Consider the following 71,873-nt stretch of genomic DNA (forward strand, 5'->3'; position numbering starts at 1 on the left):
AAATATATGAAAAAATGTTCCACATCACTGGTCATTCGAGAGATGCAGATGAAAACAACACTAAGATTCCACCTCACCCCACAAAGAATGGCTGCTATCAAGAAATCACACAATAACAAATGTTGGCGGGGTTGTGGGGAGAAAGGAACCCTCCTCCATTGTTGGTGGGAGTGCAGACTAGTGCAACCACTATGGAAATCAATATGGAGATACCTCAAAGAGCTTGGACTCTCATCTTTAAGTAGCAGAAGGTTTACAGTGAAATAGTCATGCATTCACTGTCCTAATTTATATAGCAAGATATTATAAATACATTACTCTCTTAGATTACAAAATACACTCAGTACATCTTGAGATTTTAATGAAGAGAAATGTTATGGGGACAATTGCCCAATGTGAGGGCACATAATTAGCTCATACCATTGCTCTAATGCATTGAAAGGCAATGCAGTAATTATATAAAAAGGGGAAGGAACATGTGGCTAATAGTCAAGTAGAAACATGAGAAATTATATGTCTGAAATCTCATAATATTGGTACAGGAATAGACAAAAGCAGAAAAGGCATTCTGATTGATGCTAATACTCTCTTTGATATATGGACCATAGAAATTTAGTGGGTGGAGAGGAGACAACATCAACAAAAATAAAACTATTGTATGTACAATATGGTAAAAGCAAGCATATCTTTTAAGAGGTTTTAGTTTAGACTGACTTTAGAAGCTGTTAATTCATATCCCAAGCCTGTGTTTTTTAAAACATAAATTGAATTAAAGAAAACAATTCAATTAAGTAATCACCAAGCTAATTGTTAGAATTAAGAAAAAAAATTTTCATTCAGACTTGTACTGCCTTAGAGGACGGGGCTTTATGGTAAAAACCAGAAAGATATGAGGACACAGACTCATCGAAAGTTGTGGCAATATGGAAACTGATGATCATCCTAAACCAGGGTATGCTACTGTCAGTAATTTGGCAGCTCAGCAATTTCTGGTTTCAGTTTTCTGCTGACTATGCTTCCCTTCTTGTCCTGCCTGTGAACTTTGTGTGTCTCTGTTGTGTGACGTCTACTTTATTGTTGGTAATTGTATTACAGCCTCTGCTAGGCCTCTCGAGCTGTCCTATTCTCTCCAATCCTGTAAGTCAGGCTTCTTAAAAAGATGGGATAGAGTGAGCAAGCCCACCCCTTAAGAGAACAACTTTTTTCTACAAGATTTCCCTGAAACAGCTCACTGCATGCTTTTGTTCAGGCAATAATTCCAGATATAACTGGTTTTGACAGTTTTGGCCATGTGATGTGGTGCAAAGCACTATTGTCTATGGATTGCAACCAACTTTGCACACAGAGCTCTTTCCTAAGAGCTCTGATAGAGTCCACTTCTTTACATGTGCTTTAGGTCTTTGCTTGCATAGCTTCTTCTCAATGAGAAGTTCCTGACCACCTTTTTAAAAACTTAATTCCTCACTTCTCTAACTCTTGCTCATGCATAGTCAATTTAAATCCTTTGCTTCTTTTACTTCAATTTCCTTCTAAATATCCATCAAAAGTAAGGAAGCAAGGACCCAGGAAGAGGTCTTTCCAGCTGCCTGCTCAGGCCCACCTGGCAGGTCTGTGACTTCCACAACTGCATGCCACCAGATCCAGTAAGGAAGCAAGGACCCTGGAGGAGGTCACTCCAACTGCCTGTTTGGGCCCACCCAGCGGGTCCGAGACCACCCCAACTGAGTGCCATCAGATCCAGTAAGGAAGGTAGCTGTGCCCTTGAAGCACCCCCATGACCTGCTCCCCCTTCCCACAGTTCTCAAACCTCCTGATTGGGCCAGCCCTTGGACCCACTCTGCAGAGGCATAGGTGGTCATGAAGGATATTTTTCTGAGCTCCCAACTTTGAACATCTTTAAAGAAAGAGTGGGGGAAACCTATAATGGAACTGAGTGGCGTTCAACCCTATGGGTTGGGAAACTCAAGTTAGGCCTTGTGGACTGAGGTCAGTCTGAGTAGTGGGGACCTGCCCTTGGCTAGCTGAGATCAGGGGATTCAGTTCTGCACATGGCTGTACACGTGGTATAATATGACAACATAGACATAGTCTGAAAGAGGCCCTTCAAATTCTTTTTTTTTCTTTTCCTCATTCCACCCTAAAATTTCTTTCTTTTTTCTGTTCTTTCTCTCCAACTCAGTCTCTTGCTTCATCATATTATCCCTCATCTCCCTTTTTATTCCTGCTCCTGCCCTAACTCAGACTTTTTTTATTATTTTTTATTTTTTTTTCTCTATGTTCTTTTCTCCTGTCATTTTACCTCACTCATGGCTCTGCAGCTTCAAGGGAAGGTGAGCCCCTGTTACTGTTAAGGAGATATATTCTTGTCCTTATTCCTGCACTCTGTCTATGCCCTTTGAAGTTAATAGTTTTGTAAAGATAGTATGGTCATCCTAAATCCTCTGGCTTCACTTCAAACCTTATCCAATTCTTTCCCTTATCTACTCCTCTCATCCTAACTCAGTATAAGCCCCCATCCTAAATGGTAAATATGCTATATTGAAAAGTGTATTCACTGCAAACATATTTTGGGCTGCTTCTTGATATTAATTTAATCCACATGGTTTAAAGGCGATAGATTAATGACTACCACAAGTGGTCAATTTGCAAGCTGTGCTTGATCCTATTGGGCTACAGAATGTATCAATTGGGGTAAAGGATTGTGATTGATTTAATGAGTTGTTTTCTCCAATATTATGAAAATGAAGATGTCTATGAGTCATTAGAGACTCAAAAGCTAAAGTGCACCTGTATCAGGAAGATTGAAGTAATAACCCAGAAATTAAACCAAGAACAACCCAACAACAAAAATAAAAATGAGAAGTAAACTTAAGCAAGACACAAAGACAGACTTCCAGTTCACCAATGGAAAACAGTAGGACAAATGAGGATGAAAAGTCTGATAGTGAACCAACAGGACACCCTGGACCCATAGCACAGGAGGTAACAAAACAGATCAATCAGGTTCTAGAAAAATTCAAATCAGAAATAATTTCCCAGTTAACCATAGAGATAGTGAGCAAACTGGAAGTCCTGATTTGAGACTCTAGAACAGAAATGGACAAAAAAATAGATGAGCTCAACACCATGATAGAAGCCATGAAGACTCAGCATAAGAAAGATGGAAACAATGAATGCTCAACAGAGGAAAGAAATGGAATCCATAAAACAGATTCAAACAGATACCCAGGACATTAAAAACTCTATTGAAAGTGTATAAAACAGAATAAAAGATTGTGAAGATAGAATTTCAGATATAGAAGATAGGATTGCAATCCGTGACTGTGAAAAAAGAGATCTCGCAAAAACAGTAAGGGATCATGAGAAATCGATCCAACAACTGCTAGATGATGCAAAGAAAGATAACATAAGACTGATAGGGATCCATGAAATAGCAGAAGAAAACACAAATGACTTAAAAACCTCTTCACAGAATTAATGACAAGAAACTTCCCAAACAGGAGGGAAGAATTAGACATACAGATAAGTGAGGCATATAGAACTCCAACTAGCCAGGATCAAAAAAAAAAAAAAAATCTACACCTAGACATATAATAATCAAGATCCCAGAAACCCAACAGAAGAACAAAATACTACAAGCAGTAAGAGAAAAGAAAGAAATCACATGCAAAGGGGATCCCATTAGAATCACAGCAGACTTTTCAACACAAACCCTTAAGGAGAGCCTGGAGTGAGGTATTTCAAGTACTAAAAGAAAGCAACGTCCAACCTAGACTGATGTAGCCTGCAAAACTCTCTTTCAAAATAGATGGAGAAATAAGATACTTCCATGACAAAGAACACCTGAGAAACTTCATGAACACAAAACCAGCACTACAAGGAATTCTAAAAAATATCCTAGACAAGGACAATAAAGGTCACAATACCATGAGGCCCAACAGACCAAATCAAATAGGCAAGGCAAGAACTTAAAAGGAGAGGGGAGAAAAAGTAAAAAGAGTCAACAAAAGGACAATAACATGACAATAATATGTCAGAACATATCAGTTATACCCATCAATGTTAATGGCCTCAATTCACCAATCAAGAGAAACAGACTGGCAGAATGGATTAAGAAGCAAAATCCAACAATATATTGTATACAAGAAACACACGTAGTGCAAAAGGAAGCCCATAGACTGGAAGTGAAAGGATGGAAAACAATTCTCCATGCATCAGGAGCCCAGCAAAAAGCAGCGGTAGCAATATTATTCACAGACAAAGTAAATTTCAAACCAAAACTTATTAAGAGAGACAAAGAAGGCCACTACATCCTTGTAAAGGGAACAATTCAAGAGGAAGAGCTGACAACCATAAAAATATGCACAAAATATAAATGCCCCCAACTACATAAAACAAATATTAAATAACATGAAAAAACAAATAAGCACTAATACAATTTTAGTGTATCAATTTTAGTCTAATACAATTTAGTCTATCACAAATTGACAGATCATCAAGGCAGAAAATCAACAGTGAAATAATAGAACTCAACCAAGCTTTGGAACACATGGACTTAATAGATGTCTACAGAGTATTCCACCCCACGAAATCAGAATATACATTCTTTTGAGCTACACATGGATCATTCTCCAAGATAGACTACATATTGGCTCACAGAACAGGTCTGAATAAATGCAAAAGCATTGAAGTCATCCCATGTATATTATTAGATCATCATGCAATCAAACTGGAGATCAATATCACAAGAAACTGTAGGAACTTCACAAGGACATGAAAACTGAACAACACTCATAAAACAATCAATGGATTACAGAGGAAATTAAAGAAGAAATTAGACAGTTTTTTACAAATGAATGAAAATGACAATACAACATACAGGAATCTTAGGGACACAATGAAAGCAGTTCTATGGGGAAAATTCATAACATTGAATGCCCACACTAGGAAAACAGAGTGGGCTCAAATAAACAACCTAATCATGAAACTTAGACTCCTAGAAAAATAAGAGCAAGAAAAACCCAAAGCTCAAACAAGAGAGGAAATTATCAAGATCCGAGAAGAAATCAAATGTGATGGAAACAAAAAGTAAATGAAACAAAGAACTGGTTTTTTGAAAGAATAAATAAAATTGACAAACCCTTAGATAATTTTATCACAAAAAGGAAATAAAAGGCTCAGATCCATGCAATCAGGAATGAAAAAGGCACAGTAACAACAGATCCAAAAGAAATCGAGAGGATCATTAATACCTACTTTGAGAACCTGTACTCCAATAAAATGGAAAACACAGAAGAAATGGACAGATTTTGATACTTATGAATTACCAAAGTTGAACAAAGAAGATAAAAACATTTTAAAAACCCCAATTACAGTCAGTGAAATTGAAAATGTAATTAAAATTTACCAACAAAGAAAAGCCCAGGCCCTGATGGATTTAATGCTGAATGTTACAAGACATTTAGAGAAGAACTACTGCCATTACTCTTCAAACTTTTCAATGAAATTGAAAGGGAAGCTATACTTCCAAATTCATTCCTGGAAGAAAGTATCACTTTGATTCCCAAAGCAGGGAAAGATGCAACTAAAAAAGAGAACTACAGGGCAATCTCCTTAATGAATATAGATGCAAAAATCCTTAATAAGATACTAACAAACAGAATACAGAGGATTATCAAGATCATACATACTGACTAAGTTGGATTTATTCCAGGGATGCAAGGGTGGTTCAACATACATAATTCAATAAATGTAATACATTATATTAATAAAGTCAAGGACAAAAACCATATGATCCTCTCAATAGATGCAGAAAAAGCATTTGACCAAATTCCACACCCATTCATGATAAAATTATGCAAAAAACTGGAATAGATGGTCTATATCTCAACTTAATAAAGGCTATCTATGAAAAACCAAGAGCCAACATCATATTAAATGGCCAAAACCTGAAAACCTTCACGTTAAAATCAGGAACAAGACAGGGATGCCCACTATCAACACTCCTCTTTGATATAATTCTGGAAATATTATCCACAGCAATTAGACAATAGAAATAAATTAAAGCAATAAAGACAGGAAAGGAAGAAGTTAAACTGTCATTTTTTGCTGATGATATGATACTCTACACTGAAGACCCAAAAGACTCCACCAAAACACTTCTAGACTTAACTGAAAGATTCAGTAGAGTAGCTGGATACAAGGTGAACACCCAGAAATCAATAGCCTTCTTGTACACAAATAACAGACTCTCTGAGAGAGAAATTAGGGAAACAATACCCTTCACAATAGCAACCAAAAAAATGAAGTATATAGGAATCAATCTAACAAAAGAAGCAAAAGATCTCTACACTGAAAATTATAGCATTCTGAAAAAAGAAATTGAAGAGGATATAAAAAAATGGAAAGACATCCCCTGCTCCTGGGTAGGTAGAATCAGCATAGTGAAAATGGCCATACTACCAAAACTGCTATACAGATTCAATGCAATGCCAACTGAAATTCCAACACTATATTTCACAGAACTAGAAAAAAGAATCCAAAAATTCATTTGGAACCATAGGAGACCTAGAATAGCAAATCCATCTTAGGCAACAGACACGTGGAAGCGGGTATAACAATTCCCAATTTGAAACTATACTACAAAGCCACTGTGATAAAAACAGCATGGCACTGGAAAAAAAAAGCCTGAGGATCAGTGCAACAGATTAGAAGACACAAAAACAACTCCAGATGTACTCAGCTACCTCATCTTTGACAAAGGAGCTGACCGTCCTCATTGGAGGAAAGATAGCCTCTTTAATAAATGGTGTTGGAAAAACTGGATTTCAACCTGCCACAGATTAAAACTGGACCCTTATCTTTCACCATGCACTAAATTAAAATCAAAGTGGATTAAAGATCTAAATATTAAAACAGAAACACCAAACTTACTGGAAGTTAAATTAGGCAGAACTCTGGAAGATATTGGCATAGGAAAAGACTTTATGAACAAATCCTCAGTAGCACGGGAAGTAGCAGAAAGAATCAACAACTGGGATCTCATCTTATTAAAAATCTTCTGTACTGCAAAAGAAACCACAACAGAACTAAGAGACAACCTACAATGTGGGAAAAAATATTTACCAACTGCTCCTCAGAAAAAGGACTATTATCTAGAATATATAAAGAACTCAAAAACAATCAGCCTCCCCAAATATAAAGACCCAATTCAAAAATGAACATCCAAAATGAACAGACATTTCTCAAAGAAGTAAAAGCAGCAAGTAAATACATGAAAAATTGTTCCACATCACTGGTCATTAGATAGATGCAGATGAAAACAACACTGAGATTCCACTTCACCCCACAAAGAATGGCTGCTATCAAGAAATCACACAACAACAAATGTTGGCAGGGTTGTGGGGAGAAAGAAACCTTTCCCCATTTTTGGTGGGAGTGCAGACTGGTGCAACCACTGTGGAAGTCAATATGGAGATACCTCAAAGAGCTTGGACTGGAGGTTCCATTTGACCCAGCCATCCCTCTGCTGCATATCTTTCCAAAAGTACTAAAAGAATCATATCACAGTGATGCATGCACACCCATGTTTATAGTGACACATTTTGTAATAGCTAAACCTTGGAAGTATCCCATTTGCCCATCAGTTGGAAACTGGATAAAGAAGATGTGGATTTTCTCTAAAATGGAATATTACTCAGCCATAAAGAAAGAGGAAATAGATTCATTCATAGGAAAATGGATACAAATTGAAGATATATTCCTAAGTGAAATAAGTAAGTCACACATGTGTAAATACCAAATAATTTATCTGGTGTGAATAAACTGCAGTAATACATAAGATCCCAATGAGATTACTGACATTGTGAAATGGGAAGAAAAGGGCTAAAGGTGTAGGGAAGGTGGGATGGGTAGGGGGAGGGCAATAAGGGAAAAGTAAAAAATGTGAGGTAATGAAAAGATGGAAATAAAGTGCTTATAGATGGGGAGGGGATGAAGGGGTGAAGGGAGGGCAAGGACAAGGGGAAAAAATGAGATTCAAGACCTGTCATGTAGAGGTAGAAGATTCCAACAATGAATGTAACTGTACTGTTACTCATCCCACTTATCCTGCCCCTTTCTCCCAGTTCTGTCTCCCAAATCCCCTTTATATTCTCTAATAGTCCCTCTTTTCTGCGTCTGGTCTATTTAGTTTAGTGTGATTTTCTCTAGTTCCATTCATTTTTCTGCAAATAACAGGATTTCATTCTTCAATGTGTTTCAGTAATACTCCAATGTGTATGTATGTGTGTGTATGTGTGTGTGTGTATCTATCATATTTTCTTTCTCCATTAATCCACTTACAGTCCACCAGGCTGATTTCATAACTTGGCAATTATCAATAGTGCTGCAATAAACATAGGTGTGCAGAAATCTCTCTAGTATGCTGACTTTGATTCCTTTGAGTATACACCTGAAAGTGATATAGGTGAATCATATGATAGTTCTATTTTTAGTTATTTGAAGAAACTTCATAGTTTTCAACAGTTGATCTACTAATTTATATTGCTACTAATAGTATATAGGGTTCTGTTTTTCTGCATTTTTGCCAACATTTATTCTTGGTACTGGGGAATGAACCCAGAACACTGCACATGGTAGTCAGGTGGTTTTCTACTGAGTTACTGAGCTACATCCCACTCATCCCTAGACTCTGTCTCTCTTCCTCTTCCTTCCTTCCTTCCTCTTTCCTTCTTTTTTCCATAATAATTCTGCTTGTGTAGAGATGGAATCTCAATATAGTTTTGAGTTAATTTCTTTCTTTATTTCTCTCTCTCTCTTTTTTTTTTTTTTGGTACTGGGGATTAGACTTGGGTCCTTGTGCTTGCAAGGCAGGTGGTGGAATCACAGAGCTAAATCTCTGGCCCAACTCAATATAGTTTTGAACTGCATTGTCCTGTTGGCTAAAGATATACTTACTGGCTATTTGCACTTTTTTTGAGGAATATTTATTTATATAACTCACCTATTTTTAGGATTTCTTTTTGTTTTAAAAGGTTTGTAATTCTTTGCACATTCTAGATATGCATCCTCTGTCAGATAAATAGCTGGTGAAGATTTTCTCCCATTCTGTAGATCATCTCTACCCTCTGTTAATTGTTTCCCCACTGTGCAGAAGTTTTTAATATGATGTAATACTACTTATGAGTTCTTCAGCAGACATTCCATATCCTGGAATCTCCAATTTGTTGGAATCTCCACTGTACTTCTGGCTTTACTCTCACAGCAGCACTCATTGCTCTCTCAAGGGCAAATTGCCTCTTTTTGAAATCTGAATGGAAACATCCATGATTTAATAACTCTTGCATTCTTCATGGTCTGTATCCAGTTGAAACAGTAGCTAAACCTCCTTGAACCATGATTGCAGTGATGTCCAAGTGTCTGGATAGCTGAGCATAGTGAAATGAATCCCAGGGAGCCAATTCCCTCTATCACCCTTCTGAAGCAGAGGATCCAGGGGCTTTCCTCTCAAACAAAAATTTTATACTCTTGAACCCTTGAGCCTATCATGGGTGAAAGTCTTGAAGATTCATAAAATGCTGTAAAGCTATCATTCCTATTACCCTGATGCAAAGTACTTGGCTTCTTTTTAATGCTAATGTTTTCAACTATCCTGTCACAACCAAAACTTTTCAGACTCTTTCTCTCTAGTGAAACTACAAAGTTTTCACATCTGCTGTTTTGGTCCTGATTCTTTCTATAGATCTAGTTAAAAACAGCTAGCAGTACCCATGTCACAGTCTGAACTTTAGGCTGCCTTGAAATTTCCTTCACCAGATCAATCCACTGTTCTTAATCTTACTCTCCTATGAAGTCTCAGGATATAGACAAAAAAATAATAATTATTTTCTGCCAGAATATTACACACATAGTATTTAGTCCAATTGTGAAAGGGGTCCTTTCCAACAGAAACTTCCTTAGTCTGACCTTTACTATTCACATTCTTATTATCATTCTGTTTTTTTCTGAGGTCTGGCTAGAATCATTCATCAAGCTCTGATCCACTATCCCGCTTTTTTATACTTTCCAAATTCCTCTAGCAACTAAGATGCAAAGACTTCTGAACCATGTGGACAGGTATAGTCATTCCTGGAACCAATTTTCAGTATTTGTCACTTTCCCATCAACAAGTACCAAACATGCACAATTTGAAGGAAAGGAATTCATAGTTCTGTGGGTTCCATTCCAAGTTGGCTTGCTCTAAGGCAGAAATAACATGGTAAAAGGGCCTGGTTTATAGTTGCTCATTCCATGAGAGCCAAGAAGCAGAGAAAGAACTAAGAGCCGGAGGCAAGATTATATTTTAGGAAATGCTCCCAGTGACTTACCTCCAATCAGGCCCCAAATCCTAATGGCACATTTAGACACTGAACTAATCAATGGGTGAATCAACTTATAAATATATCACACTCATGATAAAACCACCTTCAAACTGATGAGACTTTTAGGGGACATTTCAAGTATAAACCATAATATTTGCTTTGGCTATTCAGAGTCTTTTATGGTTCAATGTGAATTTCAAAGTTGCTATTATGACTGTTACTGATATTTTCATGAGAATTAAAGCTGTAGATCACCTTTGGTACTATGACCATGTTAGCAATATTAATTCTCCAAGACCATGAAGATGGCATGTAAGTTAACTACATCCCTGGCCCATGCTATGATTACAACAACATAAGTGACTCAAAATCAGAAGACACAGTTAAGCTAAGCTCAGATTCCCGATTTACAGAAATTATGCACTAAAAACGTGTGTTGCTTTAAGCCATTAATTTTGCAGTAGTTTGACATAAGCACTAGATAAGCAATACATAGATACAATAATTTTAATATTTTCATTGATTTCTATCTTTGAGAGTCACTTATAGAGTCATCACAAAAAGTGGGTACAGATCTATAAAAGTATTTAAATTTATCAAACTGACATTGCAAAATTTTCTGGATTCCAATAGTATCCACAGTGACTTCGCTTTTTCATTTCTAATTGTATTAGTTTGTGTCTTTTTTTTTCCTTTCTTAGTAAGATTGGTTAGCTAACTTGTTTAATTTATACTACTGGTTTATCTTAGTTTACTAAAAGAAAGTTTTGTGTTATTATGTTTGTTTCTTTTTTGCAAAAATCTTTGTTTTATGTCTTATACTCCAGATAACTTCTTTGAAAATAATGACACAGTGTAATAACTATTTTTATTCATTTACATTGTTATGAAATTTTGTTTTTTATAAATTAAAAAATGCAAACAAGGATAAGAAAAAACTAAACAAAGAAAACATTGTAAAAGTAAGAACTTCAATATGGGAAATAGAGAAGAAAGTGTAGGTAAGAGTTCATAATTTCATCTTGTAATGTGAGCAAAGTTTATATAATAAGAAATAAAGATATAGACATGGTACTTAAATATACAAAAAGAACAAATAGAATAAATCTGATAAATAGACTGAAGACAAAAAGTGAGATAATTAAAGTGAACCATGGTTCTTTCTGCTGTAGGAAGAAGTCAGTATATTACTATATGATAAATAAGATAGCATGATATAAACATTTTATTGAGATAAATGGAAATAATCGGGAGTAAAAACAAGAGTTAAAGTGTTTTCTTTTTGTTATGAGAGTGGAAGAACAGCATATTAATTTCTATTCTTCTTATGAGTTATTTTATTTGAAATGATCTGCATGATTTACTTTGAAAGGAATTAAAACAAAAATAAGTTCCTAAGATAAGTGATGTTCTTTAAATCATAAACTAGAAGTAAAGTATATTTTATTATTGATTCCTAGAGATCAATTCTGGTTCACTAAAATCTTTAAGATTTTCCCTTTTTTCCTAAGTTTTTTGCTTTATTGCTTAATTTTGCTGCTGATATAAGATAAGTAATGTACATTTATCTGAAATAATTTGAATAAATATAACAATAATCATATTGAAACCAGTATAGAGTAATTGAATTGCTACCACTATGTGATAACAACTATTTAAATTTTGGTGAACAAACTTTCCTGCATTTCTTTCTGCATACCAGAAACATGCATATCTCCATAGTCCCATAATTTTAACCTTTCACAAATAGAGTTGTATTATAAATTTGCTGTAAATATTGGATAGGACCCTCCTATGGAAATAATACTTCCCTGAACATTGTATATTTATACTTCTCTGAACTGAATATAATTTATTTTGCTTTCCTGAGAAAGGTATACACAATAGCAGAACATTCTATACATACATTGTTCTAATAAATGTTTCATAATTTTGCAGCTAAAATGATGCATTTGGATAGTTGATTTGAAGCCTACCACAAATATTAAAAAGTAATAAAAGAAATGACTTACAATAAATGTATAACCACATGTCATAATCCATCTACATACAATTCCACATGAGGAGAATTGTTCTATGTATAATTGTAAATTCACACACAGATGCACTCACACCCACACCATCTGACATTCTCAGCCATCTGAAAGATAAAAACCAAACAAGAAGGAAGCAATTAAAATCACTGATCTACCCCAATAGATATTTTTAAATATACCCTTTGCTCAGGACCCATTATGTTGCACTTTACACTTTCTTGACTCACAGTTCTAATAAAGTTGATTATCTGATTTCAAGGAAATTAAAAGCAAAGTCTTGAGACAGTCATGATTGAACAATATACCAATAGATACAGCTGTCAATCAGTGCAAGGATTTGGCTCTAATTATGTTAGGGTTTACACTTCTGAATGACCTTTAAAATATGAGAGCCCATTAAGAAGAACTGGTGTTTAAATGATGACACTGAATTATTAAGAAAAGGTTAACTTATCTTTGGTTCCTCTGGTTAAAAAAAAAATCAATGAAATGTGTGAAAATTTCAGAAGGATTTTATTTCAAAGAGTAGCAATTAACCAGCATTTATGTTATTTTAATGTATAATTATCATGTTAGTAGAAATAGCCACCCTTAAAATTATGCCACTCACTACCATTGTTACCATTTCTACCATAGCAGCAAGAGCAGCAGCATCACTGTTTCTACCACTTTCTAAGCTTCTACGTGTAATGTATGGGGAAAATGACTTCTCATTTTAAAGTCATTTACCTGTTAAGAATCATAAAAAGATATTGCACCCATTTTTCAAGTAAATAAGATTTGGGAAAAATGAGACAATAATGATAGAAACAAAGAAAGAAAAAAGAAGTCACAGAAAAGAGAAATATAAGACAGGAAAGAAAGAAAGGAGCAAAGGAGGGAGGGGGAATTCCTTGCCTAAATTCTCCCTCTCTTCATTTCTGTGGTAAATGTGCATATTTGTGTATCTTCTAAGGTCACATTTGCTCCTCTTCTTACTGTTCACTCTCAAGTAGTTTCCTTTACCTCGAAGGTTCAATTATACCTATTCACATTGAGTTCATACATACATTTCCACTAAGGAGTGCTTCTCTAAGCTACATCCACATATCTTATATCTGCTGAAATAGTCTTTTGAATATCTCATTAAGCCGCTTCAAATTCAGTGTATTCCAAACTGAACTTCAGATCTTCCATTAAACTTGTTCCTATGCCAGCGTTCCTTCCACCAATGATCAGTACCACTGTCCATCGCTATAATGCGAAGCCAGGAAGCCAGTAGTGAGAATACCAACAGGCTCCTTTCCCTCAGGTTTCTTATCCAACTCACTGGCAGGTTACGTCAATTACTGCCTTTTTAAAAATCTATGCTTTATGTTTTCTTCTTTTATATAAATATTTGATTGGTACATTTGAGATATACAATACAGTTATATTCATCACTGTGATCTTGTACCTTTACATGACATATCTTGGTTCTTATTTTTTCCCCATTCCCCTAGCCTCCCTTCCCCCCTCCATCCTTTCCTATTTACAAAGACTGTTCCATAGTTTTCCTTTTCTCTTATGTTTTTCTCTTCCCTTTTTACCATTCCCCTACCCCTGCTATTTGCCCAACACCTTTAGAATTTTTCTTCCTTATATAACATCAATCATACATTTTGACCCTTATTTACACTTTTATCATAGCAGATAAACTATATGGTATTTATACATGTGTGTTCTATTACTTTCACTTAAGAATATTCCTCAATGTGCAACCTCTTAGCTATAAATGTCTCTAGTTTCTTGTTCTTTATGGCTTAGTAGTACTCCATTTTATAAACAAAAACAAAAACAAAACAACAGAAAAACCACATCTTCTTTATCCAGTCTCCAGTTGATGGGCAATTGAGCTGTTTCCAAGTTTTAGCTATTATAAACTGTGAGGCTATAAACATGGGTGCACATATGTCACTGTGGTGTGAGTCTTTTAATTTTTGGGGGAAAATACCCAGCAGAGGGATAACTGGGTCAAATGGAACTTCCAATCCTAGTTCTCTGAGGTATCTCCATAATAATGTGTACACTGATTGCACCAGTCTGCACTCCCACCAGCAGTGGAACAGGGTTCCTCTTTCACCACAGCCCCACCAGCATTTGTTATTGGTTGATTTCTTGATAGCAGCCATTCTTTCTGGAATGAGATGGAATCTCAGTGTTGTTTTCATCTGCATCTCTCAAATATGAGTGATGTTGAACATTTTTTCATATGATTATTTGCTGCTTTTACTTGTTTGTCTGAGAGATGTCTGTTAATTTCAGATACCCATTTATGAATTCTATGTTTATATTTGGGGTGTCCTGATTTTTTGAGTTCTTTATGTATTCTAGATAATAGTACTTTGTGTGAGGAGCAGCTGGTAAATTTTTTTTCCCCACAGTGTAGGTTGTCTCTTCACTCGATTGGTGGCTTTTGCAGTTATGCTTTACATTTTCAACACCACCTTCCACAGCACAAGCTTTTGTAATTAGTTACTTGCTCATGCCCCATTGCTCCTTAACCAGTGTATCTTTGACCAGTCTAAATTCTCTTTGATGTAGTTTTGATGTTTTAACAGAGTGATCTTTTCTTACTGTGTATTTAAATAAGACACATCTCGGTATTTACACATGTGTGAGCTATTTTTTTCACTTAAGAGTATATCCTCAATATTTATCCATTCTCCTATGAATGAATCTAATTTCTCATTCTTTATGGCTGAGTAATATTCCATTTTATAGAAAAACCACATCTTCTTTATCCAGTTTCCAACTGATGGGCAAATGGGCTATTTCCAAGTTTTAGCTATTACAAACTGTGCTGCTATAAATATGGGTGCTCATACATCACTGTGATATGATTCTTTTAGTACTTTTGGAAAGATACCAGATAGTTTCTCTGTTGTGAATAAACTGTAATACTACATAAGATCCTAATGAGATAACTGACATTGTGAAATGGGAAGTGTGGGAGCCCGCTGGCATTTGACATTGGAAAAGTAACTTCTTCTACCATTGAGGCATTGACACAATCTATGACTCTATTTGGCTTTTCTGAGATGAGGGTCTCAGCTATACAGATGAGATTGACCTGGAGCTCACTGTGTAATCCAGGCTGGGCATATGGGATTATCCAGGCTGGGTTTATGGGATTACTGGTGTTGACCTGGAGCTCACTGTAATCCAGACTAGTTTTATGGGATTACGGGCGTGCATCACCACGCCCGGCTCAAGGACTTTGTTAAATTTGACCTTTGATCTCCTCCCTAATATTGCTTGATGTTTCCTGTTGGCTTGCCTTTAAAAGGAGCTGTTTCTGTGTAATAAATGGGACCTCTTGTCTCCACACTATTGAGTGTGCTGTCCTTTCTCAATCCTCACTCCCAAACTCAGGTACGTTCGTGTTGTGACGGCCGGACCGCCACAGGGAAGAAAAGGGCTAAAGGTGTAGGGAAGCTGGGATGGGTAGGGGAAGGGTAATAAGGGAAAAGAAAAAAAAGGTGAGAAAATGAAAAGATGGAAATAAAGCATAAATGGGGAGGGAGGAAGGGGTGAAGGGAGGGCAGGGACAAGGGGAAAACTGAGAACCAATACTTGTCATGCAGAGGTACAAGATCCCAATAATGAATGTAACTGTACTGTATCCCTAAATGTACCTATATACTCACTTAAAAAATAAAAATAAATAAATTAGACACATCTCTGGCAAAAAAAAAAAAAACCTTTCCATGCTTTTAGGAAAAAAATAGAACTTGTCTTGTGAATCTGCAAAGTACAACGTTGGCTCCACTACTTCTCTAATCGTCCCTCACTCCAGACTCTTTCTTCATTTTTGTTCTCCAGTCACATGGTTCATCTTTCCATCTCTTTGCTTTTATTGTGTTTTTTTTCTCACCATCGATCTAGCCACCCCCCCCATGATACCTTCTTTCTTTATCTAGTTCTCTCTCCTTTTTGTTTAATTTCAACCCAGTACATATTTCTCATTGACAGCTTCCCAATATTCCAGAATAGATTAAATTTACCTTCATAGACTTTCATAACACCTCATTTGTCTCCTCTACTTCATTTGCTCCACTAGTTTCACATTTATTGGTATAATTATCTTACATTTGTCATTACTTCTAGATTAATGAAATATACAAAAGACAGACACTCTGTTTTTTCTCACCACTACCTCTCTAATATTTATAGTGCTTGGCATGTAAAAGGTGCTCAATAATGACTTAAATATTATTTAAAGAACTAACCTTTGACAATGCTAAATACCAACTTCTAAATATTTTGTTCCATCTATTCCAAGATGGCAGATTCAATACATCTGGGCATTTGACTATACATTTACCTAATATTGATAAATTATTGAGTATAGCAAATCTCAGAGCAATATTGAGAAAGAAAAAGTTATACAGAAGGCAGGAAAATGAGAAATGCATCACCTATTATGGCACATGCCCTTCTTTATTTATTTACAAGCTTTCAGTCTATTCTTAAGATCAGTTTTAAGTCAGCTGTGTGTTCTTCCTCAAAATATCATGTTTTAGGTAGGAACCAGAGGCAAAAAGAAGATATCAAAATCTTCAGTACCTGGCATTTATTTGAATATTCTCATTGTTCGATAAGTAGTCATTTAAAGGCATATCAAACAAGCAAATAAAACTCAAAAAATTCTTTGGAGGCAATGTGTTTGTCCAAACTAATTTACTTACAGAAACAAATTAAAAAATATTTGACTTCACAATGTTCTTGTAAAAAATATGATGGTTGTTTTCTTCTGAAGACATAAACAAAAGTACCTACTTTGATTTAAGATGAAGTATAGGATGAGTGTGTTTTCCTTACATTTAAAAATTCTATCAGTTCAAGATCTCTTATTTGACTGAATGGCAGAAAAACTATGTCAAGTGGATTGGCCTAAAATTAATAATGTAAAATAAAGACACTGGCTTAGAATATCCAGCCAGTGATTTATAGAATTTATTAATTGTAGTTAAATGAATAATGAAGATTTTATATCTGATAACTCACTAACTTCTCCAAATGATTCATACACCACGTCCTCAAACACCACTTCTTCAAGTGGTTTTGACAAAAATGAAAAAAATCCCAATTTGCTTTTCTCATGTCCCAAACAATGCAATCACTGAAGTTCTAAATTGCTTTTATTTGATTTTAAGTTCACACAGAAGGCCTGAAATACTTATCTATTGGAATTCCTCCATACATTTATTTCTCTGACTTACAGAAAAACATTGTATTGTAGTGGATACTCCTGTGGCCAGAGACTATCCATAATTATCCACTGGTAAAAACTACTTAGCCTCTATCTGTGAACTTGGAGAAAGAAAAAGATTATATTTGTTAGAGCATGAACAAATAGATAAAATAAAATATTATTGAAAAATACATCTGGTGTGTATTATCAATTCAATAGTTCCATTATCTTAGTTTTAGTTTCTGAGAGATAATTGTACTAAAATGTGGGATAGATCACAGTCTGTTTCATATATGATTGTGAGACAGAATTAGAAATAACACTTCAGAGAGGTCAACCTAAAGACATTTTCCTAATAACAGAAAAATATTTTTGTCATATTAAATTAATTTCTCTTCCATAAAATGTTATTTTTCATTAAAATGTAATAAATTGATATAATTAGAGAAATAAGCTGTCTACTTTCACTTTTTATGCAGCAAAAATAATTTTCACGTAGAATAGGAAAAATTATACGCATAAATATAAGAAGGATAAAAGGAACAAAGGAAGGAAAAAAGAAAGGAAGGTGGGAAGAAGGGAGGCAGAAAGAAGAAGAGAAGAAAAGAAAAGAGGTAGGGGAAAGGTAATAAGGGAAAAGAAAAAAATATGAGAAAATGAAAAAATGGAAATGAAGTGTTTGTAAAGGGGAGGGGAGGAGGGGCTGAAGGGAGGGCAGGGACAAGGGGAAAAAATGAGGACCAAGACCTGTTATGTAAAGGTACAAGATCCCAATAATGAATGTAACTGCACTGTATCCCTAAAATGTACCAAAAAACTCAATGAGAAAAAAAGAAAGAAAAAGGAAGAAGAAAAATTATATATCAGGTGACTTTACTCCTAGTTCATTCATTTAATTTTTGTCAGTGATTTCAGAGTGCTCATTTCTTAATTTTAAGTGAGAGATATCTTATATTTCATAATATTTGAGAAGAGAAATGAATAAAATAAAATCATTCCTACACTATTAAAGCCATCTTGAAAACAAAGACCACCATAACATACATTTTACTACATATCATCTTCTTAAAAAAAAGTAATCATTGTTATATGATGGCTTATGTTGCCTTCTGCCTTAGGACCTCAAATTGAATTCATGTATATGTGTATGTATCTAAACATGTGAAAATATGTTTCAAACTTTTTGAGACAAGTCAATACTAATACTACTGTAATGCTTTTTATTGCAAGGGTTTAAAATTAGGAAACATAATCTACTTGATGCTTCTCTCATTGTCAGTATTTCTTTACCACAAAAGTAATCCATCAAAGAAATAAAACTATCAATAGAGAGATATTAGAACTTGATTTTCCTATAATGAGAATTAAGGATGTTGACAAAAATCAAAGGTCAAAACTACCTTATAGATTTCTAAATATTCAACCTCAATTTTATGAAAAAGTGCAGTCCTCTACTTGAATATTAGCAGGAAAGTAAATTTTTTCACAATTTTCATTTAGGTACTTGTTTAAATGAAGTAAAATTAGATTGTGTTAGTAATATTTTTACAACTGTGAAAAATACCTGAGGTAAACAAGTAAGGATAACTTTAATTTGACTTACAGTTACAGAAGTTTCAGTCCATGGTATACTGGCTCCTAGAAAAAAAACATCTGAGCAGAATGGCATGATAGAGAAACTGCTCACATCATGGTGATCAGGAAGCAGGGAGAGTGAACCAGAGCCAGAGAGAAGATAGGAAACACTCCCCAAAGGCCCATCCCTAGTACTCTTTTTTCTCCAACCAGTCCTCAACTCCTACAATGAATTAAGCCATGATTTAATCGTCTATAACAACAACAACAACAACAACAACAACAAAAACAACCCCCTGCACACATGATCCTGTTGGGGCCCAAAACTCTAATATAGTTGTAGTTATATGTTCCCTTACCCACATTATACAAACATGGTTTATTTTCTGCTCATTTATTATCCTTAATAATTATACAATTTTGAGGTTAAATTCATTTAGTTTTTTTATTGCAAGCAATAGTTCTCTAACATTTTTCATGATAATATGAGTTGTCTTGTTAATTTCTCAAGGGTAGTTCTTACACACTTATTCATTTTAAGCTTAATCTATCATGGCCAAAATAGCTATTATTATATGCAGCAACTCTGGACATTTAGCTTTTCTCTCTCCATACTTTGCTGTATGTTTGTTTATACTTTCCTTGTATCTTATGACTTCTCTTCAGCCTGGTTTTATTGCTTCTTAGCATGCACATCTTCTTTTTTCCCTTTATGTATTTTTCAGTTTCAAAGATATGCATATGCCTGAGACTATAAATGTGTATTCAAGTACACAGTTGTTGTAAAAGAAGAAATATGCTGACCAATTAATCATTACCTTTGCAGGTATTGTATCAGCACCTAAAAATAGCTTTCTATAGTGTAGGCCCTAGTTTCAACAACTCCAGTCAGGAGAGACCATGGTGACATATGATATCAAAACCTGTGTGAAAAAAATGGTCTGCAGTCACTTTTACCTGAATGAATCTCTGGGTGTGGTGAGCACTCATGGTCATAACCACTCAACATAGAAGTACTTATATATTTCATAAATTCAAAACTTTTACAAGTTGATGTGATCATGCTATGTAACCTACATAATTTATGGAAAAATTTACTTTGTATCCTAGATGGCCTTGAAATTAGAAGCACTTAGGGAAAGCCCTTGCTTTTAGCTCATTAAAAGCATTACAGTAATAGATAAGTAGTATATATTTACTGACTCTGTTTAAGGTAATGAAGCTCTTGTGAGAAACTGAGTTCCTGGCAGTCAAGTTCACTGCACTTGACATTATAGTACCCTGCCTTTCACCATTTTAAGTAAGATATTATACATTAATATCTTTCTTAGTTTAAGGAAAAGATAATAATACATTTAAATGAAATGAGTTCATTGTAACATGGAGAAAAAATAATAAAAACCATTTTATAGTTTCATGAGGCTATGCATATAATTTTATATCTACCTTTGATTAAAAATGTGCCAAAATGACTTTAAAGTTTTAGAACCACCCAGTATCAAAGACAATAAATTTCTACAGGAAAAAATGACAAGCAGTTCCAAGTTTTTGACAGCAAAGGTAAAAGTAAACTTTATAAAAATAAGGCAATACAACATAAGAAATATAGAAGCAGTTGTCATCAGAAGTAAAATTTGTTTAAATGACCTTTTTAAAATGATTTCTTATGTTAGCAACATATTTATGTATAAGAAAGTTTTTAGTTATTTTTTGGAAAGTAACTGAACATGAAACAAGAAAATATAACGTATATATTATAATGACATGATGCACAATTATATATATTAAATATATAGCTAATTGTGATTTTGAAACCTTTTTCTAAGTATAGAAATATTATCTCATAAGAAATGTAGAAAATGTGGGAGAGTAATGGAGGAATAAAAAATTAAAACAACTTTCAAATATAATCAATTTCAGACATTCATATAACATACAATTTTGATTCTGTTTTAAAAATTAAAAATTAGCCGATATTTTTTGTGCAATCAAAAATACTCTATGAATTGATTTTAATTATTGAATACTTCAGTAGTGAATCAACTTTTGGTAAGTTTTATTTTTTTACTTTTAAAATTATCCTTTTTATATTTGTTTCATTTTATTTTTGTGAGAATTGTCCATTTATGCAAATTTTTTTCATTTTTCTACTGGGGTCATAAATAATTTTTAATACATTTTTAGTTTTAGATCAAGGATTAAAAATTTGACCTGCTGGAAACTAAATTGTGAACCAAGAAAAGAAATTCTGCCCTCTCACTCAGCTTTTTTCCTAAGGTTAAGTGTAGTAAGAAATCTGCCCTGAAAAGATGTAGTAAGATGAAGTATGACTAAAGGAAATAATACATCCAGACAGATGCCAATATTTATGTATTCTTAAATCTGTATTATACATAAATATGCACATACAATATTAAGTTTCTCTAGAGAAACACTTAATGCAATATACATAGATAAACAGAAAAAGATTTACTATCCATCAGTAGTTCACTTAATTGGGAAGGCTAAGAAGCCCCACTACCTGCTGTGTGCATACTGGGAGCCCTAGAAAGTGGTGTGTGCTAATACGCTCAGAAGGCTTGGGAGTGAGGGAGCCGACAGTACCCATTCAGGTCCAAGCCAGAGGACTCAAGAACCAGGAACACTGAAATTCCAAGGAAGGTGAAATCCAGGGTGATATTCCATCCCATCTTTAAGCAAGAAGTTGAAATTAGCTCTTCCTCCACTTTTTTGTTCCACTTAAGGGCTCAAGGCATTAGATGATGCCCACTGCCTCTACTTATTCAAATGTGAATCTCGTCTGGAAATACCTTCCCACACACACATGCAGAAATAACGCTTTAGCAGCTCTCTAAGCATCTATCAGCTCAATCAAGTAGACATACAAAATTAGTTATCACATGTGTGCACACCCATGCATGCATATGCACACACACAAACATACTTCAAACAAAGTGAAAAAAAGAAGCCTCACTATTGTGCTATGTTGCACAGTCATCACAACAACCTTTGGCACTGATTCCCTTGCAAGTCATTTTAACACAGACTGTTGGGACCCTTACCTTTGGGGCTTCCTTTTCCAACATAGCTTTCTGTTTCTATTTATGAAAGTTTCATCCTGACCTCAAGCCTGCTTTGTCCAAGCAAAGTAGTGTAAACCTAGCTTCCTCTTTCCTTAGTGATATAATTTGTCATGTTTTAATTCAGGTTTTTTCCACACAGAACTTTGCATCAACTATGGGTAATCCCATTCATATTCATTGTTGCACCTTTTATTTATTCTATTCCCTTTCCTGTTTCACATCTGTACTTTTTCACTGTATTTCCCTCTCAAGCCAGGTGCACTAAAGCAGCCTGGGAGGCTGCTTTTGCAAGGGCCAAATTTAGATGATCATAAACAATGAAAGACATTGAGTCTTTAGAGAAGGGCTTCAGGAGGCAATTGGAAGTTTGAGACACCAAAATTGAATGCAGAAAGGAGTATACATGACGTCACTGATATTGTTGTTCTTCGTTATTGTCTTTTTCAAAGGTCCTTTTCTGAATGCTCTTCTTTCCTTTTGTCCTGATATACGGCATCCAAGTATCCAGGAAAAAAGATCTAGAACAGGCATCCACAGAGTGCATCCACACCTCACCTCTGTAACCAGTCACCTCACTCTCCAAGGTAAACCCCTATTTTACCATGTATACAATAGAAGTAAACCACTCATTTCCCCAGATTCACAAGCTTTTTACCAGAATGAAATCTGCTGGTGGATAGGCTAGGAGATAATAAGGAGAAAATAAGGATATTTTACCAGAACTTTAATCTTCCCCTCACCTTTCCTTTCTGTTACAGTGTTTATGTGTTTGACAACTTTAACCTAATATCCTTTAGAATTTCGTGTGCTAGATTTCAAAACTCAAACTTCATGTATATTATTTATATTCTGCTATAGATACACACACACACACACAAAAAAAAAAAAAACTGACAACTTTCTTTCAGCTAGCTTGCTGAAAGAAATTTACAGTGCACACGTTCTCACGGAGGTCTCTAAAGCAGCAGATGCTCCAACTACAGTTCTCCACAAAGGAATTTGTCTAAAACTAGAACTCTTCTTACAATAGCTGGTCAATCAGGAAGCTCAAATCATACAGTTCTCCCACTTATGAGAGGTTAAAGGAGGTAGGACTCTGTTAACACATCATCTTTGAACAGGAAATTCTTGCTTCCTCTAGAAAAAGCCATCTGGAATCGATATTGTTAAGCAGAGAGATCTAATTACAAATGTGTTTGTAGGACAAACTTTGGGTAGCTTTTATAAGAAACTCTCCTCTATGGAGCCAGGTTTAACTATGAGAAATAAGCTCAGATATGTCCTCTACCATGGAAAGAAATGAAAACAAAATGGGCCTTGATATTTTATTCATTATTCAAATTTTTAAAAATAAATGTAGACTCTATAATTTTTTTTAAAGAATATATATAAAAAAATTTCTACCATGTCAAACAAGAAGTCAAGCTTAAGTTACAAAGCTACAAAGCAAGGTAAAAGATGAAAGTCTAGAAGCTGTAGAACTTTGCAGCCTCCAGAAAGCTGAGGAAGACTGAAAAACAGGAAATAATGATTACTATTTGTGCTGTATTTCATAGTTTCCACTTTGGTTAAACTAACTGGAAGGAAACAAGTGATTAGGTTACTTGTGTCATCATTTACATCAGTAGTTTTATTTTAAGACATCATTACTCTTTCTTACACAAGAAGAATGGGAACCATTGCCCTATGGTATTCTATGTCACAAGCCAAATGGTAGTTACAAAGTCAGAAGGTCATTGAAATCTACAGTGGTTGTCTGATTTCCTGAAAGCAGCAATTCTTTGTGGGGTAAGGTGGAATCTCAGTGTTGTTTTCATCTGCATCTCTCTACTGACCAGTGATGTGGAACATTTTTTCATATATTTACTTGCTGCTTTTACTTCTTTGTCTGAGAAATGTCTGTTCATTTCAGATGCCCATTTTTGAATCAGGTCTTTATATTTGGGGGGGCTGATTGTTTTGAGTTCTTTATATATTCTAAATAATGATCCTTTGTCTGAGGAGCAGCGGGTGAAAATCTTTTCCCACATTGTAGGTGGTCTCTTAGTTCTGTTGATGATTTCTTTTGCAGTGGCAGAAGCTTTTTAATAAGATGAGATTCCGGTTGCTGATTCTTTCTGCTAGTTCCTGTGCTACTGAGGATTTTTTCATAAAGTCTTTTCCTATGCCAATGTCTTCCAGAGTCAAGGAAAAATTAAAAAAATATATGAGAAAATGAAAAAATGGAAATAACATGTTTGTAAATGGGGAGGGGAAGAGGGGGTGAAGGGAGGGCAGGGACAAGGGAAACAAATGAGAACCAAGACCTGTCATGTAAAAGTACAAGGTCCCTGTAATGAATGTAACTGTACTGTCTACCTAAAATGTACCAATAAACTCAATAAAAAGAAAAAAAAATCTACAGTGGTGTCTATATCATAGCACTGTAATCAGAGAAGTGGTTGTGAATTTAGTATTAGAGATCAGGAGTTACTGATAATAATAAATGACATCTGTGACCTCTTTATGTCCAGCTTTATTCCTCTGTATGAATTCTCACAGCATATCTGTACAAAATCTTTAATATAAAAATTTCCAGCATTTGAAATAATGTAATTCTAATCATTTTTTACAAAAATTGCCCTGATCAAGACTCTGAAAATTAAAAACAGAAAATGTGTTTTGCATCTAATATGACAGGGCTTTATATCCATTAACTCTATTTCATGCAAAGTGCAGGTTGTTGCCTGGATATGCAAGTGAAGGACATTGTCCCTTTTTTCCTGAATTCCTTTTTTGTAGCACAGAAGTTGGCATTTAATGGTGGCATTCGTATTACTTAATAATTGTGTCCATTGGATTTATTTTTGCATCAAGTGAGGTTTTCAAGTTTTCTGAACATAGACCTACTGTGAAATTTTGAATTAAGGTTTAATAAATATTTCTAGATTGTGATATCTCAAGTTTATCACATTATAATTCAATGTGACTTCAGTCGACTCTTCATATCAAAAAAACTTGATTTCCAGTGACCAGGAAATGAAAAGGCATAGGCTAATATAAAAATCTCATTGCCAGCAGTATAAATTCAGTATAAAATATAATCTCACTGCATTTATTTCCAGTGTAATTGAACCAATGTAAAAGAAAAGTTCCAAGAGAAAGAACTTTTATTTCTTAGCTATAGCTGTGGAAAATGCAAAATTTGTAATTATTCTGAACATACCAATATCAATATAAACCAATGTTGTAAAAATCATCTGTGGTAAAGGGTCAATGCTTTTATGTTTTTTATCCATTCTCAATTATTAGTTTAAAAATAATTAAAGTGAATTACTAGAAAAATGAAATGTAAAAAGGAGAAATTCAAAATGTCTAAATTTTTTCTCAGATTAAACAGACAAAATTATCCTGCCAAATTTCCATGGATGTTTGCTCTAAATTCCAACAGGCTTTTGAAAAACAGACCTATCACTGATAAGTAACATATAGCTTGTCACCAACACGAATCTGCAGGACCACACTTTGAGATGTACTCATTATTAGATCTTAATCCTCTCACTGGAAATGAACTGTTGCTTGCTAACTACCAAAACAGATGAACAAACAAAAATGACATTATCTGTATTTGATGAAATATTTTGGCCAGAGAAATAGACTTTGGTAGTAGGCCACAGAACCAAATTGAATAGCTAATTCTCTTTTTCTATTCTGTTTTGCCTTCTTGCTTTCACTCTTTAGAACATAAATAATCCTCCTTTTCCTTATATTCTGCTTTCTGAATAATTTTCCAGTCTTGTGAATATAATTCTCACAGAAATTTTTCATACATTCCTGCTTCTAGTAATCTTGATAAGCAATCATGAATTAGGTCCTGGTTTGATTTTATTACATAATATGAAAGCAATATCAACTTTTGCATTAAGCTTATCATAATGCTTTCCAGAGTCAGTTCTAAAGAAACTCCTAATCACTGGTGACAATGATGTTAAGTGATCAATCTTCACTTTCTTTGAAGTCAGCTGAAAACTTAATTTAAAAAATGATCAAATGTGATATCAACAAAGACTTGAGGAGATTGAAATGAATTTTATTAACTGATACCTAAGTTTTGTTCAGCAATCATATCTCATATATACATATCTGCAATAGATTAAACAGCAAAGGAAGTCTGAACATTGCCATCTGTGGGATTGTCAGTGCAATGATACCTGTTAGAGTTAACAGATGATGAATTAATAGTAGTAGCTCATCTAATAAAGAAGATTTTGTTATTGTTTACTGCATGATTTCTAGTTTGATCAATTCCTCTTTTAAATACATAATAACCAAGAGAAGAAAATGCTTCTCAATTACTTTCAGGTATTTGAAAAACTTATATATTTTCTCTCAAACTTCACTTCATTCCTTGAAAACTGACAGAGAATTATTTTTATAGATTCCCTATAAAGAAAGTAAGTTTTGACAGTTATCTCACCTTCTTTGGTGCTATAGGAAAATGTTAATGGTTTCTTTTAGTATGTGTTTTCAAAAAACACTTTGCTATTCTTTATAGCTACTAAAGGTTAAGAGTTCATTGTATAAGGACTTTAAGATTTCCTATCAAGTTTTAACTGTATAGAATATGCCTAGAATATGGACCATGTAATTTAATCTGTAAACTGTGAACAATTAAAATTGCAGTGATAATTTCTTGTTTCACTACTAGACTATAAGAAAAAAAATCACATATTCTGCTTTTATGTATTTATCAGAAGTAATATTTCAAGAGCCATGAAACAAACCAAATGTGTTGGTATACACATATAATTAATGTGCTGCATCAGAACAGATTTTAGAAGTCAGTAAAGATGATCAAAAGTTTGTATAGGGGCTGATCTGCTAAGGCTTTCATGCCAGGTGCCAGTCAAGCCAACTGTGCCTGCATCCCTTGTACACTGCCGCCAGTGCCCCAAACTTTGTCCAGAGCCAGCCAGGCTTGTGCTGAGGACAAGCCAGGAATTTTCAACATGAATTATATAAGACCATCTCATTGGCAGAATCAACTATGAGATATTTTACACCTGAGTTAGGGAGTATCATGCTCCTGCCTTCCAATGAAACCACTTGTGAAAACTGGCAAGAGGTATATCATCTATTTTTTATGTAGCAAATACTTGTTTTGCAGTTGGTTTGGTTATTCCAACTGCCCTTCACTGTCATATGACATTTCTTAGAGGATTGCTGGCTATACGTTGTACCCTTTCTATAGTGTGGGTCACTCCGTACCTGTGTGCCTTGGCTGCAATGATCTGGAATTCTGTGTTCTTGGGTGTCAACATTTTGCATCTTTCATATCTTGTGTACAAAGAGACTGGTAAAGATTGAATGGGAACTCAGCGGCATCTATCAGCAATTACTTGAGCCACTCCATATGCCTACAGATTTGTTCAGGAGATTAACTGGACATTTTTGCATGATTCAGACCTTGAAAAAGGGCCAAACTTATAACTGGTTATGGTGGTGCATGCCTTTATTCCCAACACTTGGGAGGCTGAGACAGTAGGATCACTGTGAGTTTGAGACCAGCCTTAGCTACTTAGTGAGTTCCAGGTCAGTCTCAACTACATATTGAGATCCTGTCTCAAAAAACAAAAAACAGGGGCTGGGGATTTAGCTTAGTGGTTCAGTGGCCTGCCTTGCAAGCACAAGGACCCGAGTTCAATTCCCAGTACCCCAAAACAAACAAACAAACAAACAAAAAGTGCCAAATTTATACTGCAGAGGATGAGACATCAGTTGACCTTCTCAGAATTCTCCTAAAGGGAAGATAAAGGTCTCCTATAGAGGACATTTTCTGCATAATATTTTACCCTTGTGACTTTATAAATTCTGCTGAAATTAGATCAACTCAGATGCACAAAGGTGAAAAACTCCAGGTCACCATTATTGCAGATGATAGCTGCAGATTTTTATGCTGGTCAACAGAAAGATCAATTTACTTTCTGGAATCAAAGCTTTCCTGTATGAAATATTTAGGTGTCTTATAGGAAAAGAAATTACAAATAAGCTCTACTTGTTGCATGATCCAACCTTAAATGATAAAAAAGTCAAAAAGCTGGAGTACCAACTCAGTCTCTGCACACCGATCTCCATGCTGGAAATGAGCAAAATATAGGAAGCTCCAGTGACAGCGAAGATGGCTTGCAGCCATTTCTGAGGGTCTCCTCCAGCACATCTTCCTCTCACACGTCCTCCCCACACCAGCGAGCCTCTACCAAGATGAAGCCAATACAGGAAGGGGTGGTAGATGAGATGAGGTCTTTGAAGTGGCGATTCCAAACACATTTGAAGTTCATCAGTGGCCTTGATCAGAATTCAAGTTACCAAGATGAAAATTGTCCTGAAGAAATTCTAAATATACCATCACTTTCTCACAGCTTTTAGACTCTTCTGCTTTAGTACATCCAGACTGGCTGAGACTGGGGGTGAGAAAGCAAGGAAAGGTCAAAGATGGAAAGGTTATTTTACCTGTCCTTTTTATTGGCAATCTAAGTTTTACTGAGCTTTCTAAGTTTCATTCTATTTTAAGACATATTTGTGCAATGTTTTATATATACAATATATTATTTTTTAACTTTAAAAACAGAATTGTCAATGCAAATTCCCTTGTACTTATTTTTCCAAGTTGTAGTTCATTTTCCTCACAGATTTTTTTTTTCTACCATGGTAATTTAGAATGGGTGTCTGTTTGAGCCTTTTAATAAGCAATGTAAATTTAAAAAACTTTTATGAGGACAAGGAAATCAACTATGGCAAATCTGACAATATCATTGCTATCCCTAACTTTATGTGATAAACATTCAATTCCTTGTTTAAAATGCTGAATATTCACTGCTACACGACACTTACTATAGAGAAATTTAAAGATAAAAAATGTGATATTTAGGTAGAAAGTTAGCAAACAGAAACCAGCTCTCTAAAAGCCAAGTCTTTTTATTTGGTATAAAATACAAAAAGAGTGGTGAATCCTTGTTTGTTTTCTTCTCATACTTTCAGCAGAAGCAGGAGAAAGACCTTTCAATGACTAGGAAATGTCAGTTGACCAACAGGGGATGCATAGCAATGAAGAACATAAAAGCAAATCATAATAGTGTGAATTCCAGATAAGGCCCTGGGGAGGCACTCAAACATGTTGCAATATGTTAGGAATTTCCAGCTTGTTAATATTTTGCCTAGTTTAGACATTTTCTTTTACACTACTACCAAGTCAATAAGTATTTTAGGTTTGATTAATGAAAGGAGCCAAAAATAATATAATTCAGGGCTGAGAACCCCTGATGTTGATCTTTTCTTGAGAGAAATGATGAGAATGTTCTTGTGGTGACACTGAGTCATCCTTGTGCTCTTCATGTGTCTGATTACATCAGCCAGTAGCAATTATCTTCCTTTCTACTAACATTTTCTTTTGCAGTATTTTACTGAAGTATTTTGAAGACAAATGAGACACCGTTGCTAGTATAGATCTTCAATTTGTAGACCATGTAATCACTACTCTGAAACACATAAAAATTATGGAGGAACTCCAAATGATGCGCAAATGGGCTGTTTCCAAGTTTTAGCTATTACAAACTGAGCTGCTATAAACATGGGTGAACATATATTACTGCGGTAGGATTCTTTTAGTTTGTTTGGAAAGATCCCCAGCAGAGGGATGGCTGGGTCAAATGGAACCTCCACTCCAAGCTCTTTGAGGTATCTCCATATTTATTTCCATAGTGGTTGTACCAGTCTGCACTCCCACCAAAATGGAGAAGGGTTCCTTTCTCCCCACCACCCTGCCAACATTTGCTATTGTGTGATTTCTTGATAGCAGCCATTCTTTGTGGGGTGAGGTGGAATCTCAGTGTTGTTTTCATCTGCATCTCTCAACTGACCAGTGATGTGGAACATTTTTTCATATATTTACTTGTTGCTTTTATTTCTTTGTCTGTGAAATGTCTGTTCATTTCGGATGCCCATTTTTGAATTTGGTCTTTATATTTGGGGGGACTGATTGTTTTAAGTTCTTTATATATTCTAGACTGGATAAAGAAGATGTGGTTTTTCTATAAAATGGAATATTACTCAGCCATAAAAAATTAGAAATTAGATTCATTCATAGGAAAATAGATAAATATTGAGGATATACTCCTAAGTGAAATAAATAAGTCACAAATGTGTAAATACTGAATAGTATCTCTGGTGTGAATAAGCTGTAATAGTACATAAAATCCTAATGAGAAACTGACATTGTGAAATGGGAAGCAAGGGGCTAAAGGTGTAGGGAAGGTGAGATAGGTAGGGGAAGGGTAATAAGGGAAAAGAAAAAATGTGAGAAAATGAAAAGATGGAAATAAAGTGTTTGTAAATGGGGAGGGGAGGAGGGGGTGAAGGGAGGGCAGGGACAAGGGGAAAAAATGAAAAACAAGACCTGTCATGTAGAGGTACAAGATCCCAACAATGAATATAACTGCACTGTATCTCTAAAATGTACCAATATATTCAATTATTTAATTACAAAACTATAGAGGATCTTTTAAGGATAATTCTAACTTGATTCTAGAAATAAAAAATATACATTTATTTTTTTCTTTAATATAAAATATGAAAATTTCAATCAGCTTTAAATATCTTATTTAATCTCTAAGAATGACTCAGTAAGGCACCAAGTTGTTGAAGATAAACATAAAAGCTTTGCTTGAAATTTTTGCATAGTCAGACATTTTGAAAAGCAAGAGATCCACTTTTATAAAGGAAAGGCAACAAACAAATAGTTTTGAGTCTCTAAATGGGAAACAGTTGTTTTCCTTTTAGTATCGTGTGTTTATGACAAACTTATCATTTCCTACATAATGTATAACACTTAGTGTCATTTCAAAGTGTATATTACAGCTATGTGGAGAAAGAAAAGTAAATACATTTTCTTCTAACTTTGCATATGAAAAGTGAGACTGGTGTGAAGTTGCCTACTGTTTGTTTGATGCTGTTTAACATATCAGGGTCAGAAAGAGGTGCTTAACAAATTTGACTTTATTTAATCATGCACTAATTTTGGAGATGATAGGCAACACTGTGAAGTACAAAGAATGCTAGGAGTATGACACTGAGAAAATCCAGATTCCAGTTTGTTTACTGGCATTGGTAAAGTTGAATAGTAAGTTGAAGAAATAGGAAAGCTGGTTTATAAAATTGGCCATCTAGATGACAATTGAACACACTCAGGATGATGGAAATCTTAGAAATTGTCTCATGGTTTTTCTTTAAATGGTACCATATAGAGAAGATAAATATTGAGTCACAATTTATATTGTTCCATGAATATGAAGGAGAGTCTAGGAATCTAAGTGACAGTACAAAAGGGGAACATAGATGTTTTCAGCCCATGCTGTAGAAATAGAAGAGGTAACTGAGTCCAGGCACAAAGAGGATGAGTGGGGCACTGAGATGATGACCCAACCAACCCTGAAGTGATGGAAATGGGAAATTGATTTTCAAGAGTAACTGCAAAAGTGCTTTCACTGCGGGGATCTAGAAATCCATTCAAAACTAAGAACAGCTGAGTCCAGGGCTTGGCCTACGCTTTCTGAGTCTGATGGAGCCTTACCTTGGGCATCATTGCAAGGTAAGTGTCCTGGCAGAGGTTGGCACCTGGGTAGAGTCTGACGTCTAGTAAAAGAAGGAGCCTGTGACTAGATTGCAAACTGCTGAGAGCACTGCAGGAGAGACATTTACAATATCTCACAGCTTTGCCAGATACTGTCTCAATCTGTCCAGAAGAAAACAGAGCTGGTCTCTGATGTCTGCCAATAACAGCACACATTAAAAATTTTATTATGTTCAATGAGTATACTGAACAGTTCACATGTGTTAGTGTGTCATTGTCCCTGAGCAAATATAATATTTGTTTTATGTGAACAATTTGTTGTTGTTTATTTTATGCAGTATTTATTTCTTCATCTGTTAAACAGAACACAGATGAAGAAATTTCAGCTAAAATTATAGAAAGATAATTTAAATATGGGCCTTTTTTATCTCAAAGCCTGAACATTAAGTCCCCACGTTATACTATTTCTCTAAAAGTCTCTTTCATTTGTGCGTTTACTTTTTACATATATGTTTAAAATATTGTTCACAATTTAACACTGAAGGTTAATGCCTGATTTTGCTCTTATATTCGCCCATTTATCCCGGAGGGCAGGACATTTGACTTGAGTATTGGAACCATGCCTTGTAGTCTTCAGGAAGAAGGAATCATCCATATATAGAAAAGATCTATGAAATAATATCCACAGTCAAAAAAGCATCTTGCTTTAGAAGTCTCTTAAAAATTAGAAGGAGCTGTGGTAAGTCCAATTATCTTTTCCTAGATGAAAGGAAACAAGAGAAAACGAAAAACTGGCAGTAGAAAAGGAAGAAGAAGCAAAACTGAAGTGCAATTTTCTCTTTACTCTTTCAGATCAAGCCTTCCAAAACTCACAGAGCTATCTTCCTTTTCTTCAATTTATAGGCCAATCAACTTTAAGTGTACCTAATAGCACCTTGTAAAATCTAAGTAGTTTAAACAGCAGACCCTGTCCTGATGCAATTGGTTTTCTGAGTCATTGCTTCTTTAAAAGACTGAATTGATCTTTTCTGTCTTGACTCTGTTAGAAATATGAGGAGTTTTTGGTCAAATGACAAGTACTCTTCCCATTGAACTACTTTTCTTGATTTTGAGGACAGAGTGGGTTTCACTTTCTGTCTTTAAAACAGAACTTTAAAAAATAAATTGAATCATTTTCAATAATGACTTGTACCAAACCTCTAACGATAGTCATTAAATTTTATCGTGCTGATAGTACTTCCTTGAAATAGATTTGAATTTGATTCTATTCCACATTCATGTTAATACACAATATTAATATTGAGTCAGGGCTGGGGATTTAGCTCAATGGTTCCGCCACCTGCCTTGAAAGAACAAGGACCCAAGTTTGATCCCTGGTACAAAACAAAACAAAATAAACAGACTGAGATATTCATACAGAAAAAGAACTTCCAAAGTAAGAGACCATTAAATTTCTTGACAAGTTTTAAACATTTAGGGTTTTTTTTTGGCTTTTATAGGATTTTGTCTCCTTAATCAATGAATTATAAACATTAGATACAGTGCACAATATTTACAATTAACAAACATAGTTCTGAGGGCTCAAAGAGAAAGGAAAGTGGTAGTTTGTATTTTTTTTTTCGCTATTGAAGTAATAATGGCAATAGAAACTTTTTTCAGTATGTGGTATAGATTTCAAGATATTTTTAGCTACAAAATGTTTAGCTTCTGATTTTTTGCTTGATCATTGAAAGAAGGACCTTAGTAGAAAAAGAAGTAAGATAATAACTATTGAATTCTAAAGTTCATTGGGATTTAGTTGCAGAGGGTGCTTGAGAGGAAGAATGATATGAAATAAATGCTTTTGTTGTCCCAGGGATTGAACTCAGAAAAAAATGTTTTTTAATTTAATGAGTACACACATCAGCAGTGCTATTTGTAATGTTGTTCTTAGAGATCTGCAGAAGACTAATCTATAGAGCTTTCAATTATTATATTATATAAACAAACTGGTACAACATATCATTGATGTGGCTTGTAATCCTCTCTCATTTCAAGCTTATATTTAGCAATAATGATGGAATGGGTGAGAATAGTGACAGTACTTTGTATTGCATTTAAAGATATAGGTCACAATGTATACTAGCATTAAGCTGGATGCTGGCAAGATATGTGGGTACAAAAAAAGCCTTAGCAGATTTTGCAGCATGAGGCTTTAGGGGCCAAAGCTGAAGCTGTAGGAGTACTGAGTAGGAAGAAAAGGGAAGGAGACCAGGTGAGAGAGGACTTCTAGTTTTCCACCTAGTAAAATACTGAGTGGATAGAAAGTCAAATCAATGAGAAGTGAAGTAATACATTTTACAAGTCACTGGATTCAGTGTGTGTCCATGATCAGCTTTCAGTTCTCCTAAATACATTTCAGGATAACTGCGTGGTATAGCTAGTCTTTTACATTGTTATCATGTATAGCATTCTGTATTACTAAGTAATTTATTGGGAGGCTATTAGCTAAGATGGCTCTGGCACTTTAAATCTCTACTTAAGCAAGTATCTACACACAGCTCCCTGTGAATAACAAACGGAGCTTCAATGAAAACAATCAGAAGTTGAAAATTAACATCTAACTAGAGATTTTCCATTTTTATCCATCAAATAGTTTTTCAACCATCTTCCCTCTTCAAGAACAAAATAAAACCTTTTCTCTCTCACTTAGTGTGTGTTGTGGTAAACAATTTGCAATATGATGTTATCCAATTCATGAGATACTGAATGGTCCAATAAACTAATTAACATTTCAGTGCCCAAGTTTATCTTTTAACAGCATTAAGACACAGAAAATGTTCTACTTTCTCTCTCTCTCTCTCTCTCTCTCTCTCTCTCTCTCTCTCTTTTCTTTTTGTACCAAGGACCGAACTTAGGACCTTGTGCTTGTGAGGCAGGCGGTGCCACCACTGAGCTAAATCTGCAGCCCTAAGACAGAAAATGTTTTACCGGGAGTCAAAAGTACAATGAATTCAGACAATAGCACTTAATTTTTGTGCGATAAGGTCTGAAGAGGATTTTATTGATCTTTGCATTTTAGTTTTGCCCTGTTGTTCTGGAGTGGAAACTCTCTGTAGATTCTCCCATTTTCTAGTCTGCTCTGACACATCCTTAATCTTGGCACCTGAAGAGCTCCTTCTTTTGCTCCAACAAACTTCAGATAAATTTGTGATTTAAGGTTTACGCCCCCCTTGCTGGGTGTAAACTTTTGGTATCTTGAGATTTTGATTGCTCTCCAGAAATCCTGTCTGGATTCCTTTTGTGGTACGGATAACTCAGATCCTGCTGTGGCCTTGGAGGATAAGTCACTAGAAGTGAGGGTTCTTTGAAGACTTGGACAAGAAAAAATGTAAATGGCAAATTCAATTCAGTGTGTTCTGGTCCCCCAGAACTGATGTGATTCAGTTGGTCCTATTTCTAGAATAGAAGTAGATATAGTTGATCAAATCTGTTATGTGATACTTTATTACAGCTACCTTACAACACATATACATCCACAATCAATTTTATAACGTTTTAAATTTCTCCTCCCAAAATCATATTATGCATTAATGTCCACCAAAGTTTTTTTTCAATATTCCGCTTACTCAAAGGTATGGCAAACCACCTTCTTTCTAGTTTCTGTTTCTACACATTACATATTCTGAACATTTCTATAATTAATTTATTGAGGAGCAGCCCAGCTGTCTTTCATATTGGCAGCACCATTTGAGCTTTTTATGAGCTCTTCAGTCTCTTCTCCCTTTTGTGTTCTGTTAATCCATGTTGTGCTCCAGCACAATCATTGTGCTTCATTTACTGTGTGTTGTTACTGATGCCAACACCTCCCCGTCTTGATCAAAAATTAGAATGAGGTAGATGAGTGTCCTGCCCACCAAACTTTAGAAGGCACACAAGTTTGGGCAGCTATAAGCTTTAAATTTTGTACCATAAGAATCTTGCTCACTTCACCCAAAAGTGTCCCTACCTTGAAAGTTATAGACCCCAAATAAATCTTGAAGTGAAATAGTACCAGTCTTCCAAATTTAGTTTTATTTTTTGCAGTTGTTTTAGCTGTTACAGGCTCTGTGAATTTCCATATGAATTTTGGAGTTAACTTGTTAATTTTGAAATAAAAAATTCTGCTAGGTTCTTGAGATTGCATTAACTCTATATATTAATTTGGAAAAAGCTACTTTTTCTTTTCTTTTCTTTTGGAGACAGGGTCCTGCTAAGTAGTTCAGGGTGGACTTAAACTCACTCTGTAGTTCAGGTTGGCCTCAAACTTGCAGCAATCCTCCTGCCTCATCTTCCTGAGTACTCAGATTACAGGCATGGGCTACCATGTGGGACCTAAAAGCTAACATTTTATCAATATTCAGTAGTTGAGATCTTGCTAATTTAAACAGTATGCAGATCGTGATTTTAATATATTGATCTTATGTCCTTCAAACTGAATGAAAATGCATTTAGTTTTATTTTCATTTTCACTGAATTCAATAGGACTTTATACAATGCCAGTAATATAAAAAAAATATGTCCTTTATTTCCAATCTGAATGCCTTTTACTATTTTTTCTCTTTTGTACTAGCTAGAACCAACAGCACACTGTTGAATGTAAATGGTGAAAGTTCAAGTTCTTACCTTCTTCAGTGAAGACTTAATTTTTTGTTATTAATTAAGACACAGGTAGGGCCGGGGATTTGGCTCAGGGTTTTGCTGCCTGCCTCGCAAGTGCAAGGACCAAGGTTTGATCCCCAGTAACCCCCTCAAAAAAGTTTTTTTTTTTATCAATATTCAGTAGTTGAGATCTTGCTAATTTAAACAGTATGCAGATCATGATTTTAATATATTGATCTTATGTCCTTCAAAAAAAGACACAGGTACAGGTTTTTCACTGATGCGCTTTATAAGATAGAGGGAAGAAAGACCTCCAAGCCCTGGAGTCCTGAGAACTTCTATCGGGAATTAATTTTGGATGATGTCTACCATTTTTTTTCTTTATATTACTTGAGATATAATATAGTTTTCCTTTTTTGTTTCCTTATAAACTTGTAAGCAGGGTAGATTACATTGATTTACTTTTTAGTGCTAAAACCTATTTTCATTCTAAGTTTGATTCCCTTAATCAACCTGTATTGTCCCCCAAAATATGTCTGGACCTGATTTGCCTAAAGTTTTCAGGAGTTTTTTAATTTCAATTTAAAAAAATCTATATTCATAGTATTTTTCTGGGTTTGATTTTTTAATTGAATGTTAACATAAAATAAGTGAGGGTGTTAATTTCCCAGTAATTCCTATGAAATAGGAGAATTTTTGTAAAGCTTTTTATTAATTCTTCCATAAATATTTGAAAGCATTATAAACAAAGCCATATGATTTTAGAGTTTTCTTTTGAACTACACTTCTTAACTAAAAGTGCAAGAGCTATTCAAGTAATCTATTTTTAAGAATGAGCTTTGATGATTGTTGTCTTTCAAGGAATTTGCTCATTTAATTTAAATTATAGAATTTCCTGACATAAATTTTTTTCTTTTCTGGCATCACACAATTTTCTAACAGATATATACTAATCAACCCTTCACTGAATATTCCAGAGAAATCCACTCTGAAGATCACCAGAGTGCATTTTTTGCACCCTTAGCTTCTGTAGATTTCTTTTCTAAAATGCTACTTTGGACATTTCAGCTTTCTAGTCACCACTCCAGCTCAGGAAGTTGCCCATTTCTGCTGGGTTTCTCTTTCCTTTCCTGTGGCTTTGAATTTATTTCACCTATTAGATTAGTCAATCATAAGATTTGTATCATGTTTCTTGTCTCTCATGAATTGTTCCTTTTGTCTGATGCCATTGTCATGAGAACAGTTATTTCATGTATATGGCCTACTTTTCTATCTTTTGCAGGAGTGAGGGTTTATTTGGGCTTTATTTCTTCATCTTGGATGGAAATAGAGGTATTCTGCAATATATGATCAAGTTAAAACACAACATTGAAAGTACATGTGTAATATGTTATGTGCAAAATAGATATGTATATATATAGAGAGGGAAAAAGTTAAAATGATAAATACCAATGTGTTTGTGATACTTACTCTCAAATATTGAGATATTTGAGATATTGAGATTACAGACTTTTCTTTTTTCTATTCTCTAAAGTTTTCTATAGAGATTGTATATTGATTCCATAATAAAAGAATGATTGTTACAGTAATAGAAAAATAAAATTAAATTAAGTACCTATAAATGAATGCAACTCCAAGTATTGACTTTTCAGTGAAGAATAATTTAGAGCAATTTTTTCTGTTTATTCATATCTCTATGAATGGAAGCCTGAGATTACATTTACTTTTTTTTGTAGTAACAGTATATTACTATTGTCTAAATTAGACTTTATGGTCAAAAAAACACCCAGATCTCAGAAATTGTTTTACAACATAAATTTTCTTCATTCATTACTTTTACATTATTTCATAAAATTTTAAGCATCTTTTGTACAAGCACTGTTATAATTATTTGATAAAGGTAAAAATCCAATTGAAATCAGAGAACATAAACATGCAGTAATTTAATCAGAGCCAAGTAATTAGAAAATTAATTATTCCTGCCCCATATACTACTATATAGTAGTAATTATTTTCAAATATTTTCACTGATTCTTTAGATCTCGCATTTGTATAAAACATATATACTTTACTTTGTTATTTCTTGAATTTTAGGGACTGCCTACTGTGATAAAAGAATTCTAACTTGTTATTCATGTTTCTGTACTCAAGTGTACACACCTTTATGTTACTTCCATTCTCTTGAATTTACTAGGATGTACAACTTGTCTCTAACCAATGACGCATGGGAAAGATTATGGAAAATCATGCTAATGATGTTTATGTTATATGGCAAAACTGAAGGGCTTTTGCAGATGTAATTAAGCCTCCTACTTACTTTTCTTTTTTATTTTCTAAAATGAACTTTATCACAACATAATTTATATGCAATAAAACAGACCTATTTTAAAGAACATGATACTAGCAGTTTTAACACATGTGTAGTTCTATTAGTCACCACCACAGTCATGGCTTTCCTTAAACATTCACACTGATTCTTTTACTGAGGTAAAATGCATAGGAAAATAAATTAAACATTTTCAAGTGATAAATTCAGTGGCATTTAGTACATTCACGATGTTATATAATCACATTGACTTGCTATTATACTTTCATCCTTATCCTTGTAGAACTTCACATAATTGGATTGTGTTTTATGTATTCTTTTTTTTCTTTTTGATCTGGCTTCCTTCACTCAACAAAATATTCTTTTTTATTGGCAAATGTTTGCAGTTTATAATGACTGCATTCATTGTGTAAATTTGGAACAAGTATGTGACACACTTCTTCCTTTATTTATCCCTTTCCCTTCCCCTCTTCTCCCCTCCTCCTTCTCTCCATCTTAGTTCTTCATGATACTTTTCTGGGTAGCCCTCATCTAATCAATAAAGCATTTTTTTCTCATTGAGTTTATTGGTAAATTTTAGGAATACAGTACAGTTACATTCATCATTGGGATCTTGTATCTCTACATGACAGGTCTTGGTTCTCAGTTTTCCCCCTTGTCCCTGCCCTCCCTTCACCCCCTCCTAACCTCCCCACTTACAAACATTTTATTTCAATTTTTTCATTTTCTCCTAGTTTTTTTCTTTCCCTTATCCCCTTTCTCTTACCCTTCCCACTTTCCCTACACCTTTAGCCCTTTTCTTCCTATTTCACATTGTCAATTATCTCATTAGGATCTTATGTACTACAATTAATAAAGTATTTTGAAGGAAGGTCTGGAAGAAAAATATTTAAGTCAGTCTTTCTCTCCAAGCTCTCTTGTATTCTACAATTGCAAGGAAATACATTCTGTCAACAATTTGGGGAAACTTAGATGTATGTGTTTTCCCAGGGCAGCCCTCTAGGTGATTGTATTACAGTTACTAACTTCATTTCAGCTTTGTGAGACCAATGAGCTAAAGCGGGCCCTGATCTACAAAACTGCATAACAGTAAGTGAGTGCCATGAGTTTTTCTGTGCAGAATTTAGATAGGTATGTAAATTACAGAAATGGTAAGTTCATAGTAATTGCATGTACAGCAACAGAAAAGTAATACATCTACTTACTTCCTGTTAGGAAATAGTTATCTTTTACCCTTCTTTCCCCAACTATCCTCCACCTGCTTGCTCTCACTACCACGTAGTACTGTTAAATAAAAATATTACAGTAAATCTGTACTGGTGTTCATGTAATGTTGATTATGAAATCATATTCACAATTGAGACATTGAACACATTATGTTTAATACTTGTCATCGTGTGGTCTCCTTAGCTTATAGATTTTGAGTCTCAAAATCTTTCTAAGCTGTTTAAATATTACATAAGAATAGCTACACATGTTTTAGGCTTTTTATCTGTTTTACTCTGGAGAAAGAATCTTTCAGATTCCTTGATGTGCTTCTGTCTGGGCTGAGTGGCTTTGGCTTGGTGCTACCTTCTGTGGATCCCTTCATCTCATTTCCAAAATTGGATGTCTCCATTTTTTGTGGTTTATTTTGTTTGATTTAGGAGATTTATCAGTGATTCCCTGAGGAAAAACAACATGTGAAATTTTATTTTTCATTTGTTTTTAATCATATATCAGAAAATGTTTGATCTTCATAATTAAAGCTTTGATTAAGGTTAGATTTCTAAGTTGAGAGTCACATTCACATCAACATTTTTAAAGAAACAGCAATATTTTCTTATTTCCAGTATTACTATTGTGAATTTTTTCACATTCTTGCAATTTTATAGAAATTGATTCTCCCTGTAGAATCATATCTCTGTCACTAGTGTTCTGGTATTTTAAAATGATATACCAAACAAACATTTTCATTAACTATGTAGGCATTTAGTATATTTTAAATCAACACACATGTCAATGAGTTCTGTGAAATTTTGAAATCTTGATTCTTGATTTCCTTGGTGACTCTGTCATTCTCTCTCTCTCTCTCTCTCTCTCTCTTTCTCTCTCTCTCTCTTTTAGAACTCATTTGTGTGCTTTGCTGAATAATTCTTTACCCTTTATTTCCTTTGTGATAGCTTTTTTTCATCATTATTTTCTAACCTTGATTTTGCAATTCTGTTAGCATGCATTTAATTCTTAAAACTTATTTCTGGGGTCTTTGTATATTATTTTTTTATAGCAAGCTGTTCTTGTTTTATAGTCTTCACTACTTTGAATATTGAATTTTTAAAGAAAAATTATGCTCATAGTCTGATTTGCTCGAGGCACTAGAATGTTAATCACTTTCACCCCATCCCTAGTGCTTATGAACCCTATTCATTCCCTCCCATTAGGATCAAGACTGCCATGTATCGCATTATAGACATTCCATCGAAGTGATGATCATCAGTAAACTGCCTATGCTTAAGGGTAGTATAGCTTGATTCTTTTCTTTCATGACTTGCTCACACAATAGATAATCTAGCACAAATTGTTTTTAACTGTAGGAAAAAACTGTTCTTCATGGGTTAATCTCAATTAGTTTTTCCTTGGAGTTTAACTCCTCACAGGCCAGTGAGTATTTTTTTTTCTTGATTTCACCCTAATTTTTAGTAGCCAGTGCTGATGCCAGTACCAAGTCTTATACCTTAATCTGATTTGCTAAAATGAGAGTCAAAGTTGAATCTCTATGATACACCACGAGGTCTTCTTTATAAAGAGAATTACTGTTTTTGCAAATAGTTTTTAATATCTGTTGGTTGACTTAAAATCTTAATAATCATAAAGAAGTCTGAAATTAAGAGTGAACTCAGAAAGAGGCAGATAGCTTTCAAGTGATGTTGCCTTTCCCGTTCTCTGGGGAGAAGATTCTTAAAGTAAAATACTGCTGCAAGATTGTTCAGTTGCATTATTTTTGGTTCCTTTTCTATCTAGTTAGTAAGCTTAGGATACCAAATCAAACACACATACATGCACAAATTTCCTGTAAACAAACATAAAAATTAATGTGTTATGAAAGAAAGAAAGAAATATTAATTTAGGAGATCTGAGATTTGGAATACAGTGCCAAGATGTCATAATATGTATTCATCAATTTTAATATTAAATATTGAAGATCACACACTTGACATAACTACAGGGTTCGCATACAGATAGGGTTGGTTAAAGGTTATGTTATAATGAGAAGGGATTGAAAGTGGTGGAATGGGATTTTGAGTGTTTGTTGTGTTTCAGCAACATAAATCATCTTTGTGAAAGCTGCTTTCTGAGTCTGGCTGAAGGTGTGGGAACCTGTAAGTAGTCTCTGTTTAATTAGTTAGATTATTATACTAGAATCCACTAGAATTCTAATTAGTTAGATTATTATACTGGTGCCAGTATATGATTAACTGTAATAATAGCAAGTAGTGTAAATGTTCAGCACCTCCCACCTTAATTTTTGTTTTTTCTTATTTTATTCAGTTGAAAAGGAAAGGGATCAGAATCTGCTATTCCAAAATATGATAATTTGGCATATTTTGACATATTTTGATTATTTTGATCTGAGGGTAACTAATGCTAGAAGAGCTGTTGATTTCCCTCTTTTTACTCAAAAGAAAGGAATAAAGTTCCCATGAGAAGGATACATGTTTTTTATCACAAGTGAAGCGCATTTTTATCCCTGAAAATATGGGGTTAACACTGAAATGATTCTATGTCCCATTATCCCACCCTATATTTTCTCTGTTACTTTCCTCCAATTTACTATACTTATTCCAAACTCTTTTTGTGTTATATTTTCATATCTCAACAATGTATCATGGCTTCTTTTCTTCATTGGGCCTTCATTTCTTATACACAAAGGCTCCCATGTACATTAAATATGCTCATATTACACAACATTTCTATGCTTTTCTGGTATTACTCTTTTGTCACTTTAATTGACAGCCTCAACCACAAAGCCTAAGCAGGTAAAACAAAAATATTTTTCCCTTCCACATGTACCAGACTATATTGTTTTGTTAATAGATTAAACTATTCATATACTCACTAAAAAGATACATAATCTCTACAACATCATGTAATTATTAACTTATTTTATCAAATTTTCTGTTGTAATAATGAGATCTCAGTATAGCGATCTAATTTTATTTTACATATATATATATATTATTTATGGATTCTAAAATGTATTATCAGTGTTAATATGTTTAACTATTGCTCCTACTATTATTACATCTGACTAAAACTTTAATGTGCTATTTATGGTTTTGATCATTTTATGAGTTGTCTTGCTTAATGTTCTCAACAAGCCTCTCAGAAACCCACTATCAACATTATTTTACAGAAAAGAGACTAAAGCTAATAGAGATAACGTACCTTAACTGAATAAATGGTGGAGCAGAGATTTTGATCCAGTTTTGATTATGCATTTTCTACTTGCTATACCAGGAAAGATGGGATCTTGTGGCTTTCATTCCATACTATCTGGATTGCTGGATGAATACACAGAAAAATAAAAGCTTTGACAGTCCTGCAGATAATGAGAACTCAGGTACAAAGGGATTCTGTGCTACAGGAACAAATTCTACAGGCTGGCTCCCCAGTGACAAGGGAGACAAGATGAGAAATATTCTCTAAATGGGAAGAGAACAGGGTAGCTGCATGTCTCTGTGCATATATTACCATGAACAAATATGATGCCAAAGCTAATATAGGCAGCAGGGGAAAGGCATTAGCAAATTAATGAAATGGAGATTGGGTTTCATTCTCTTGTGAAAGATAACAATTTATGGACTACACTTATGAATCAAGGTCACCCATTTTTGTGTTCTACATTCTCTTACCACTCAAGATCATATTAAAATTTCAGTGAATGTCTCTGTCCTAAAATTTCCCCTTTAATCCATTCTTCACACTGTCATCAGACTTGTTCTAGAACTGAGATTTGATACTAAACTCCTACTGGGAAAACAAGCACAACTAGTCCCTATTCATCAATAGACCAAGCTCATTCTATCAGATTAATGCTCATCTTTTAATATTGCTTGAGTTGCTCTTTATCATTTTAGTATATAAAATATTTGCTTTCTTCCAACACCAAACCTAAATTTTAGGGGTCAGTGGCAGATAGGGGAGGGGTATTGTGATATGAAGATCTTAGATTTAAATGATTTATCTGTAGCCTTAGGTATCATCTCCCACAACATGTTATCATGTTGGCTTTGTATTTGTTTACTTCATGAGCTATTACCATAGCCTTATATTTTTAGTAACACTGAGAATGACTTTGCTCTCACAATAAGAAGGGATTTTATAAATGAAATACAAAGAAACGAGGGACATAATTATATAGACAATATTCAACCTCTTTAAATTTAAGAAGAAAATACATCAATAAATTTATTGTGAATTCAAATTGAGAAAGTTATTTTAAAAGTCTAAAGTTAAAATGCATCATTTAAGAATCAGGCTTGCTCAGAAAGACAGATACAGGATGTATTATAATTTTTTAAACATATACCTTAGTCTTTCCTTCAAGTCAGTAAGAATGGGAAAAATGAAGGAAAGACTCAGTGAACTTAGGTATAGAAAGAAATACCTTCAAAAGAATACCTGACATACTGGAGAATGGACTAGTTCTAAAATTAAGAAAGGAAAAGGAAATGTAGCTATTAATCTTCTGAGCCTCTCATCGCTCTCTTAACGTTTAATATTTTTCTTTTATGTTTAATTTTATTTTTATTTTGAAATAATTTCAGACTTATGAGAGAAGCTGGCGTAATAGGAAATATTTCATCAGATTTCTCACGTATTTATATTTTGCCACTTTAATTCTAGTTGCTGATAAGATGCCATTTCAATCACAAACACTTTGGAATGTATTTCCTAAGAACAACGACTTTTCTCATACCACACTAGAATTATCAGACTAACAAAGCTGGCACTGATACATATTATATATATATATATTAGTTTTTCTTCTATTTTAGTCAAAACTGCTGGCCCAGCATTATTTTTTGCATTTGCAGATCCCCTGTAGACCACTTACTTTGATCTAATTTTGCCTTTCACGATACTGACATTTTTGAAGAGTACAGGCCAAGTATTTTAATAGAATGTCCCTATTCTCTCTTACACCCTTCCTAATGGCTTAAACTCATACCACATCACCAAAAAACTTTTCATAAAGCCACTATTAACTTCCATATACTTATATTTTGTGGTCAGCTTCATCTAATTAGTTGTAATCTAATTACAATATTGGACAGAGTAGATTACTCATCCTCCCTAAGACTTCCTTCTACTGGCTTTCATAACAGAACATTCTCCTAAACTACCTTCTTATTAGTCATTTCTTCTCAGACTCCCTTTACTGGTTTCTTCTACATTTGCGTTCCTTACCTGTTAGCTTTGAAGTGTTCCTGACTCATTTCCCAGACCTATTTCCTAGACGTTGAAAATATCTATACTTTACCACAACTTTTATCTTCAACTCAGTCCTCACATTCAATCCCAGAAACAAATGCACTTAACATCCACATTGTGCTACCACAGTGGCACTTTAGGCTGAAGACATTAAAAAGTGAATCTGTGACAGTCTTCCTCTTCACTCTTGAGACTGCTCTCTCTTCCTACTCAATCTAAGTAAATGGCCCCTCAGTTTTCCTAAAGTAGACCACAAACTTGACTGATCTTTTACAATTAATCCAATAAAACCTTAAGTTATAACTGACTTCTGCCGTCTTCTCTTATTCCCCAGGGAAACAATCTGAATATCTTTTTTGACCATAATATACACAGAATTGGAGAACGTTATCACCTCCATTCCAAGTATGATAATCTGAACTTTAGAGAACTCTTCTGAACTATAGTCACCAATTCTGCTTTTGTCCTTTATCATCTGTTCTCAGGTAACAAGGGTGCTCTTTTTAAAGCTTGAATGAAATCATGTGATTTTTACTCAAATTCCTCTAATATCTTCCCCATCCTTCAGAGTAAAAGCCAAATATATATTTTTTATAACTGCCCCACTAAGCCTAGTATGATCTCAACCCACCTCATACTTTTTTATTTTTCAGTTCTGTCCTCATTTCATCTCTCTTTTCATTATGCTCCAGAAACACTGGGTTCTATGTGACTTTAATACATGAATCTTTCTCTCTTCAACAGGATGAGCAACTGCTGATTCTGTCTATGTGGCTTGCTCTTCCCCTGATGTTGGCATGATTCACCACATCATATGACCTCATTCAAGTGTTAGCTTAGCATTGAGCCTCACCCTAACACATGCTTTAAAAGTAGATATTAATTATTGTCCACTTGTACTTCTTCCTGCTTTGTTTTATCCTGTAGCATTTATTACCAATGAATGTACTATACAACTCTGTTTATTGTTCTTCTCTTTCTTTTTCTTCTTCTTTTTTTTTTTTGTACTGAGGATGGAACTCGGGTCCCTGAACTTGCAAGGCAGGTGGCAGAACCACTGAGCTAAAACCCCAGCCCTCTTCTCTTTCTACTAGCATGTAATTCCTAATTTTAAAAAATCTTTTACTTATTGTGACAGTCTCAGTGCCTGGTGAAATTTAGATGCTTAGTAATTGTATGAAGAAAGAATGAATGGATAAAACATATATGTGTGCTGAATACTTATAGATAAAATACCAGATACTATTTGAATAATGCAATTTTTTGCTCAAATATTTTAAATTCTACTGGATGTTATTATAGCAGTAGATTTAATAGTGGGTAGGGCATGAAAACAGCTATGCAGACAAATGAATTGATGTGAAAAAGGTAAAGAAACAGATCAATTTTTATAGAAGGTATAAGCACTCTAGAAGGATTTGAGGTTTGCAAAAAATAATATTTTTTCATATTTAAAAATAAATCATTTGCAGAATACTTATATGTGTGTGTGTGTAAAATTAAAATAATTCACATATCGGTATTCATAAAAGCAATTGAAGTTATGAAGCATGGTACTCCAGGCACTACTCATTGCACATACATTCAACACACATTTATACATTCTTTCATTTCTATAGATTAAAATGTACACCAATTTCAAACATTATTTTAAATGTAACATTATAGTATGAGCATTTCCATTGTCATTTAAATTAACTCATCACACAACATTTAATTGATATAAAATGAAGTATTGAAAAATTAATTTCACAAAATATTTAGAAAATATCTCAAAGAAGAGAAAAGAAAATTGCACCATCCAAGCAAATAGCTTCTAAAGTTCTGATGATACCCATTGTAGTTTTTTTGACTGTGCTCTTATAGTTTGAGGTCCCTTACTTCAAGTAGTCCAAAATCAAAATTCAAAAATTTGCCCTACAGAAAATTGGGACAGGCAGTCTCTACCTCAATGTGATAAAAGCCATGTATGAAAAACCAACAGCCAATACCATACAAAATGGTCAAAACTGAAATCCTTCACACTAAAATCAGGAACAAGGCAAAGATGTCCACTATCACCACTTCTGTTCCATATAGTTTTGGAAACATTAGCTGCAGCAATTAGACAAGAGAAAGAAATAAAAGGAATAAAGATAGAAAATGAAGAAGTCAAATTGTCATTATCTGCAGATGACATGATACTCTGTATAGAAGAACCTGAGAATCCCACCAAAAGTCTTCTAGACTTAATAACCAAGCTGGATACAAGGTTAACAAAAAAATATCAATAGTTTTTCTGTACACAGAAAAGAGATACACTGGGAAAGATATTGGGCAATAAATTCCTTTCACAATAGCGTCCAAAAAATTGAATTACCTAGGAATCAACCTAATGAAAGAAATCAAAGACCTATACTATGAAAACAATAGCACTCTGAAAAAAGAGATTGAAGAGGATATCAGAAAATGGAGACATCCCTTGCTTCAGGGTAGGAAGAATCAACATAGTGAAAATGGCTGTAGTTCCAAAACTGCAATATAGATTCAATACAATTCCTAATGAAATCCCAGAAGCATACATCACAGACCTTGAGAAATAATTCAAAATTCATTTGGAATCAGAAGAGACCTAGAAGAGCAAAAGCAATTCTAGGCAATAAAGACAAGGTAAGGGTCATCACAATCCCCAAATTGAAACTATACTATAAAGCCACTGTGATAAAAACAGCATGGTACTGGAAAAAAACAGACCTGAGGATTAGAAGGTGCAGAAACAAGTCCAGACACACTGAGGCACCTCATTTTTGACAAAGGAGCCAAACACTCTCACTGGAGGAAAGATAGCCTCTTTAATAAATGGTGCTGGAAAAACTGGGTTTCAACTGGCCAAAGATTAAAACCAAGCCTATTTCTTAACCATGCACTAAACTAAAAGCAGGGTAGAACTCTTGAAGATATTGGTATAGCAAAAGACTTTATGAACAAAACTTCAGTTGCCCATGAACTAGCACAAACAATGAACAAATGGATGTCTTCTTATAAAAAGCTTCTGTACAGCAAAAGAAATGACCAACACTGTGAAGAGACAACTCACAATATGGGAAAAAATTTTCACCAGCTGTTCCTCAGCCAAAGGACTAATATCTAGATTATATAAATAACTTAAAAAAATTGACCTCCCAAATTAAAAGACTCAGTCAAAAAATGGGCAGTTGAAATGAACAGATATTTCTCACACAAAGAAGTAGAAATAGCAAATAAACATATGAATAAAAGTTTAACATCACTGGTCATTTGAGAAATGCAAATGAAAAACAACACTAAGATTCCATCTCACTCAAGAAAGAATGGCTGCTCTCATGAAATCAACCAGTAACAAGTGCTGGCAGGTCTGTGGGGAAAGAGGAACACTGCTCCACTGCTGGTGGGAGTGTAGACTGGTGCAACCACTGTGGAAAGCGGTATGGAGATACCTCAAAGAACTATTATTGGAAGTCTCTTTTGACCCAGCTATTCCCCTGCTGGGCATCTTCCCTAAAAAATTAACAGAGTCATAGCACATATGTGCATCAATGTTCATAGCAGCATAATTTGTAATAGATAAAACTTGGAAGCAGCCAATAGCCTATCAATGGAAGACTGGATAAAGAAAAAAGTGTTGTTGTTGTTTTTTTTAATAAAAAGCAATACTCCTTAGCCAAAAAAAATGGAATCATTTATAGCTAAATGAATGCACATTGAGGTAATACTCTTAAATGAAATAAATAAGACATATGTGTAAATACCAAATAGTTTCTTTAGTGTAAGAAAATGAAAGTATAAATAGGACTAAAGGTATAATAGAAAATATGAAATAGGAAGAAAAGGGACAAAGAGGAAGTGGAACTGGAAGGGTTAGGGAAAAGGAAATAGGGGAATGGAATTAATATTAGAAAATGAAAAACAATGGAAACAAAGTCTTTGTAGCAAGGCGGAGAAGAAGGAGTTGAAGGGAGGGCAGGGGAATGGGGAAAAAATAGAAGCTAAAAATGATTATGTAAAGATATAAATTTCCAGCAATGAATACCATTATGTTGTATACATTAAATGTACCAATGAAATTAAATTTTTAAAAATTAGGAGACTACCTGCTCCTGGGTAGGAAGACTCAACATAGTGAAAATGGCCATACTACCAAAACTGCTATATAGATTCAATGCAATGTCAATTGAAATTCCAACACTATACTTCACAGAAGTAGAAAGAAGAATCTAAAAATTCATTTGAAACCATAAGAGACCTAGAATAGCAAAAGCCATCCTAGGCAACAGACACATGGCAGCGGGTATAACAATTCCCAATCTGAATCTATACTACAAAGCCACTGTGATAAAAACAGCATGGTACTGGCAAAGAAACAGACCTGAGGATCAGGGGAACAGATTGGAAGACACAAAAACAACTCCAGATGTACTCAGTTCCCTCATTTTGACAAAGGAGCTGACCATCCCCACTGGAGGAAAGATAGCCTCTTTAATAAGTGGTATTGAAAAAACTGGATTTCAACCAGCCAAAGATTAAAACTGGACCCTTATCTTTCACCATGCACTAAATTAAAATCCAAGTGGATTAAAGATCTAAATATTAAAACAGAAACACTAAACTTGCTGGAAGATAAATTAGGGAGAACTATTGAAGACATTAGCATAGGAAAAGACTTTATGAACAAATCCTCAGTAGCACGGGAACTAGCAGAAAGAAGCAACAACTGGGAAATCATTAAAAAGCTTATGCACTGCAAAAGAAACCATCAACAGAACTGAGACAACCTACATTGTGCGAAAAATTTTTAATAGCTGCTCCTCAGACAAAGGACTATTATTTAGAATATATAAAGATCTCAAAACAAACAGCCCCCCAAATATAAAGACCAAATTCAAAAATGGACATCTAAAATGAACAGACATTTCTCAGACAAAGAAGTAAAAGCAGCAAGTAAATATAGAAAAAATGTTCCACATCACTGGTCATTTGAGAGATGCAGATGAAAACAACACTGAGATTCCACCTCACCCCACAAAGAATTGCTGCTATCCAAAAATCACACAATAGGGGCCAGGGATTTAGCTCAGTGGTTCAGTGGCCTGCCTTGCAAGCACAAGGACCCGAATTCGATCTGCGGTACCAAAAAAGAAAAAAAATAATAAATAAAAAGGAAATCACACAATAACAAATGTTGGCGGGGTTATGGGGAGAAAGGAACCCTTCTCCATTGTTAGTGGAAGTGCAGACTGGTGCAACCACTATGAAAATCAATATGGAGATACCTCAAAGAGCTGGGACTAGAGGTTCCATTTGAACCAGTCATCCCTCTGCTGGGTATCTTTCCAAAAGAATTAAAAGAATCATACCACAGTGATATATGCACAGCAATGTTTATAGCGGCACAGTTTGTAATAACTAAAACTTGGAAACAGCCCATTTGCCCATCTGTTGGAAACTGGATAAAGAAGACGTGGTTTTTCTATAAAGTGGAATACTGCTCAGCCATAAAGAATGAGAAATTAGAGTCATTCATAGGAAAATGGATACATTTTGAGGATATACTCCTAAGTGAAATAAATAAGGCACACGTGTAAATACTGAATCGTATCTCTAGTGTGAATAAACTGTAATAGTACATAAGATCCTAATTAGATAACTGACATTGTGAAATGGGAAGAAAAGGGCTAAAGGTGTAGGGAAATTTGGAAGGGTAGGGGAAAGGGAATAGGGAAAAGAAAAAAATATGAGAAAATGAAAAATGGAAATAAAGCATTTGTTAATGGGGGGGTGAAGGGAGGACAGGGACAAGGGGAAAAAATGAGAACCAAGACCTGTCATATGAAGGTACAGGATCCCAGTAATGAAAACAACTGTATTGTATACCTAGATTGTACCAATAAACTCAATAAAAAGAAAAAAAAATTGGGAGACTAAAAGCAAGCAAGTGTAATTCTATTTATACCTGACAAATGTTACTTCAAACTCATAGTCAGAAGAGATAAAGAAGGTCACTACATAGTGGTGAAAGGATAAATTCATTAAGAAGAGATAATGAATGCAAATACCTATGCACAAAATGTTGACATATTATGGATGTATATTTTTATAAAACAAGCAATACTTGACATAAATGGAGACAGACACAAATCCAATAACAGTCGGGAAGTGTACTACTCTCACAAATAGTTCAACCAGGGAAAACTGCATCAAAATAATATCAGGGGTAAACTATTGTATAAACCCAATGGATTTAACAGATAATGTGTAGAATGTTCCATCCAACAATAGTAAAATACAAATTCTTTTATAGCAGGCAATAAACCTTTCTCCAAAGTAGACCATATCTTAAGCAATAAAGCATGTCTCAATAAATGAAAAAGAAAAAATCTCATACATCCTAGCATGTCAAAAAAAATGAAATGAAGTAGAAATCAACAGTAAAAGAAACAACAAAAACAAAAATAATATGAAGAGACTAAACAGTATACTCTTCAATAATTGGTCACAGAATAAATCAGGGGAAATTTTTTTAAATTCTCCAAATAAAATGATTATGGAAACAATATATAAGAATCTATGGGACACAACGAATGCAATTCTGAGAGGGAAGCTTATAGCTATGAGTGACTATTGTAGAAAAAATAGCGTGATCCCCGATGAGCAACATAATAATGTAGCTCATGGCCCTAGAAAAACAAAAATAAAGGAAGTCCAAAGATAATAGAAGGAAAGAAATAATAAACATCAGAGTGAGAATTAATAAAATTAAGACTAAAAATATATAAAAGGATGAATGAATCAGAGTTGATTCATTAAAAAGATAAATAAAATTGATAAACCCTTTGCCAAGCTTACAAAAAAAAAAAAGGAAAGCCTACATTACTAAAAGTACAAATTAAAAAGGTGAAATTAAATGAGACACCACTGAAATCCACAGGATTTTTAGAAATCAAAAATTTTAGAAATTTTGACAGTTTATTTGCTAATAATTTGGAGAATCTAGAAAAAATTGGTAAATTCCTTAACACATGTTACCTACCAAGATTAAACCAAGAAGACATTAAAATATTTAAACTGACCAAATAACAAGAAATGAAATTGATTCCATAATAAGAACCCCTATCAACCAAAGTATAGAACCTAATAGATATTTTTATCTTTATTTTTTAACAGTACATGTTTACCCTACACAGTGATCACAGTCATAATGATCATAGAGAATTTGTACCTGTACATAACATATCTTAAATTTTTTCATTCCCCTTTTTTCCTTTCCATTCTCTTTTTAAATTCCTTTTTCCTTTCCACTTCTGCCTCCCTTGTTCCCCTTCCCATTTGAACAAGCTCTTCCTACTTCCTCATATCTACCCTCCATTTTGCTCCTTATTTACACTTTGGGTTTCTCACAGGAGAGAAACAATGTGATATATAAACTCATGTGTCTGATTTATTTCAATATTGTAGTCTGAGTATGCACCCATTTACCTAAAAATGTCTCAGATTTATCCTTCTTCGTATCAGAGTAGCACTCCATTATATATGAATATCACATTCTCTTTATCGATTCATCTGTTGATGGGTATACAGGCATTTCCAAAATTTAGCTATTCTAAATTGTGCTGCTATAAACATGAGTATGCATGCATCACTGTAATAAGATGTTTTTAGCTCTTTCAGGAAGATATCTAGAAGAAGAATAGCTGGATCAAATGAAATATCTAGCTTTAGTTTTTTGAGGAATCTCTATAGGGATTTCCATAGTGGTTGTACCAATTACACTCCCACCAATAATAGAGAAGGGCAGACCTAATGGATTTACTGATGAATATTAACAGACCTTTAGAGAATTCATAATAGTGCTTCTTCATCTTTCCTGTGAAGTAGAAAGGAAAGAATTCTTCCAAATTTAATCAGTGAAGCCACCAACACCCTGAGATTAAAGCAAGGTAAAAATCTCAACACAAACAAAAGAAAAACAGACCAATGTTTTTTGATGAATTCAAATGACAAAAATCCTCAATAAAATCCTGGCAAACAAAACTCTACAACATATTGAGAATATTGTTTATTCTGATGAAGCTGATTTTACTCTGGGGATGCTAGAATGGTTCAAAATATATGTCGATAAATGCAATACAACATAAGTAGAGTCAAGAACAAAAATCATACAATCATCTCCTCAGACATCTTTGAGAAAATCATACATAACTCTATGATAAAAACTGCGATGAGACTGTATATAGAAAAATCTTGCCTCAAACTGATAAAAGGCATATATGACAACCTCAGGGGCAACAGCAGATTGGAAGGGGAAAAACAATGAATTTTCTCTAAGATCAAGAGGAAGATAGGTGTGTCCTCTCTTACTATTCCATTTCCATATAGTATTTGAAACTTTAGCCAGAGCAATCAGACAAGAGAAAAAAATTACAAGTAGCAAAGGAAAAAGCTTATTTTTCCCTATATGTATGTATGATTCTTTCCATAGAAGATCTCAAGACCCCACCAAGAAAACTTTCAGATCTGACAAAGAAATTCAGCAAAATGTGAGGAAACAAAATCACCATAAACAAAACAAATGTTTTCATACTACACTAAAAATAAGCCCACAGAGAAATCAAGAAAGCAATTTCATTCATAATAGCTTCAAAAACAAAACAAAAACTCTAGGAATCACTAAACCATAGAGATAAATACCTGTACAATAAAAGTCAGAGAATACTGAAGAAAGAAATTTAAAAGGCACAGTATTAGAAAATACTGCTCATTGATTGCCAGAACTAATATTGTTTAAATGACCATATTGCAAAAACAATGTTCAGCATCAATCCATTTCTGATTAAAATACCAACATTCTTCATAAAGCTAGAAAAAAAAATCCTAAAATTCACATGGAATCATAAAATATAGAATAATCAAAGCAATACTAAGCAAACAGTAATGCTGGAAGCATCCCAATGTAAGGTCTCAAGTTATTCTACAAAGCCATAATAACAAAAGCAACATGGAAATGGTACAAAAATAGAAATTCAGAGTAGCGGAATAGAACAGCAGACAGAAAGAAAGCCATGAACTTACAGGTTTTTTAAAAATATGCTGCTGGCAAAAATGGATACCCATATGCAGAAGATTAAAACTAGATCCCTATCTTTTATTTTGCACTAAAATCAAGTGAAAATGGATGAAAGACCTGACAAAATACCAGAAACTTTGACAGTGCTGGAAGATAACATAATAAAAACACTAGAAGCCATAGATACAGGTAAAGACTTCCTAAATGGGACTTCAATTTTTCAGAAAATGATAACGAGAATCATCAAATAAGGTTAAATCAAATGAAAAAGTTTCTACACAACAAAAGAAACAACAAAATAAAAAGACAACCTACAGAATGTGAAGCAAAATCTTCACCAGATACTCTTCTGATGGAGGATGGATATACAGAGTAAAACAATAACTCAAATAACCTCACAAAACAAAACAAAAAAAACATAAAAAATGTGCAAATCATCTGAATAAATACTTCTCAAGAGTACAAATGATCAAATATATGAAAAATATAGAGCATCTTAGTCATTTGGAGAATTCAAATCAAAACTACATCCAGAATCTGTTTCACCCTAGGCTAAATGATGCAAAAAAAAAAAAAAATCAATGCATGTTGGCAAGCATGTGGGGAAAAATGAATCATCCTATGTGGAAAGTAGGAATGTAAAGTAGTACATGCATTATGGAAATCAGCATAGAAAAATACCGTTTGATCTAGCTATATCATTCCTGAATGTATTCTGAAAAATATTAAGCATATTATAGCAATCCATATACACTCATGTTCATAGGTCTGAGATTCCCAATAGCTAAGCTGGGCAAAAAGCCTAGATACACATCAACAGATGAATGGGTGAAGAAAACACAGTGATTATATACAACAGGATATTATTCATCCCTTAAAATAATGAAATAATGTCATTTGTTGGAGCCAGAGATTATTATGTTAAGTAAAAGAAACTCCAAAAGACTATAAGTTAAATATAGCTTGTTTCTCTTATACAAGAATGTCAAAATATAATCAAATAAAATAAATGAGAGATATGTTGTATGCATATACCAATCCCCCAAAATCACTATTTTGAATTACAAAAGTTCACTAATTTTTTTAAAAAATAACATTTTAGCACCATAATAAAGAGTTTGAATCATGTTATTGGGTAAAAGAAAGCTTCCAATGATTTTAAACCAGTAGGAGATTATTGGGTTTGTATTTGGCTGAGAAGAGGCAATTTATAGAAACATGAATAACAGATAGGGGGCTATGAATTCGAACTGTTTAAAAAATCACCTTACCCTGGTAAGACAAGCAAGCACTGATGAAGGCAGGAACCATCTCAAATGTAGTGGGAACACATGATAAAAAACAAATGAATAGAAAGTCAACTGATGGGATTAATGAATGACTGGGAATGAGGAAACACCTGAAACACTGCTCTTATGGTATGGAGCTGAGGGCTAGTCTATAGGTTGAGCCCATGAAATAAGGAAGGACAATTTTAAATCTAAGCATGCTGTCCCACCAACACATTATTTCCAAGAGGCTCAATGAATAAGCTGAATCTGTACAAGGTCACTGTGGCAAAGACACAGGATTTAGAACAAAGACATGGGTCAAAGATTTCCCCAGAGCTTATGAATTGCTCTCTTTTTAAGACTAGTTAACAGTTGAGGACACAAAGAGAGATAGAATTAACTCTCTATAATCATAAACAGTAGATCTTGAGTCTGTTGCTATAAAATAATTATGAAGTATTGAAAGAGCGGTGCGAGAATGGAAGACAAGCAATGATAAATTGCTAGAGAATAGAAACATACAAAGTAACTTATTATTTTGGCTCTCCTGAGAAGTAGACATCCATATGAAATTAGACATGCAAGAATTTTGTGAGCGCGTTTAAATGCCTTTGGAGGAAAAAGGGTAGGGAACAGGGTTGAGTAGGAAAAGACTCACATTAGAGCTCTGTTTTAAGAAAGTTCCAGTCAGACTGAGCTGGAATCTCTAACACAAAGCATCCTGGTAAGAGAAGGGGTCATGCTCAGTGTGAGGAGGGGAGTGGGCTGAGGGTGGATGGGTGGGTGAAAGGAAATGTGCATAAGGACAGCAGCTGCTGCTGTCAGCCAGCTGCACACCCTGTAGCAGGAGACATAAGCATCGCCTTGCTGTGTCTGCCACAATGACACCAGGGGATCAGAGATTCTGAGAAGAAAAAGGCAAAAATAAAAAGAGCTAAAAATGATGCACTTAAAGTCTAGAAAGAAAGAGGGTTTTAAGGAGGAAGATATAATCATCTAATGCAGGTTTTCAAATCTTGAAATTTATTTGAATAATCTTTTTAACATTTGACCACATAGTATGTCAGATGGCATTCCTAATCCATAATACAAATTTCTACTTCAGACACATCTCTTATTTTTAATTTTACTCTATTGTGACTAAAACACTGGGTAGTAAATTTTCTGATATGTTATCATAAATAAAAATCAAATAATTTTTTCTTCTTTACACTAGATGCCTATGTTATAGAACATTGGATTTTTGAGGGCTATATTGCCAAAAGTAGTTTTGGGAAGTTCTCTGTAAGTACCTCTCTTTTAAATTCATATTATTATTATTATTATTATTATTATTATTATTATTATTATTATTATTATGTGGTGATTGTGGAAGTGTGCCCAATGAGAGCTTCCTTCAAAAGAACCTATGGCTGCAAGATAGTAGATTGACAGGCTGCAGTTACCGCGGTTTCAGATCCATCTCAGCAATGACACCAAAGATGCCTTCCTCTGGAGCTTCATTCCCTCAGTTACAGGGTACAAGAACTACAGTCATGCAGGACCCCCTGGTATACAGCTGTGCTCTAGGGCTGCCCCATTCTCTAGACAGATTTTTTTTTTTCCCTGAATTGTGCTGAAGCCTGAAACTTGTCCAGACAATTCTTCTTTCTGAGAAAGATGGGAACTTGACACTTAGGATTGATATATCTGGGCCAATACACTTGAAAAATCTGGTACCTCTAGACTCCCTGCAAAGACAAAATCACCCCTACTCCCTTAGAATCTGTTCTTAGCCTTCTACCCAGTATGTCAAATAAAGTCTCTGGATGACTATGTGATGGTTAATTTTGATTTGGCAGGTGAGTTGTTACACACTCTTTAGTGGATTCTGACTTCCATGGCCACTGTCCTGCTGTGTGATGATTAATTTTATGTGTCAACTTGACTAAACCACCACCAGGTACCTAGATATTTGCCTTAAGTGTCTGATTATTTGGCTGAACTTCTTGTGTCTGTAATGATGTTTCCAAATGGGTTAGTATTTGAATTAGTAGAGTTTATAAAGGACATTGCTCTCTATAGTATGACTGGAAATCAACCAATAGCCCGAGGACATGAATAGAACAAAGATGTAGAGATGGGGAGAAGGAATAGTTCGATTTCTCTTTTTTTCTGCTTATTTATACTGTGATATTAGTCTCTGTTTCAGACTGCACTTAAAACATCAACATTCTCCCCATCAGCACTACTGGGTCTAAGGTCTTCAGACTCAGACTGGAATTATATCATTGGTTCTCCTGGTTTTAAGGGTTTCAAAGTGAACTGATATATTACCATTCTTCCTGCATTTTCTTGTTGCAGATGACACACTGTGAGACTTCTAACCCTCTGTAATCACACACACCAATTCCTCATCTGGGAGCCAGGAAGAGTGTGCAACACACTTGATGTTGCTTTAATGGAGCATAAATTATATTGCAGGGAGAAAATGAGAGAAAATAAACATAATCATTCAGTAAATTACATACATGGCAGTGAGAGAGACAACAGTGAGTGTCATGGAACAGCCAATATAAAAAGACAAGGGGGTTCAGGGTGCAGTAGAAGGGATTCCAATTTTTAGTAGAGTAGTTAATTGGGATAAGATTTAAACTAGGACTAAAGAGTTGGAGGAACAAGAATATATGAATATTTGGATCAAAAATACTTCAGCTATGTGGAAAAGATATTGCAAAATGCTCAAGATAAGGGAATGAATGGTATACTAAAGATGATGGAGAAAAACGGCTGAATTAGAGAGCTCTCCATCACCAACAAATACTTGGGAAAATCAGCTTAAGGGGGAGAAGTATTAATTTTGGATCAGTGTTTCACAGGCTTCATTCCATGGTCATTGGGCTGTACCATGTTTGAGCCTGTGGTGAAGCATAACATTATGGCAGGAAACACGCTGTAGAACAAAGTAGCTCGTGACAGATAGGGGCATGAGGTGGATGCAGGGAACAGGCTGGGGCAATATGGACCCATTCCCTTGCTGACTTATTTCCTCTATTTAGACTCATTTTCAATAGCCTTTTTAGCTATGAACCCATCCATGGATTATTCCATTGATAAGGGCAGAACCTCCATGATCCAAATACCTCTGTAGGCTCCACCTCTCAACATGGCCCCATTGGATGACAAGCCTTCTGCACATGAATCTTTGCCATACATTGTAGATCCAAAAATGTGTTCAATGATATAGGAAGACAGATAGTGTCTTTATACATTTTCTCATAAATAATTCAATTTTTACTCAACAATACCACATTTTTGTTATTTGTTTAATAGGAGTAATAATGCAATCAGTAAATCCAGAATATAGGAGTAAATTTAATAGTGTTTATATTAGTTTCAACTTAATTGAAATTTATTTCCAAGTTGACCTCACCAAGAAGTTAATCAGGATTTTCTTTAAGGGATGTGATAGAAATTGTGTACATAACAGTGTGTATTCTAATATAACTACTTTGTTCTTGAAATGTTAGGTGCAGATGATTCTCTTTTGTATATTTCATGTTAATATTAATCTAATGCTTCTGACAGTGATGGGCATAATTTTCTGAGTATGGTCACAGAAATCCCTCATTCTGTGCTTATTAATTCTCACTGGAATATATTTTACTTTCAGCATGGGTTCTATAAATATAAAATATTAATATTTTCATTCTCATTACATAACTCAAATTAAACTCTAAGCTTTCATTCCATTGGATTAAGAGGATACCTAGTTCCAGTCCAAAAGGAACATTTATTTCCCTGGAGCTTACATGATATTCTGCCAGCTTCATATGCATATATATATATATATATATATATAATTATTTTCATATCCAAATTTTCTTTTTGTTATGCTTACTGTATAATTGCACAGGGTTTTTTTTCCAGTCCAGATTCTTTTTATATAAGAATATTTCCTGATGAAGAATTGCTCCCTATGAATCTATTAGTCATAATTCCCTAAAGAAAGACTGCCTATATGATAATTATATTGATAAAAAGAGATTTATTATGGGGGATTGGCAAGTTCTAGAGTTCCACAATCACCACCCGCAAGCTGAAGGCAAAGGAAAGCCAGTGGTGTGGTTCAGTCCCAGCTGGAGCCCTAAGAACCAGTAGCATCAATGTTCAAGGCAGGAGAGAATGAATGTCCCGGAATAAGCACAGAATGTACTCACCCCTCCTCTGCCTTTTTGTTTCCTTTGTGCCTTCAGAGAGAAGGGCAATACTACCCATGTTGGTGAAGATAATCATTTTAACTCATTCTACCAATATAAATGTTACTGTCTTCCAGAAATAACCCCACAGATACTTGGGAATACTAATGGTGATAATTTTAATCAGGTCCTGCAAAAGATTTTTAAGTCTGGGATACATTTTGTTGGCTAATCGGCATTTGTCTATTGTTAACACAGTACATAGAATCACACTGCAGAAGCAACCTCTTTGATAAAAGTAGTGAAACTAGGCTTTCCAGACATGGCACCCATTCTTTCTGGGCATACATTGACACAAAATGATCAATTCAGTTTTCCTGATATGTAGTCTTGAGTAGTTCTTCACTGGTAGTGTAGGTGGGCAACAAAAATATATATAACATGAAATTAGAAGATGGTTGTTGTTATTTGTACTGGGGATCCAATTTGGGACCTTGTGCTTGTGAGGCAGGTGGCAGCAATCCCCAGCCAAGAAGGTTTTATATACTGGTCTTTTGAGAAATCTTTACATATTCATTTATTTATTCAGGTTAGAATATATTACAATAAAGAAGTGTGTGTGTGTGTGTGTGTGTGTGTGTGTGTGTGTGTGTAATGATAAAGTGATAAAACTAATTGGATAGATTACAGCAAAGAAAATGCTTTTCAAAGCAAGGAAGGAAAAACTCATGGTGGCATTATAAATAGGTAAACATACGGAAATCAAATCACATACAAATATTGTAAGACATATTTGACTGTTAATCATAGTGTGCCAATAAGGTGTAACACAACAGGTGTGCTTCCAGCAGATGCTAAAAATTCTTTAATTTTATAGAACTACATCTTCCCACTTACTGGTTAATTATATCTATGTCTATGGATGGAAATCACAGACTCCAGTTTCTCCAAAGCTTCAATTATTATAATTAGTTCAAGCTAGAAACAAGCTGAGTTCACTGCATGTATACCCCTAACACATATGAGTAATCTATGTATTATATTATAATTTGTGGTCTACCTTTATGGATTAAATTTTAATAATTACTAAGATTGTACAACATTTTGAAAATATACAATTATTTTTCCATTAATTTTAAAAATATTTTTCTGTTATTGGCCTTTTTTCTCTCTGTCCATTCAAATATATTCTGAAAATTTTCTCAGTATCTTCACATTATGAGATTCAGAGAGAAGGGTAAGTGTCACACAGAGAGGTCTGAATGATATTACTGTTCAGAAGTGTGTGTGTGCCTGTGTGTGTGTGTGTGTGTGTGTGTGTGTGTGAAGATAAAGTAATACAACTAACTGGGTGTATAGCAGCAAATAATGCTTTTCAAACAAGGAGAGAAAAACTGTGGTGTTGTTATAAGCAGGTAAATATACAGACATCCAATCTCACACAAATATTATCATAATCATTTGTATAACAGCCATACATATTTTTAAAAATTGAAAATAATCATAATCCTATTTTTTTGTTTGTTTGTTACCAGGAATAAAACTCAGATTCTTGTGCTTGCAATACAGGAGGCAGTAGCACAGGCTAAATCCCTGACCCTCAGCATCCTATGTTGGCTTTTACATTTTCATTTCTTATGCCATCCCATATGCAGCACACTCTAAATATTTCCTTCATTTTTATATCTTGCCCTTTTTAGGTGTCAAACTAAAATCATTCTGGTACATTTTATAGCATAAACACACAAAATCTCCTTGATCTGGAACGGAAGTAAATTAGATGGAAATGATTGGAGGGCGCCTAATGATTAGGGAATGCACGTGCTGCTTTAAGGGCTTCATAACCATCTTTGGCATCTGCACCAAAGACGATGTCATTTAAAATAGCTTTCTGGAAATGCCACTTCTCTCCATAAACCTTTGCTACTCAGTTTCATATCGTCATAGATTTATAACAGACTTGTCATTAAAAAGAGTCTTGAGGCCATATGAACACCAGTCATGGAAGGACCTTTCATTCAGGCATTTCTTTTCTAACTCCAAGTTTAACTAAGACAGTTTTAAATTTAGGATGACAAAATCTGTATCTGAAATTGATGATGCACTTGTTCCTTAAAAGGAGCAAATATTATGCTAGGCGCAATATTTTGTACATTTAAATTATGATAATAACCTATCAATTGTATGTCTGGATACATGAGGAGGAAGTAGGAGAGAGTAGGTTTGAAACACTATGTCAGCACAGTGACACTCTTTGGAACATCCCATAGTCAAACATCCCATCTCAGAATATTTAGTACAATATTTAACTCTTTACTTGAAGTATTTATGTAATAGAATATATACAGATGACTACTGGGACCTACAAATATGAAAGATAATTGTGGTCTCCAAAACTATGAATAACTACTACAATCAGTAATGACTCCTGCCCCTTCCGCCCAGCATGGTAGAGGAGACCAGCATTAGCTTGTGACCCTCTGGTGGGCCGGCCTCTTCAGTGTGGAGCAACAGAGGATCACAAAGGCAGTGCAAGAGCCTATGGTAGACCTTCCCCTTCATCCCAACACAGCAGAGGAGCCCAGCCATTCAGACAAAAACACAGCAGTTCCCATGCCCCCCAACCCCTTGAACAAGAGAGAAACCCTCTGAGGCTCCTAGATGAAAATAGAAGCCCATTAAAAAAGTGAAAAAAATTTCTGCAACAAAGACACACCACACCACCACATGTGGTAAGTCTGAAGGACCAGCACTTCACATCAGAACCTGGTCTAACTCCTGGGAAAAGACAGCTGGAACCTGCAGTAGAACTTGCAGAGTTCAACCCAGCAGGAGATCAGAGATCTCAACTTGGGCCTTACACCCAGATATTAGCCTGAACCTCAGGGAACAGCTGCTGGCTTGCTGAGACTAATTAATTTAGATCTGCACACTCCTGCTCATGCTGTCTATTGTGTCAACAGAGGCATACCCTGTAGGAAGCCCTCTATTTCTATTTGTATGTTTTATTTTCAAAGTAATGCTTTTCTCTCATCTTTAATCATTTAAAAAATTACCAAACTTTATTTTCTTTTCTCAAATTTTTTCCTTTTTTATCTTCTTTTTCTTCTCTCTCTCTCTCTCTCTCTCTCCCTCTCTCTCTCTCCCTCTGCCTCTCCCTCTCATTCTCTCTTTCCCAGCTTGATTTTCATATTTCTCCCTTTCTGTTACTGTTCTTATCCTAATTCAATTTTGTTTTTTTCCTTTTATTCTTTTTCCTTCTCTCAATTGCCATAGTTTTAAAAGAAATTGATTATAGTCTCTAGCCTTGCTATTGCTGTTACTTTTTTCTGTTCTTGGTTATATTTTCTTTTTTGTTTCCTTTTTATTGAGTTTATTGGTACAATCTAGGTATACAATACAGTTACATTCCTTATTGGGATCCTGTACCTTTAAATGATAGGTCTTGATTCTCATTTTTTCCCCTTGTCCCTGCCCTCCCTTCACACTCTCTTCCCCTCCCCATTTACAAACACTTTATTTCCATTTTTTCAGTTTCTCAAATGTTTTTCCTCTCCCTTATTACCTTTCCCCCACTCTTCCAACTTTCCCTACACCTTTAGCCCTTTACTTCCTATTTAACATTATTAATTATCGCATTAGGATCCTGTGTACTATTATAGTTTTTCACACCAGAGAAACTATTAAGTATTTCAGTTAAAGACATCTCTGTATGAATATTAAAAATAGGGAATCCTAAACTAAAACTAAAAAGGAAAGTAAAAGAGAAAAGGCAACGATGTAACATTAAAATGATCCTTAATTCTGGAGATGAAAATGGTCCCTTAACATATTTAAATTGCTTCTTGCTCTTGTAGTCTTATTCTTTTTTTCATTATTTAGAGAATAGTTTATTAGTTTCTGTAATCAAACCCATGTAGATATGACCTTACAAATTTAGTACAATGCGTTAGCCCTGGACACATGGAAAAAAATAAAAACTAAAAATAAAAAAATTTAACATTTCTAGACCAATATGGCTGTCCATTTCTATACAATGCCAACTCAACACAGTGAATTGGGATAACTTTTTCCAAAGTTGACAGCACTGTTAAAGTTTCCCAAAATTATATATATTATATATATTAATAATAGTAGTATGATATGCATCAATAGCAGCAACAGCTTTTCCAGGTTCTGCAGTCCTCTGAACAAAATTATAGACATTCAGCATATTCCATTAAAAACAACAACAAAAAAACCCAAACCAAACAAAAAACAAAAAACAAACAAAGAAAAAACAAAGAAAAGAATAATATCCAGAAAATAGCAAAGTTCTGTTTCTGTTGTGGTACCTGGCACCATTTTTTAAATTAGCATCTTAATCATCATCTGCAAAGAGAACATTCTAAAGTAATATCATTAAATATAGTTCTGATAAAGCACTGTCACTACTATGTATCATAAAGCGGGTACAAGATATTTTACATTCATAGAGATATTATATAGTACCATCTTACATCAATAATACCAGAATCAGTTTTGGTTTGAAATTTGCTTTGTCTGAAAATAAGATTGCTACCCCTGTTTTTTTCTGGGCTCCTGTCACATGGAGAATTGTTTTCTATCTTTTCACTTTCAGTCTATGGGCTTCTTTTTGCACTAGGTGTGTTTCTTGTTTACAGCATATTGTTGGATTTTGGTTCTTATTCCATTTTGCCAGTCTATTTCTCTTGATTGGTGAGTTGAGGCCATTGACATTGATGGTTATAACTGATATGTACTGACTTATTACTGACATGTTTTTGACCTTTTGTTGACTCTTTTTACTTTTTCACCTTCTCCTTTTAGATTCTTGCCTTGCCTATTTGATTTTCTCTGTTGAGCCCCATGGTGTGTTGCCTTCATTGTCTTTTTCTAGGATCTTGTTTAGAATTGCTTCTAGTGCTGGTTTGGTATTCATGTAGTTTCTCAGGTATTCTTTTTCCTGGAAGTATCTTATTTCCCATCCATTTTGAAAGAGAGTTTTGCAGGATACATCAGTCTAGGTTGGAGGTTGTTCTCTTTTAGTACTTGAAATATCTCACTCCAGGCTCTCCTTGCCCTAAGGATTTGTATTGAACAGTCTGCTATGATTCTAATGGGCTTTCCTTTGTATGTGATTTGTTTCTTTTCTCCTACTGCTTATAGTATTTTGTTCTTCTGTTAGGTTTCTGGATCTTGATTATTATATGTCTAGGTGTAGATTTTTTTTATTGTAGCTAGTTTGGGTCCTATATGCCTCAGTTATCTGAATGTCAAATTCTTCCCCTCTGTTTGGGAAGTTTTCTGACATTAATTCTGGGAACATTTTTTTAAAAGTCATTTGTGTTTTCTCCTGCTACTTCATGGATTCCTACCAGTCTTATGTTATTTTTCTTTGCATCATCTAGCAGTTGTTGGATTGATTTCTCATGATCCCTTACTGTTTTTAAGAGACCTCTCTTGTTATGGTCACTGACTACAATCTTACCTTCTATATCTGAGAATCTATCTTTGCATTCTTTTATTCTGTTGTGTACACTTTCAATGAAGTGTTTAATCTCCTGGATATCTGTTTGAATCTGTTTTATGGATTCCATTTCTTTCCTATGTTGGGCATTTATTTTTTCCATTTCTTTCTTATGCTGGGCTTTCATGGCTTCTGTCGTGGTCCTGAGCTCATCTATATTTTCTTTTCAGTTTCTGCTGTAGAGTCTCGAATCATGGCTTCCATTTTGCTCACTATCTCTATGGTTATCTCAGAAATTATTTCTGTTTTGAATTTTTCTAGAGCCCGATTGATCTGTTTTGTTACTTCCTGCGCTTTGAGTTCAAGGTGTCCTGGTGGTTCACTATTGGCCTTTTCATCCTCATTTGCCCTACTGTTTGCCATTGGTGAACTGGAAGTCTGTCTTTGTGTCTTGCTTAAGTGTTTTCTCATTTTTATTTTTATTGTCAGGCTATCCTTGGTTTAATCTCTGTTCCTGATATAGTTGGGCCCTAGCTTCTGTGTCTCTAATGACCCACAGACATTCTCATCTTCAAAACATCAGAGAAAGCAGCTCATCAGATCAACCCCAATGTTTTATCCTAACTGATACAATCAGCAACACATTAAGATCAAGCACAACTTGGAAACTGACCACCTGTGGTAGTCACTAGTCTATCACCCTTAAATCATTTGAATTAAATTGAAATCAAGAAGCAGTCCAGAAAATGTCTGCAGTGAACAAGGTTTCAGTATAGTATATTTACTATTTAATGGCTCAAACACAGCGAGGACACAAGACCCCTGGTCTCAGTTAGCTGATGGCTGAACCCCATGATGCTCACTCACCTCAGGCTGCAAGGCCCAGATTGAGTTCCCCAACCTTTTGAATGGTTGAACTCCACACAATTCTACTACAGGTTTCTCACACCCTTTCTTTAAAGATGTTCAAAGTTGGGAACTCAGAAAAATACCCTTGATGACCACCTCTGCCTCTGCAGAATGGGTCCAAAGACTGGCAGAGTCAGGAGGTCTGAGAGTGCTTGGGGGGTTATGGGGTTTCAGGGGCACCCATGCAGCTACCTTCCTGGCAGCTGGGGTGGGAGAAGGCATGGCTCTCCTTCCCCTCTTGGTTATATTTTCTTCTGTCTTATGCTCTCCTCTTCAACAGCTTCCTAGAGTTTGTGTGCTCTTCCTATGTTTATGATCTCACTTATAACATTTCTCTGTTTGTCTATCTATCTATCTATCTATCTATCCCTCACTCCTCAACTCCTTCTAAATCCCCACCTGAAGGGAAAAGTTGCTATATTGAAGAGTTTATTCACTATAAACATGTTTTGAGTTGATCCTAGATTTTGATTTAATCACACAGTTAAAGGTGAAAGATCAATAACTACCACAAATTGTCATATTCTAAGCTGTGCTTGATGCTATTGTGTTGCTGATTGTATCACTTGGACTAAGGTGTTATGATTAACCTAATCAGTTGTCCTCCCAGTATAATGAAAATGAGATTGCCTCAGAGACATGAGAGACTCAAAACCTAAAGACCAGCTATATCTGGAAGATTGGAGAATTAACCCAGGAATTCAACCAAGGACAGTAGCAATAAAAAAATAGAAATGAGAAGAAATTTAAACAATGCACAAATACAGACTTACACCTCACCAAAGGTAAACTTTGGGGGAGATGAGGTGGAAAAGTCTGACAGTCAACCATCTGGACACCTTGAACTGGTAGCACAGGAAGTAACCAAATAGACAAATGAGGCACTAGAAAAATTTAAAACAGAAATAATTTCCCAGATAACCACAGGAATGGTGAGAATGAAAGACATGATTAGTGACTTTACCACAAAAAGAGATAAAAAAAAATAATACAAGAGCTCAGGACCATGATGGAAACCATTAATGCCCAGTCTAGGAAAGAAATAGAAAGCATGAATGCCCAACATAGGAAAGAAATGGAATCCATAGAACGGTTCAAATAATTATCCAGGAGATTAAAAACTCCATTGAAAGCATTTACAGCAGAATGAATGAATATGAAGATAGAATTTACTATATAGAAGATAAGATTGCAGTCAGTGACTATGAAAATAGAGATCTCTTAAAAACAGTAAGGGATCATGAGAAATTGATAAAACAACTCCTAGATGATCAAAAGAATAATAATATAAGACTGATAGGAATCCATGAAAAAGCCGGAGAAAATACAAATGACACACAAAAATTATTCACAGAATTAATGACAGATTATTTTCCAGAGGGGAAGAATTTGACATACAGATAAGTGAAGCATACAGGATTTCAAATAGCCATAATCACAAAAAATCTACACCTAGATATATAATAATCAAAATTCAGGGAACCCAAAAGAAGAACAAAATACTAAATGCAGTTAGAGAAAAGAAACAAATCACATGCAAAGGAAAGCTCATCAGAATCACAGCAGACTTTCCAACACAGTCCATCAAGTAGAGGAGAGAGTGGAGTGAGGCATTTCAAGTCCTAAAAGAAACAACCTCCAACCTAGACTGATATATCCTGCAAAACTCTCTTTCAAAATTGATTGGGAAATAAGATATTTCCACAACAAAGAACACCTGAGAAATTTAATGAACACCAAACTGGCAGACCAAACACTTCTAAACAATATTCTGGAAAAAGAAAACAAAGGCCTCAACTCCATAAGTGTCAGCAGAGCATATATAACAGGCAAGGAAAGAAATTAAAGGGAGAGAGGGAAAAATAAAGAAGAAAAGAATCAACAACAGGAAAATAAAATGACAAGAAAAAGTCAATACATAACAGTTATAACTTTCAATGTTAATGGCCTCAATTCACCAATCAAACAAAATTGACTGGCAGAATGTATTAAGAAGCAAAATCCAATAATATGCTCTATAGAAGAAAACCACTTAATCCACAAAGAAATTCATAGACTGAGAGTAAAAGGATGGAAAAGAGTTCTCCATGTGACAGGAGCTGAGGTAAAAGAGGGGGTAAGCTATGTTATTTGCAGACAGAGTAGATTTCAAGCCAAAACTAATTAAGAGGGACAAAGAAAACAACTACATATTTGTAAAGGGCACAATACAATAGGAAGAAATGACAATCATAAATATATATGCACCTAATACTAATGCCCCCAAGTATACAAAACAATGTTAATGGATATGAATAAAGAAATAAGCACTAATGCAATTGTACTGTGGGACCTCATTACTCCACTGACATATAGACAGATCATCTAGACAAAAAAAAAAAAAAAAAATCAGTGAAATAACAGAACTGAACCAAGTCTAAGAACAAACAGACTTAGATATCTACAGAGTGTTCCACCCCACAAAATCAGAATATACATTCAGCTGCTCATGGGTGATTCTCCAAAATAGACCACATGCTAGCTCATAGAATATGCTTAAGTAAATGCAAAGAGTTTGAAGTTATCCCCTGTATATTATCAGACCATAGTGCAATTAAATGGGAGATCAGTAGCATAAGGAACCACAAGAACTTCACAAACACATGGAAATTAAATTAAACCCTGCTGAAAAGCCATTGGGTCACAGAGGAAATTAAAGATGAGACAGTTTCTATAATTAAATGACAATGCCAATACAACGTACACGTATCTATGGGACACAATGAAGCAGGGAAATTCATAACAGTAAATGCCCATGCCAGGAATACAGAAGTAGCTCAAATTAAACAATCTAATGCTTCACCCTAAGCTCTTACAAAAAGAAGAGCAAGACAAACTGAAAGCTCACACAAAGGAGGACATTATAAAGAACAGAAATTAATGCAATGAAGAATAAGAGAATGACACAAAAAGCAATGAATCAAAGAGTTGGTTTTTTGAAATAATAAACAAATTGATAAACTCTTAACAAACCTTATCAAAAAAGAAAAGAAAAGGCTCTTATCATGCAATTAGGAATGAAAAAGATGAAGTCACAAAAGATCCACCAGAAGTCCAGAGGATCATCAGTATCTGCTTCACAAACCTGTACTCTATTAAAATGGAAAATACAAAAGAAATAGACACATTCCTATATACATATGAACTTCCAAAGTTGAATGAAAAAGATATACAAATTCTAAACATACCAATTAAATTAGTGAAATTGAAAATGTAACTAAAATGTTACCAACAAAGAAAAGCCCAGATCCTGATGGCTTCACTGCTGAATTCTATAAGACATTTAGAGAAGAACTATTGCCACTACTCTTTAAACTTTTCAAGGAAATTGAAAGGTATTCAATATCTCTAAATTCTTTCCTGGAAGCAAGTGTTACTTTGACTCCAAAATCAGGGCAAGACCCAATCAAAAAAGAGAACTGCAGGCCAATCTCACTAATGAACATAGATGAAAAAATTCTCAGTAAGATACTGGCAAACAGAGTACAGAAGATCATCAAGAAGATCATATATCCTGACCAAGTTGGATTTATCCCAGGGATGCAAGGATGGTTCAACATACATAAATCAATAAATGTAGTACACTATATAAACAGAGTCAAGGACAAGAACCATATAATCATCTCAATAAATAGATGCAAAAATGCATTCAACAAAATTCAACACCCTTTCATGATAAATACTCTATAGAAAATTGGAATAGATGGCCTTTATCTCAACTTGATGAAGCCTATCTATGAAAAAGCAGCAGCCAACATCATATTAAATGCTCAAAAACTGAAACCTCCATGCTTAAGTCAGGAACAAGGATGTCCACTGTCACCACTTCTGTTTTATATAGTTCTAGAAACATTAGCCACAGCAACTAGAAAAGAGAAAGATATAAAAGCAATATGACCCAGCCATAGCTGGGTATCTTTCCAAAAGAATTAAAAGAATCACATCGCAGTGATATATGCACACCTATGTTTATAGCAGCACAGTTTATAATAGGTAAAACATGGAAACAGCCCATTTGCCCATCAGTTGGAAACTGGATAAAGAAGATATGGTTTTTCTATAAAATGGAATACTACATAGCCATAAAGAATGAAAAATTAGAGTCATTTATAGGAAAATGGATACATTTTGAGGATATACTCCTATGTGAAATAAGTCACATGTGTAAGTATTGAATAGTTTCTCTGGTGTGAAAAACTATAATAGTACACAAGATACTAATGGGATAATTAACAATGTGAAATAGGTAAAAAAAAAAAGGGCTAAAGGTGTAGGGAAAGTGGGAGGAGTAGGGGAAAGGGAATAAGGGAAAAGGAAAAAATATGAGAAAATGAAAAAATGGAAATAAAGTGTTTGTAAATGGGGAGGGGAGGAGGGGGTGAACGGAGGGCAGGGACAAGGGAAAGAAATGAGAACCAAGACCTGTCATGCAAAGGCACAAGATCCCAGCAATGAATGTAACTGTACTCTATACGTAGAATGTACCAATAAACTCAGTTAAAAAACCTGGAAAAAATAAATGAAAGCAATAAAGATAGGAAAGGAAGAATTTGAATTGTCACTATTTGCTGATATTCAATAGAGAAGAAAGAAAAAAAAATCTGCCAAAAGACTTCTACACTTAATCAACAGATTCAGTAGAATAGCTGGATACAACGTCAACACTCAAAAATCAACAGCCTTCTTGTACACAAATAGCAGACTCACTGAGAGAGAAATTAGGGAAATAATTCCTTTCACAGTAGCATCCAATAAAATGAAGTATCTAGGAATCAATCTGAAAGAAGCAAAAGACCTCTATACTGAAAACTACAGCACTCTGAAAAAAGAGATCCAAGAGGACATAAGAAAATGGAAAGATATCCCCTGCTCCTGGGTAGGAAGAATCAACATAATGAAAATGGCCATACTTCCAGAACTGCTATATAATTCAATGCAATCCCGAATGCAATCCCAACAATATATTTCACAGAACTAGAGAAAACAATCCAAAAATTCATTTGTAATCAGAAGAGACGTAGAATAGAAAAAGCCACGCCAGGCAACAGAGATATGGAAGCAGGTATCACAATTCCCAACTTGAATCTATACTGCAAAGCCACTGTGATAAAAATAGCATGGTACTGGCAAAGAAAGAAACAGAAGGGTCGATGCAATATATTAGAAAATGCAGATAGAACACCAGATATAATCAGTTACCCCATTCCAAAAAAAAAAAAAAAAAAAAGAGCCAACAATTCTCACTGGAGGAAAGATAGCCTCTTTAATAAATGGTGTTGGAAAAAGTGTCTTTTAGCTTTCCAAAGATTAAAAGTACATCCCTGTCTTTCACCATGAACTAAACTAAAATCCAAGTGGATTAAAGATCTAAATATCAAAACAGAAACACTAAACTTGCTTGAAAATAAATTAGGACTTTTGAAGGCATTGGCATGGGAAAAGACTTTATGAACAAATCCTCAGCAGCAGGAGAATTTGCACAAAGAATCAACAACTGGAATCTCATTGTATTGAAGGTTTTTCAGTGCAAGAGAAACCACCAAAAGAGCTAAAAGACAACCTACAACATGGGAAAGAACTTTTACCAGCTACTTCTCAGACAAAGGACTGCTATCTAGAATATATATATATAT

The 71,873-nt window shown here is 34.6% G+C and overlaps 1 pseudogene; it reads left to right on the forward strand.

Annotated features, from left to right (window-relative positions):
- The first annotated feature begins 20,123 nt into the window (after nt 1-20,123).
- Nucleotides 20,124-28,599, forward strand: LOC104849450 (annotated as a pseudogene).
- Nucleotides 28,600-71,873: the final 43,274 nt, after the last annotated feature.

Source organism: Fukomys damarensis, unplaced genomic scaffold, assembly GCF_012274545.1.
Source record: "Fukomys damarensis isolate Sample0158 unplaced genomic scaffold, DMR_v1.0_HiC HiC_scaffold_24, whole genome shotgun sequence".
In the NCBI taxonomy this organism is placed as follows: Eukaryota; Metazoa; Chordata; class Mammalia; order Rodentia; family Bathyergidae; genus Fukomys; species Fukomys damarensis.